Consider the following 72,089-nt stretch of genomic DNA (forward strand, 5'->3'; position numbering starts at 1 on the left):
ACCTCTCTGGGACCCTCACCAAAACAAACTGACCTTGATCAAAACCAGAATTACTAATAGAACCCTAAACGCAGTCTCTAGTGATCGATTCATTTCATTTAGGGAAAGGAGGAAAATAAGAAGGGGAAAATCAGGAAAATGCAGGGGGAGGTGAAAAAAAAAAGAATGATACTACAACCGTTCTAGATCTGTGCTTGGATGCCCTTCAACAGTCCTGCCTCTCAACCTTCCCGGAACAGACACTCCAGTGATACAAGGTTCTCTACACTCTGCTCTTTATCATGAGTTCTCTCCGGGTCAGCGACCTTTCTGTAGGGAACATAAATCTTGCATTTCAATGTGTTTAACTGTTGTGTATTATCAGTTGTGTGAAGTAAATCATCTGTGGAAAGTAAAAAGAGAAAGGAAATAATAAAAAGAAAATTTTTCAGATTTGCGTTCACCATCAGGCTGTCACGCCATCATGCATATCGGTGTCTATATACAGTCTCCCTTCACCCGTATTCCCATTCTCCACCCTTTGTGCGTGACCAGGCACACTGATACTGGTGTCCCTATGCTGGTGAGATATACTGGATTTGGGCAGAACTCTGAAAGACAAAGTAGGCCTGTGGCGTCTGAACTGTAACCCTGTCGGTGAACGTAAGAGATGAAGAGGAAACTTTGAAGACAAATCACATAGAGTTTAGTAACAGATAAGTTGGTAGAGGCTAAGAAGATTTTACAAAGTTTGACATCTGGATTGAGCACTACGGGGAATGATTCTCTACTTGGTCTGCTCCCCCCAAAAAAATCTATGTGTGTCATATTTCTACTGGGACTATCCCAGCCATCAATCCAGTGTCCTGTCCATTCTAAGTTCATAGGGAACCCGGTATCTTTGAGATAATTTCCTCTACCTGTGATGGACATGTATCTAGAACAGTGAAATGCAACCTTAGTCTTCGTGGGTATCCAACATAATTCATACTTCCTGGGCGAGAGTACGCTATATGTATACCATCTCTAACAAAACTTCTGCTACATTAATTAGATGTCACTTCTGCTAGAGAAAGAAGCAGAAGTTTAGAGACCTCCTCCTAACCCCAGTAAGTTCTGTCAAAAGGGTAAAGTTGCATTTATTCCATTCTTCCCATTAACCGAATCTGTGTTTTCTATATGGCTCGTTACTCCTTACTATATGTCCCTTGATCCCGTCAATGTGTTTAATAACGTGGCTTGTTTTCTCTGTCTAGGGGTCTATATTGGCTATGTGCTCTACTACTCTTGCAATCTCTAGCAAAATGTCCTTTATTTTATTTTTTTACAAATGTAACAATTTCTCGGTCTTATCTTACCACCAGGGTTTTGGGGTTTAGGCTGATGAGACTCTGGTGTAAGAGCCTGTATACTTTCAATCCTCAGCCTCTCCTCCTGCAGTTCTCTACACCTAGCAATATTCTTATGGTGTTCAATTGCGTACTGTCTAAGACAAGCTACTGTGACCCCTCTCTAATTAGGCAAAGATGTTTGTACCCTGTCCCTTACTGTCTTATTGAGTCTGTACATTAATACAGAAACGGCTACCTCCCTGTAATTCGCATCGTTCCCTGTATCTGATACCCCAATGTATCTATCCATTATTTGCAGGGCCCGATGGAAATATTCAGATGTCATTTCATTTTCCCTCTGTTTTATGGAGAAAATTCTTCTCCACTTAACAGTTGTGGGGAAATACAACTTCTAGTTGCATGTTAATTTGCTCTAAGTTCTCCTGATTGTGTTTTGTCAGTAATAAGACTATCCGACTCTAATCTACAATCAGTGATACATTTTTGGGTGTCAATATTAGGAGGTAGGCACACTTTCAAAAATATCCGCCAGTGTTTGTTTGTTGGTTCTGATAATGTCAAATATTACCTTTAAACATAAGCTATATACTATTACGGACTAAGTACGCTATTAGCGCACTGAGTACCGTAGGGGTACGCACTTAGCGTAGTAGACGCCAGGCCGTGGGCGCGACGCACGAGCGACACGCACGCTCACGGATTCACGCTTCGTATCAAGCACGCTATAGGCGTACCGAGTACCGTACTGCTACGCTATTGGCGTAGCGGTCGCTGCGCCGTGAGAGTGAGACACGAGCGGCGCAGACGCTCACAGAATGATACACAGTAAACCTTATCAATAACATACAGTAAGAATATGCTTATACTCTAAACCTTAGTCGTCAAATACTACAATGATGTAACGCTTGAAAACCTTGATAATGTGTATGCTGTTTGAGCAATTGAGACGCTAAGAAAAGCCCTTTGTAGAAAAGTGAAAACACAAGACCTGGTTTGGATTTAAAACCGCAGCAGTTCTAACACTGCCGTGGATTGTTTAGAGAAAAGGGGGAAAACACAGTACAAGTTATATACTACAACCTAACATCAAAATCTAACACAATAACAGAGAATAAGATGAACAATGGCAAACAATTGCAAACAAGAGCGAACAAATGAGAACATAAATGGCGAACAAAATGGATAACAAAATGGCTACAGAGAAATATACATACGTGGGGATGATTCGCAAGCGCGTCCTGGATCCAGCCCTCAGCATTCAGAGAGAAAGCCTTCAGAGAGAGTGAGTGACTGGCCAGGCAATGGTGGTCTTTATATACACAACATACATTCACAATACAATGGTCCCTATAATCTCATTGTTCACTGGACACAGGAATGTGTCTCCACATTATAGCAAAGGTCATAGGTGGATTTGAACAGGTGGGCTGTGGCTTTCCCCAACTGCTCAGGTGGGAGGTATCCTCAGGATTCTCGCCGCATGAGTAATAAACAGCAAATACAATTAATGTCCATAAACTACTTTTGTACATAACTATACGCAGGAGCGAGCGATCCTTTCCTAACCAACATCGGAATGTTACCCTTACAATACCCTACAGCTGGATACTAGAGACCACCTTTCAACCTTTATCTGACCCTTCCTATCATGCAAAGAGGAATCCCTCTGTCCAGGAACCGTTTAAACTAAACATACTCGCTGACATTGTCTAGGGGAATATTAACTATAAAACACACTATATGGGTTAAATATGCTACGATCGAGTCGCGCGCTAGACGCTCACAAACTCCGCCGTAAATACGCATCTCATGCGCACGAGACGCTGTAGCGTCCCCTACGCAACTTGCGGGTATGTGCACGTACAGGGGAGTGGGTGCACGAGCAGCGGGCATGTGCATTGGGGTTAGTACAAGGCATGTGAATCATGATATTTTTCGACTTTGACAGTTCATACGCATTACCCAGATCTCTGAAAAATTTCTGACATCTGGCTAAATGCTTCTGAAATAATTGATCGCAGCTCATCTCTGGGCCACGGGCAATACATTGCATTATTTCTGGTGAGGATTATTCCCTGACTATCGGTTCCCTCATTGGGGGCTACTATTTCCAAGACATGGTGTAATCCTACCATTCCGTTCCTAATCTGTTTACTGTGAGGTGTTGTTGTCTCTGTGCAATGATCTGTCTCACACTTACCGGTAGCTGTGACCTCATCAGTTCTTTCATTGGGGAATATTGTTACTGCTCTACCTGGTTGGACAGGCCCCACCTGAGTTTCCTGCAGCAAGGTGACTGCTTGGAGGAGAGCTGCAATTTGGCTGGATATATTTGTTATTAAAAAAAAGATATAGATTCAATATATATATTACAAAGTACAGTATACCTATAGTTACAACTCATATAGTAAGCAGTTAAAATATACAGTTACATACAATTACAGTTACAGGCCCAGGGATACAATTACCATTCCCTCCAATGCATCTTATGTCTCTCTCTCTCTGTAAATAAATACAGTAACTGATCTGCCAGCAAGTCCATCATCCTCTTGTAACCTATAACCTTGAAAAGACTACAAAAACAGGATACATCTTGTAAAAAATAATTAGGGTTAATACATTGTTTTTACATACTACTATATTTTACGGATATACCATTGACTGTAGCCATCTTCTCCCCCGTAATATACGGTAGTGGTGGTGCGGTCGCCATTGTTTTCCAGCTAGGTTTGGAACCTGCTGCACGAGCTAATTCCCTTTGCATATCCCCCTCCTGTTGCCATAAATTTACACAATCTGTATGTCTAATCCTTTGTTTCTTGGATTTTATCAGACATATCCTTATCCTTAAGTTCTGTAATACCTCTGGTTCAAAGCTGCCCACCCTAGGAAATGGTACCCTATCATTGTTAGTCATACATACCCACTCATTGCATAAAACTTCTGTTTGTGAACCATATTTTTCACACATAATAAACCTTGCTGAGCCTTTTGGCCACAATTCTGCCTGAACCCTGTCTAAATGTCTCTTACTTGAGCAACTGGCTTCCATATTTGTGGATATTTTCCAATAACTTTATAAAATTCCCACAAACACCAAAATACTCAATATAAGTAGACGATGGAAGTATCCCTGAACGCCTTCCACTCGCTCTCGCCCACGCTGGCCAGTACAACGATACACTGTTGGTAGCGGATCGCAATGTACCTGTCACAACTGAGGGCTGGAGACAGTGACTGAGAGCCTCAGTTGTAGGGGCTGACGGGTACTTAAATTTAGGAGAATGTGACTCCTGGACATGCGTATTGACAGCAGCAAAGAATGCCCAAGGGCGTGACCACGACAACTGAGAATTCCTTAAGTGCTTTTATTAAATAAAAAGTCAAACACAGTTTCTTTCTGTACAAACCTTTACAACTAGGCCAGACTGTGTTTGTGCTTTACGCTTACTTCCTTAAATATTTATTTTAGGGCGTGGCCACGGCAACAAAGGAGTAGGAAGCAGATCCCGGGAGCTCCCTGGATATATTATCCTTATCTAACATCCTGATACCCTCTGGTGTGCTAAACCACCCTGTTTCCCTTCCCTGCGCTGCAGGGCAACAGCAGGCGACTTCCCCGCTCCCCCTGAGGTCTGTACGGCTGCGGTGGCACACTTCCGGACCCGCGGCCTATATCTTCTCCGGATCCCCGGCCTAAATTTTGGCATCTCCCGGCCGCGCCGAGCCCGGAGCCTTGGAGGCGGCCCGCTGTCACCGCTGGACACGGCTGAGAGGTGTGAAGACGGCGGCTGGTTCCCCTCTCGAGTGTGGGCTGCAATCTGTGGCCCCGAGCACCGGCTGCACACTTCTGGACCCGCGGCCTATATCCTCTCCGGATCCCCGGCCTAAATTTTGGTGTCTCCCGGCCGCGCCGTGCCCGGAGCCTTGGAGGCGGCCCGCTGTCACCGCTGGACGCCGCGGAGAGGTGTGAGGACGGCGGCTGATCCCCCTCTTGATTGTGGGCTGCAATCTGGGGCCCCGAGCACCGGAGCACACCCAGCAGCTCCTGGAAGGGGTTGGAGGGCATTGTATGTGGCGGCCATTTTCTGAACAGCTGAATGGACGGCCCCATTGCTTTGGACTGCTGCTCCAGGACATAGAGGGGATATTATTATTCTCATTTAAAGGCTGCCTGGTCTACAACTGGTGAGTGACTTTTACCTCCTGGGATTAATTTATACACTGCCTGCATCTGCTATCTCATTTTACATACTGAAAGATTGCATCGCTCCTGATGTCCCCTATACTCTGAGACGCAGCCAATACCTTCTTTTATATCTACCTACCACTCAGGCGACCAGCTGTGGATATATCTCTGCTTACTACCACCCTAAAAAATTTATTACTGCTGTCTCCTTCTATATTTCTGACCTAAGAATATACCGGAGTGTTCGTTACTACCTATTGCCCGCCATGGTTCGCAACGGCCAGCACGCGGCGGTGGCGAAGCTGGAGAAATTTGCCAGACAACCTAATCCACCTAACATGCGGGCCTCGCAGGCCGCTGTGCAGGGGGCCTCTCCGTCCCACTCCTACTCCCCATCTGCTACAGCTGCTGAATCCCCTAACACACCCACAGCTCCATCCCTTTAACAAGTGCTGGAGGCAATAGCGGGCTCGGAGCAGCGTCTTTCAGATAAGATGGAGAAAGTGCAGTGTGATCTCTCACTGCTTCGGCAGGACGTCCAGCGCATACGAGAGAGAGTGGGAGAGGCAGAAACCCGTGTCTCGAATCTGGAGGATATGTGCGGTCCTATGAAACAATCCATTTCCACGGTAACCCAACAAGTAACATCCCTTCAATCCAAGTTACTAGACATGGAGGGAAGGCTGCGTAGAAATAACGTGCGTTTTGTGGGTCTGCCGGAGAAGGAGGAAGGCTCCCAACCTGAGGTCTTCCTAGAGTCGTGGCTTAAGGAACTGTACGGCGCTGAATCCTTCACGGCACAGTTTACGGTGGAGCGTGCACATCGGATACCATCTCGTCCTCTACCTCCTGGCGCCCCACCGCGCACCTTCATCGCCAAATTTCTGCATTATAGGGATCGGGACTCGGTCCTCCGGTTGGGACGCACAGAAGGCCCCCTTGTCAGGAATGGAGTTACCGTGTCTGCTTTTCCTGATTTTGCTGCGAACGTCCAGAAGGATCGAGCCCAGTTTATGCCAATTAAGAGGCGCCTCAGAGACCTGAACCTCTCCTACTCTATGCTATTTCCCTCCCGGCTCCGGGTAGTAGCGGACGGGGAAACCAAATTCTTCAATTCCCCCAGAGAGGCTGCCCAATGGCTGGACAGATATGCACCAGGAGCGCGCCAGCTAGCCCCGGACTGAGGCCCTGCACAATCTAACCTTTGGGTGGGATCACCGGAGGCCTTTACCCATTGTCCAGGGAGCCCCCCTTGGCGTTGGTGGCTCAGGATTGTTATTACCCTTGCTCGCTTGTTTTGATTGAGGGCTTTGCCTGAAATTAGCTTTTGAGAGTTGGGTTCGATTGTTTGGGATTTAAGTATGCCGAAGTTAGGGGTGGTATACGGGGAGGGAGGGGGAGGTCAACGAACAGCTGGTTGCTGTTCCTTCTGCAAGTTTTTTTTTTTCTATAGTTTGTTATTTTTCTCATGCCTCAATTTGTTCTTGAGTATGTTTCTTTTCTTGTGGGAAGTATGTTTGATGCATTGGATACTGTTGTTTAAGTTTCAGGGATTGAGTAATATAGCACTGTTCTTGCCCGTTCTAGAAATTTCCAGGAATTTTCCCTGGGTTGCTCCTCTAGGTTATTACATAGCATATTATCAGGTCTATGGCTAATTTGAAAATTCTGACATGGAATGTTCGAGGTTTAAACAATAAGATAAAACGTTCCTTAGTTTTAACTACACTGTGAAATATGGCCCGGATATTGCGTGTCTCTGCGAGACTCACTTGGAAGGGAATAGGTTACTGTCACTTAGAAGACCCTGGGTGGGCTGGGCCTATCACGCTTCTCACTCCTCTTCCTCCAGAGGTGTGTCAATCCTGATAAGGAAATCGGTCCAATTTGAGTTAGTGTCGGTCAAGACTGACCAATACGGTAGCTTTGTGTTCCTTGACTGCAGACTAAGTTCCCAACCCTACTACATACTGGCGGTTTATATCCCCCCCCCCCCTTCTCGTACGATGTGCTACAGCAGGCCGCTTCATTCATAGCCTCCTCTCCGGACACCCCGGTAGTTTGCTTGGGTGACTTTAACAATGTTACTAACCTAGCTTTAGACAGATGGCGCCCTCCGCGGGCTGCTGGAGTGCGCTCCAGTCCTACTAAATTTGCTGATTTTCTGAATAATTTGCAGTGGGTGGATGTGTGGAGGGCTAGGCACCCTACTACTAGCCAGTTTTCATGCTTTTCTGGCACGCATGGTTCGTTCTCCAGAATCGACCTGACCCTGCTGTCCCCCGTCCTTCTCCCCAGGGTGGTTGACGTCCGGTACGAGGCCCGGGGTATTTCTGATCACTCCCCTATGGTGTTGACTCTCGCTATGGTGAGTCAGAGGGGTCAATCATATTGGAAACTTCATCCTTCCTGGCTGTTACAAATGGGTGACTGCTCTGACCAGGTGACTCAGTGGGAGGGCTATTTTAATGACAATGTGGGCTCGGCCCCGGGAACAGTGGTCTGGGATTCGTTTAAGGCCTTCCTGAGGGGTACGTATATTAGACGCATTTCTGCCCTTAAAACGTCCTGCAGGGAAAGAGAGAGAGCCCTTGAGAGTGACGCCAGAGATTTGGAATCTAGATACTTGGTGGATGGCACCCCTGCGCTGAAGGTACGCTGGCTGGCGGCTCAGTCGGCATGGGTGGCTCATCTGTCTGATAAAAACTCGCGCTCGCTTTTATTTCAGGCTACTAATATTTATATGCAGGGCGATAGGCCAGGTGGCCTGCTGGCTCGCATGGTGCACAGTGACCGCCCGGGATCTACTATTGCACAGATGACCGGTAGCGATGGCTCCTTCGTGAACACCACACCGGAAATTGCGCAGCTATTCCGCTCTTACTATGCTGAGATCTACAGTTCGCAACTGGTGGACTCAGTATCAGATATCTCCGCTTACTTAAGAAATATTCCCCTACCCACACTCTCCTCGGAGGCATCTGAGGTGTTGGAGGCACCCTTGACTCTGGAGGAGGTGACGGCGGCTGTTGGCTTGTCTCCCAGCGGCAAGGCACCGGGTTGTGACGGCATCCCCTCAGAGGTATACAAGACCCACATTGATTTCTTTGGTCCTCGGCTTCACGCCCTATATTCTGATATTTTTGTAAATGATCAACTTCCCCCCTCTATGGCGGAGGCGGTTATTATAGTGATCCCGAAGCCCGGAAAGGACCCTAAATCCCCAGAATCCTATAGACCGATATCATTGATTCCTACTGACGCTAAGATCCTGGCAAAAATTTTAGCTGTTCGACTTAACACAGTAATTACCTCCATTATCCACTCCGACCAGACTGGCTTTATGCCAGGGATGTCCACTTCTGTAAACCTACGTAGATTATATACCATTTTACAAGTCCCGCATGACTCTCCCTCCGACTCGGTGGTGGTCTTACTGGATGCCGCTAAGGCATTTGACAGTATTGAGTGGTCCTATCTATGGGAAGTCATGACAAGCATGGGATTCGGACCTAATTTTATAAGATGGGTTAAACTACTTTATCAGAACCCGACCGCCAGGATCTCAGTGAATGGCTATGTATCTCCCTCGTTCCGCCTGTATCGCGGGACCAAACAGGGATGCCCTCTGTCCCCAACCCTGTTTGCCCTGGCCATCGAGCCTTTAGCCTGTCTAATAAGGTCTCATCCAGGTATAGTGGGCATTCATACCGGCCCTCGAGAGGACAGGATTGCCCTCTACGCTGACGACATGCTGCTGTTTTTGCAGGATTACACCAGGTCTATGCCCACGTTGTTGCAATTGATTGAGGAGTTCGGTGTATATTCAGGCCTTCATATTAACTGGTCTAAATCCTCCATTATGCCTGTGATTGCCCCCCCCCCCCCCCCCCTGCTGTTCCTAAAGTCTCCTTGCCGCTATGTTGGACGGCGAAATTTAAATATCTTGGGATTCAGGTAACCAATGACCCCTCTGATTTTACACCTTTGAACCTTGATCCGATCATGCAACAGGCTGCCCGTAAATCTAAGACTTGGTGTAAGCTTCCATTGACTGTATCTGGCAGGGTCAGCCTCGTGAAAATGATATTGCTACCTAAGATTCTATATGTGATCCTTCAATTCCCTGTATTTATTCACCCATCCTTCTTTAGAAAACTGAATAGTGTCCTGTCTTCTTTAATATGGGCTAATAAACGTCCTAGAATACAGCTGAACACGCTCACCAGGCTGCGCTGCGACGGAGGTCTGGCTTTGCCAAACTTTCAGATGTACTACTATGCCGCTCAGCTGACACATATTAGTGCATGGGTGCAGGATACTGGCGTCACTTCTCTGCACTGGGTATTTATCCAATGTTACTTCCCCGACCTGTCTCCCCTGCAGGTGTTGCTGAGTGGGAGCTTGGCCCGGTTCCTTCCTCCTCTTATATATCAAGCCATGAAGGTGTGGCAGGCACTACGAATTCTTTTGAAATTTGATGGATTGGACCCGGACACCCCCCTCTGGTACTCTAAATGGCTCCCTGAACTATATGCGCTCGAGGGAAGGGAGGTTTGGGCCCCTAGATTGGTAGTTTCTATAAATCATCTATATACGGATAATACACTTAAATCCTTCCAACAATTAAAAGATGAGTTTGATCTACCTAACTCCTATTTTTTTAGATACCTCCAACTTAGGCATGCTTTGCAGTCCCAATTCGCCACTTCCCCTCCTAAGATCATACAATTCCCCATTAAGACCTTTGTAAGTATGCTGGGTCGGGTTAAGATGATTTCCCATGCTTATGGTTACCTACTCGCCAAACTGCATACAGACCCTTTGACACGTCTCCGTGTCAAATGGGAAGAAAATCTGGGCCCCATAGATGAGAACTGGGCCCTTGCTTTGGAAACTCCGAGCAGGGTTACCAAATCCATCAGATTTCAACAAATACAATACTTCCTTTTGCACAGAATATATATGACCCCGGTCGGACTGGCTAGACTCGGGACGGGCCGTGCGGGCGACTGCCCTAAGTGTGGGATGACTGCAGGTACTTTTTGGCATCTTCTTTGGGACTGCCCGGAGCTGCGGGCTTTCTGGTCGGGGGTCGGGTCGATTCTGGTGAACACGGGGGTGGACGAGGCCATGCTCACTCCGCAATTTTGTATCCTAGGAATGGGAGGACCTGACTTCATGTCTAGTCCAGAGGGCCTCTATGCTCGCAATATGTGTGCAATGGCGAAGGTGTGCATCGCGAGGCTATGGATGGCCCCCAAGGGCCCTACACTCCCCGCTTTTAAGGCCCTAATAAACGACACTGTTTTCAAGGAACAATACATTTATATGAAACATAATGCCTCCGATAAATTTGATAGAATTTGGTCTCCATGGCTGGACTCCATATACTCCTTGCCAGACCCTATAACTTAGTGGCACTAGGGTTGCTAATGGGTCCTGGAATTGTTAATATATGATTTCTTTAGGGCTATAGGCTTCCCTCTCACCCAATGGGTTGTGTATGAGAGGTTGGCTCTATGCCCAGCTAGACAGGGTAGGATATAGAGTGCTAATATCCCCCAATGTGTCCTCTTCCCCCTATTAATTTTTGATATTTATTTATTATTTTTATTTTATGGGTTTCTTTGTTTCCTTCTCTTTGAGGTTTTTTGTGTTTGGTTCTTGTTTGATATTTTCTCTTTGAAGAGATTTACCCGGGCAAGTTGTCCGTAAGAGTTGTTGTTTTTTTGTTTGTTTTTTAATTGGGGAGAAAATCCAAAACTAAGTATAATGAGAGTTCTTGAATACTAGAATGCACGGATTATGCAAGATATTGGTATAAATAAATGTACATACCTAGGCGCCTATGAACGTATGACATAATATCATATTGAGCCGAAAATGAATGATGTTTCTTGATGTTGACATGTCTTTATGTGTATGGTATGTTACTGATATGCAATGTCCATGTGCAAACTAATCTCCTTTGAAATAAAAATACTTTATTTAAAAAAAAAAAAATATTTATTTTAGTTTTAACTATATAGCAACAAATATCTCCGGTTTCACACAGGTCTATATGAATCTAGCAATGATCAATAATTTCAATGATATGATTCAGATTGGATAGCCATCTTGCAGAACATACATTATTATAAACACACACAGAATTATAATATTATATATATGTACCATTCACTGGTCTCCTATGAGACTCATTTACTTATTCAGTGCTTCTAATTTGCATATCAATGCTATGTGATTTTGGCTGCCTGTAAAAGTGTTTTTTTCACTGCTAAGAAAAAGCAGTTACACAGGTTAATTTGCATCTCAATGGCTATCTTATAGCAAGCAGAGTTAACTAAATCCTAGAGGTAAAAGAAAAGAAAACTTTGTTTATATCTGTGTGTAATTCTTACATTAAGCATTCATCTCACTATTAACTTTCACTAGGCCCCATTGAAACTATTTGTAATTGACTATGGCATGGGTTAAATAAATGCATTGGTAACTCATAAATCGTGTTTAATGTGACCAAGGAAAGTTGATTATTCTGAGCAGACTGAAAATCAGCCAATTAGAAAAATTACCTTCCCAAAATGGCCGCTGCTCCTCCCCCTTCCACATCCATGAGGGTTACACAAAATGGTGGACAGGCCATGTGGTTAGTCCAAAATGGAGGACAGACCATGCGGCTTCCTTTGTCACAAAGAAATCACACATCATACAAGCACCAGAAGTTATTTTAGGCCTGAGTTAAAAATAAAAACCATATCAAGGCTACGCAGCAACTTTTAAATGTACTTTTAAACCTACTTCACAGATAAACAATCCAATCTGAATCAAACACAATATGACGTATTTGAACCTTGTTTTGCAACAATATAAATACATTTTAGCATCTTAAATATTATGAGAAACGCATTGTCCCTTGAATTTCATATCAGCGGCTTACTGATACCACAACAATACATTAACGTGGATGTTATTTTCATCAGCTTCTCAATGCGTCCATTGGAGCCGGTCAATTACAGCCGCGTTTGTAATGTACAGTGCATCATTAAGAACGTGATATCCCGTGAGAGCCCCAAATTGATAATGCCGTTATATATGCAGGAATGAAAATCTATACCTTATACACACTTCAAATACACTTTACCATGAAGCTGCTGCGGGCACTAAACTTAATACACACCCTACGTACATTGTACACTGTTTGCGTACAGAGTCCCGTACAGTGTACGGACTTTGCGTACACACGCCGCGCTGACGGTACAAAGTACACGCAGCGTGTACACACCCAGAGATACATTTTAAACCTTATGCAGCAATGCAGTGCGATGCTATTACACTTTAAACCTTAGCAGGGAAAGAAAGACACGACACCAGTCTGTAGTTAAACCACTCTGTTCCGACACCACAGCGTATTATTGCTGAAAGGGGGTTACAATATAAACAATACAATACAACAGAATAATGGCTACAATCAATTGTACATATGTGAGTGGATTCGCCGCGCTACCCAGTCTGGTCCTCCGTCATCTGATAGATAACGTTGTGAGTCTTGTGTCAGACCAGGCCTGCTGCAGGCTCTCTTTATACAATTCATCCAAAACATAACACAATGGATACTGTAATCTCTTTGTCCATTGGACACAGGGATGGTCATTTACAGTACAGGAGAGGTCATAGGTCGGTTTGAATAGGTAGGCAGGCGATGTCTTTTCCAACTGCTCTTGTGGGTGGTCTCCTCTGGATTCCCGACGTATACATAATGTACAGTAAATACAGTTTATATCTATATTCTGCTCCTGCACATAACTATCCGCAGGAACATGCGATCTTTCTCAAACCAACACCGGAATGTTACCCTTAAAATACCCTTCAGCTGGATTCCAAACACCAGCTTATAACCTTGTTCTGTCCCATCCTATCCTGTAAAGGTGAATCCCTTTGTTCTGTTACCACTTACCATTTAAACTGCTGTTACTTTCTGATGTGGTGCAGGGAGACTATGTGTACATTGTGCACTATTTGGATTAAATATGTAATGTGTTTTGATAGCCTTCCATGCGTTCACAAACTCTACCGTAAATACTCATACCACGCGCTAATATGCAGGACCGCGGGAGCGACCATACGCAAATTGCAGATATGGGCACGCATGACAGAACAAGTACACGCACGGAGGCCATCTGTGCGCAGTTTGTACGTGATGTGTGTACTGCAATATTTTTCAACTTTGACAATAGATATGTTGACACACAGCCTCAAACACCCCACAAACACACAGGGTACTGGGCAGACAGAGTTTTCCCCCCCAAGAATGGCAGAGAGACACAGAGATTGGAGCCAACCCACACACAGCGCTGTTATAGTATAGGAAAACCCTAAACCCGTGCTGACTGTGTCCCTTAATAGGTGACACAGCCTTAACACAGTCTCCCCCCCCCCCCCTTCTACAACCCCCTGGTACTGTACAGATAGCTGGAGTTGAGCAGGAGGGACCTGGCATCCACTTGAGCTGCAGGCTGGAAAATGGCGCTGAATACTGCTGGGTCCACTCTGAGGAGAAGCTCCGCCCCCACAATGGTGCTGACTTCCCTCTCTATGCAGATTATACTGGCCGGAGGAGTTCAAGCTGGCTTGGATCCTTAGACCCTGACAGGCTGCTTGTGGTTAGTTTTCGGTCCGGAGCTGGCCCAGGGTGCCACCCCTTAGCGCCGCACCGCAGTACCGCTGGGCCTTCCAGGAGCGTGGTTAAGACCGCGCTCTTACCCACTAGCCGCCTACATTCACACTGTTCCCCCGCTTGCAAGGGGGGACAGTGACTTACTCGCCTATTTTCAGCATCCTGAGGGGGTGGCGGCTGGCTGCCAGGGCAAGCGTTCCCCTGTGGTGGGGTGCGATCAGACCCCTCTGGAGCTCAACGTCCAGTCAGCAGGGGCAGTGGCTCAAGACCCTGCAGGGCGGACACTGCTCCCCCCCTAAGTCCCACGCTGCAGGGAGGCTGTTGCCAGCAGCCTCCCTGTAAAAAATCAAACTCTGAAATAAAGAAACTAAACTTTACCTAAGAGAACTCTGTAGAGCTCCCCTAACTCTGTAGTGCTCCTCCGGGCACATTTTCTAAACTGAGTCTGGTAGGAGGGGCATAGAGGGAGGAGCCAGACCACACTATTAAACTTTTAAAGTGCCAATGGCTCCTGGTGGACCCATCTATACTGCATCCCCTAGGACGTAAGAGAAAAGGATTTACCGGTAGGTAATTAAAATCCTATTATATCCCCCATGCTTACAGCTTGTGTTCCTGCATGAGACAACACTATGGAAAAATTTCACAGGCACCCTTGCGTTAGTTCAGATTGGTATATGGGGGTAATTCAGAGTTGATCGCAGCAGGAACTTTGTTAGCAGTTGGGCATAACCAGGGCCGTTTCTAGACAATTTGGCTCCCAGTGCGAGATTTAAAAATGCGCCCCCCCTCCCCCCATTGCTATAAAAAAAATTGCGCCCCCCCATATAGCTATAAAAAGAAAAAGTATGGCGCGCGCGCTCCCGACAAGGCGTGGCCTCATCTGATATCATCACGCCCACCACAGGGGGGGAAAAATAAAAAAAATCCCCATTTTACACAGCGTGGCAGGCAGGTGTCCCCATTTTACACAGTGCGGCAGGCAGGTGTCCCCATTTTACACAGTGAGGCAGGTGTCCCCATTTTACACAGTGCGGCAGACAGGTGTCCCCATTTTACACAGTACAGCAGGCAGGTGTCCCCATTTTACAGAGCGCAGCAGGCAGGTGTCCCCATTTTACACAGTACGGCAGGCAGATATCCCCATTTTACACAGTACGCAGGCAGGTATCCCCATTTTACACAGTGCGGCAGGCAGGTATCCCCATTTTACAAAGTGTGGCAGGCAGGTATCCCCATTTTACACAGTGCGGAAGGCAGATATCCCCATTTTACACAGTACGCAGGCAGGTATCCCCATTTTACACAGTGCGGCAGGCAGGTGTCCCCATTTTACACAGTGCGGCAGGCAGGTGTCCCCATTTTACACAGTGAGGCAGGTGTCCCCATTTTACACAGTGCGGCAGGCAGGCCCCCATTTTACACAGCGTGGCAGGCAGGCCCCCATTTTACACAGCGTGGCAGGCAGGTGTCCCCATTTTACACAGTGCAGCAGGCAGGTATCCCCAGTGTGGCAGGCAGGTGTCAAGTGGTGGGGGGGAAGGAAGGGGGAGAGAGAGAGATATACTTACATGTTCCGCTCTTCGGATCCCGCCGCCGGACGTCCCTCGCGCCGGCCGCCCCCGCCGCCTCCTTCCAGGCTTCTCTCCTCCCTCTCCCCGAGCGCTCCTGCTCGGGGGGCGGGGCTTCGTGGAATGATGCGTTTGCGTCATGACGTCACGACGCAAACGCGTTATTTCGCGAAACTCCGCCCCCTCGAGCAGGAGCGCTCGGGGAGAGGGAGGAGAGGGGGAAATAACACTTAAAGTGCCGCGGCGGGCGCCCCGTGCGGTTGCACGGCTCGCCCGCCGCTAGAAACGGCACTGGGCATAACCATGTGCACTGCAGGGGAGGCAGATATAACATGTGCAGAGAGAGTTAGATTTGGGTGTGGTGAGTTCAATCTGCAAGTATTTACCCTGCACAGAAACAAAATAACCCACCCAAATCTAACTGCTCAGATATTGGGCAGCTCCTGAGAGATGAATTTCTGGAGTCTCACTAGATATTGCTTGTGCTTATGTAAATCCATGTGCCAGGGCCGGCTCCAGGCCTACTAGCACCCTGAGCGAGAAAATGTAAAAGCGCCCCCCCCCCCCCCCCATGCGCGCGCCGAAGGCGCGCGCGCTCCCGGAAAAGTGGGTGTGGCCTCTGGAAAGTGGGCGTGGCCTCATAACTTCATATCATCAAACTATAAACATATTTTCACACAATTAGCAGCCTTACACATAGCCACAGTAGTGTTCCTTACACACAATGTCTCCAGTATAGTGCCAGCTACACATGACATGCCCCGCAGCAGTGCCAGCTACACATGACATGCCCCGCAGCAGTGCCAGCTACACATGACATGCCCCGCAGCAGTGCCAGCTACACATGACATGCCCCGCAGCAGTGCCAGCTACACATGATAGTGTTCACTTTTTAGGGCATGGTGCTGATCACAGGGAGGGCACATTTTTAAGTTAGGAGGGCAAAATGATGTACAATACTGCTTGTTGTTCCCATACCTATATGTCAAAGAATGGACAGTGCGCGCCGAAGGCGCGCTGCAAAAATTAAGGGGAGTTACTTCGTGGGGAAGGTACGTGGCCACATAATAGTGGCAATTTGCATTACACCACACAGTAGTGCAGCTAATACACACTGCACCAGGTAGAACCTCCTATACACTTTGCGCCAGGCACAGCACTGAGACACATTGCCTAGCCACAGACGCCTAGCGGGAACACTACATGACACGCCCCCCAGCAGTGCCAGCTACACGCGACATGCCCCCCAGCAGTGCCAGCTACACGCGACATGCCCCCCAGCAGTGCCAGCTACACGCGACAAGCCCCCCAGCAGTGCCAGCTACACGCGACAAGCCCCCCAGCAGTGCCAGCTACACGCAACAAGCCCCCCAGCAGTGCCAGCTACACGCGACAAGCCCCCCAGCAGTGCCAGCTACACGCGACAAGCCCCCCAGCAGTGCCAGCTACACGCGACAAGCCCCCCTGCAGTGCCAGCTACACGCGACAAGCCCCCCTGCAGTGCCAGCTACACGCGACAAGCCCCCCTGCAGTGCCAGCTACACGCGACAAGCCCCCCTGCAGTGCCAGCTACACGCGACATGCCCCCCAGCAGTGCCAGCTACACGCGACATGCCCCCCAGCAGTGCCAGCTACACGCGACATGCCCCCCAGCAGTGCCAGCTACACGCGACATGCCCCCCAGCAGTGCCAGCTACACACGACATGCCCCCCAGCAGTGCCAGCTACACGCGACATGCCCCCCCAGCAGTGCCAGCTACACGCGACATGCCCCCCCAGCAGTGCCAGCTACACGCGACATGCCCCCCAGCAGTGCCAGCTACACGCGACAAGCCCCCCCCCAGCAGTGCCAGCTACACGCGACAAGCCCCCCCCCCAGCAGTGCCAGCTACACGCGACAAGCCCCCCCCCCCAGCAGTGCCAGCTACACGCGACAAGCCCCCCCCCAGCAGTGCCAGCTACACGCGACAAGCCCCCCAGCAGTGCCAGCTACACGCGACATGCCCCCCAGCAGTGCCAGCTACACGCGACATGCCCCCCAGCAGTGCCAGCGGCATGCTCCCCAGCAGTGCCAGCTACACGCGACATGCTCCCCAGCAGTGCCAGCTACACGCGACATGCTCCCCAGCAGTGCCAGCTACACGCGACATGCTCCCCAGCAGTGCCAGCTACACGCGACATGCTCCCCAGCAGTGCCAGCTACACGCGACATGCCCCCCCCCCAGCAGTGCCAGCTACATAAATGGCCACAGAGTGCCAGATACATAAGTGCCCCCACAGTGCCAGATATAAAAATGCCCACACAGTGCCAGATATGTCCCCACAGTGCCATATATAAAATTGCCCCCACAGTGCCAGATATGCCCCCACAGGGCCAGATACATAAATGCCCCCAGTGCCAGATACATAAATGCCCACACATTGCCAGATGCATAAATGCCCCCAGTGCCAGATGCATTATTGCCCCCCACAGTGTCAGATACATTAATGCCCCCAGTGCCAGATATGCCCCCACAGTGCCAGATATGCCCCAGTGCCAGATATGCCCCCACAGTGCCAGATATGCCCCCACAGTGCCAGATATGCCCCCACAGTGCCAGATAAATAAATGCCCCCCACAGTGCCAGATAAATAAGTGCCCCCACAGTGCAGATATACCCCCACAGTGCCAGATACAGAAATGCCCCCACAGTGCCAGATACAGAAATGCCCCCACAGTGCCAGATACATACATGCCCCCACAGTGCAGATACATACATGCCCCCACAGCACAGATATGCCCCCACAGTGCCAGAAATGCCCCCACAGTGCCAGATACATTAATGCCCCCTCACAGTGCACAGATAAATGCCCCCCCCCCCCCCCCCCGCAGTGCCAGATAAATGAATGCCCCCCAGTGCCAGATAAATGCCCCCACAGTGCCAGATACATAAATGCCCCCACAGTGCAAGATTCATAAATGCCCCCACAGTGCAGATATGACCCCACAGCGACAGATATGCCCCCACACAGTGCCAGTGCCCCCACAGTGCAGATATGCCCCCACACAGTGCCAGTGCCCCCACAGTGCAGATATGCCCCCACATAGTGCCAGTGCCCCCACACAGTGCCAGTGCCCCCACACACAGTGCCAGTGCCCCCACACACAGTGCCCGGCCCCGACGATCCCAACATACCTGCGGCGGCGCTGGGAGGGGACGTGCTGCTGTTGAACCTAAGGGCCACCGACTGTTCCCGGCCGCTTGGTGCGCGCTGCGCGGCGTCTGGCGTCTGACGTCAGACGCCGGCGCCGCGCAGCGCAGCGCACAGTTTTGAAAGGCCGGGGACGGCGGGGAGAGCTGCCTGCAGTGTACAGGGCCGGCTCCAGGTAAGACTATGGCGGTGCCAGCGCGCGGCGCCCATTAAGGGTGGCGCCCCGCGCGGCCGCTCTAGTCGAACGTGCCTAGAGCCGGCCCTGCCATGTGCCCTCCTCCTTCCACCCAGAGAGGCTGTACAGCAGTTGGGCAGCGCTCATACATTGTCAGCCCATGGCAGAAGTCCACAATCTCATCTTCAGTCCCATGGATGATGAGTACCGGGCAGGTGACCTTGGAGATTTTGTCGATGCTGCAAAGGACATGATACAAAGGGATTATACAACAGAAACAGCATGGAACTATCACACATGTAATACGGCCACTAAACATATAGAATGGAAAAAATGCATCAGGTAACATGCAGAGCTGCTCATGTAGAAGGTCACATACAGGACTTTGGCAGAGCAATGTTGGGCAATGAATCTACTGTTGGTAATGAGCCCAGTGCAATCTATTGACCTAATAAGCCAAAGTCATGCACAAGACTTCAATTTGTTTCTGTTATATAATACACATAGGATGAAAGCGGAATAGTGCCGTATTTCCCATTTATAAACAGCTATTGCATATTGGGAGTAAAACCGGTCCCAGAGGTAACTTATCTGGGGATCCAGTGTTTAAGTTCTGCAGAAGTAGCCTCAATGTCGTACACACTCCCGCTGCAGCTACGCCGACTCCCGCAGACCGACAACTTGCTGCCTGTATGAGAAGACATTGGGGCGGCTGTAGTGAGGAGAGTGCGTAGATACCAGGGTCACTTGCTTACACAGGCAGAGCATTGCTCACCAATGTGAGCATGTGGGAGGAAGAGGGGCAGTTGTAGGGTGTTACAAAACTGACAAGAGACACAGGGCCATAGCCCCCAGAGAGTAAGCTCTGGGGACCAGGTTTCTAGTAGGGAATTATCCTGTTAGTTTTCCAATCAGAAAAGACTCATGTACTCTAATTGTATTAGCATTCGGTATTAGATGGGTCCAGTATGCTATCCCAGTGGTCGGGCTACCAGTGGTCACATGACCGTCACCGGCACCCCGTCCATTAGAATGCTGAAGACATCCCACTGGGATACACATACAAACTGATTGGGCCAACAGAGCTGGGGGTGTATTTACTAAAGTTCGAAATATTTCTTGATTTCAAATTGAGAGAAATCAATCTAAATGGATGTTGTTCCGGGGGATAAAACACACATTTACTAACACTAAAAAATTAATATAAAAAGATTATTTGTTAGTAAATGTGTGTTTTAGTCCCTGAAACACAACATCCATTTAGATGGATTTCCAACAGATGAAAATTGATGGCAATTGACATTTAGTAGATATACCCCCTGGTGTTTGCCTGATAAAGGACACCTAGGGGCCAATTCAGTTATCCAGTACGTGGGCTGCCCCTGGTACTGTTGGCTCCCAGCACATACTAAACCCCACAAGTAACCTACAGCTTAGTATAAAAACACAGCAATGTCTTACTTGGTGAAGGCATCCCAATAGTAGGTCCTCCGGGCGTTAGGATAGCCCATCCGCACACCTGACATGAGCGTGGCGTGCAGTATTACCGCTGCACATTTGTATCGCGTGGCAAGGTCAACTGCCGGTGCCGTCCCAATGCTCTCTCCATACAGGATGATATTTTCCGCCGGGACTCCATATCTGTGGAGATAAAGCAGAAAAATTATGAAACTCTAATTACATCACTTCTATTGTAGTTCCTTATGGGAAACTTGTATATAAAGGCAGTATATCTGAACTGATCACTTATATGAGTGATAGGCAGTGTATGTGTGGAACAGGACTACATAGGTTATGCACATTTACCTAGTTCCAGTCAGCTAGGAATACTAAGGAGCCAGGAGAGGGATGCGTCCAGTCACATTGGGAGGAAACTAGTGATGTGCACCGGACATTTTTCGGGTTTTGTGTTTTGGTTTTGGATTCGGTTCCGCGGCCGTGTTTTGGATTCGGACGCGTTTTGGCAAAACCTCCCTGAAAATTTTTTGTCGGATTCGGGTGTGTTTTGGATTTGGGTTTTTTTTTACAAAAAACCCTCAAAAACAGCTTAAATCATAGAATTTGGGGGTCATTTTGATCCCATAGTATTATTAACCTCAATAACCATAATTTCCACTCATTTTCAGTCTATTCTGAACACCTCACACCTCACAATATTATTTTTAGTCCTAAAATTTGCACCGAGGTCGCTGGATGGCTAAGCTAAGCGACACAAGTGGCCGACACAAACACCTGGCCCATCTAGGAGTGGCACTGCAGTGTCAGGCAGGATGGCACTTCAAAAAAATTGTCCCCAAACAGCACATGATGCAAAGAAAAAAAGAGGCGCACCAAGGTCGCTGTGTGACTAAGCTAAGCGACCCAAGTGGCCGACACAAACACCTGGCCCATCTAGGAGTGGCTATGTTTTTATTAGAAAATAAACAAAACAAAGCAATCAACAAACACGAGAAAAAATTACTTACATAAACAAAGGTGATACCAGCCAAAAGCCATACTTAAATAATATTGTCCAAAGTCTTTAGTCCGACTACGATGGCATAATATATCAGATTAGTGTATGAAGAGGCAATGCCAAATAAACTCAAAAGTCCATAGCACTGGCAAGATTAATAATAGTTTGTCAAATAGACAATCAAATAGCAATATACAGACCAATATGTACAAAATCAAGCCTTAACACACAACAAAATCCAAACATAGAGAAAGTGAGGTGAGCTTTTAGTCGTATGTTAAAACCATAGCATAAAAAAAAAACTATAACACAAAATCTACAGGGGGTGAAAGAAAAGAAAGCCAGAAGGATGAAAGGAAGGAAAGACTTCAGCCACCCACTCAAGGGGGTCTCAGATGGCGCCAAAGCCTGGACCAACTGACGGCATCCATCCTCCCTCGATCCATATCCATCATCCTCTTTACCTCGTAAAGAATGGTACCAACCATCTCAGTACAGGGAAGGACTAACCTTCTAAGGGAAAATAGACACCGTGCACTCCAAGTGTGGTACCTAACCGCTAAACTAACTAAGTAAACGATGACTAAATCAAATCTACCAAACCACTTTTTGAACCCCATACGCCCACTCAGGGTAACTAAGCCCCGAAAGGCACGGAAGGCGTAAAGCGGCTGAAACGGCTTTGTAAATTTTTATATTAAAGGGACACTCGAGCAAGAAGTGGTCCACAGTCTCCACCACCCCAGGAGACTCCTCACGTGGGCAAACACGATCACTGGCACCTCGAAACCCGATCTTCCCCCTAACATAAAGCTTCCCTTGAAAAAGAAGCCAGGCAATGTCCCTGAACTTCAGTGGGATCCTCCGAGAATTAATCAGATTCAACCCAGCTGAGTACACATTGCCCGGGCAGTCCCTTAGCGATGGCTGGGCATAAAAATGAGATCGCAAAATGCTCCTCTCCAACTCCCTTCTAGAGAAGCCTTTGACTTCACTCATCAAAATTCCCCATAGCCTTGTCACCTTCAAACACAAGATTACGTAAATCGGGAGGTATCCGCATTTATCAACTCGGAGGTTTCTCACCTGACCGCCATCTATCCATGACCTGAGAAAGGGGTGCACCCAAACCCTAAAGCCTTCTACCCACCGAGGGGGGGCCTCCAAAAACAGACTCCCAAGATGTAATTTTACAATAGTGGATGTGAAAAACACCACAGGGTTGACCATACAAAGTCCACCCTCTGCCCTCGGTCTGTAGGTAATGCCTCTTTTAACGAGATTCATCCTGTTCCCCCACAACAACAGGAAGAACAAAGAATAAATCCTGGACCACAAAGATTGAGGCAAACAGCACACATAACTGACATAAAGAAACACCGGGATCAGGTGAGTCTTACACAGGTCAACCCTTTCCCTGAGAGAAAATTTCCATCTTCTCCAGCTCTCTACTTTTCGGGCAGCAACTTCCAGCCTACTCACCCAATTTAGAGTGGTATAATCACCACGACTAAACCAAATCCCTAAGATTTTGATTGGCAAATTGGCCCGGGGAAGGCTGTCCGGAAGGCTGAACTCCTCACCTTCCTCCCCCATCCAGAAAGCTTCACATTTGTCTTGGTTTATCATGGAGCACGAGGCCCCAGAGTACTCGCAGATAAGGTGTTCCACATCACGTGCCTCAGTAGTAGAAGACACGACAATCGTGACGCCATCTGCATAGGCCACCACCTTCAGCAGACACTCCGGCCCCAATTGCACCCCTTCAAGTGCACCACTTTCAACCCTCCTGACGAAAGGGTCGATTGCGAACACATACAGAAGGGAGCTCAAGGGACAACCCTGACGGACACCGGAGTTAACCGCGAAGGCAGGACCTACCCAACCATTGACAAGCGGGAAACTCTCGGCCTGATTATAAATAACGCGGAGCCAATCCACCATCCTCACTGGAAGTCCATACCTTTTAAGCAAGGCCCACAGGTACTCATGATTGACTCTATCGAAAGCCTTAGACTGATCCAATGCCAGCAAGTACTTTCCCCACTTCTCAGCACGACACCGCTCCACAGCCTCCCGGACGCCAAGGACAGCACTAAAGGTGCTACGGCCTTTCACGGTACCATGCTGAGAAGAAGAAAGCAACAGCCCGGAAACTTCCATCAGCCTATTGAAGAGCACCTTTGCCAAAATCTTCCTGTCTGTATTGAGAAGAGCGATGGGGTGCCAGTTCTCAACACGAGATGGATCCTTACCTTTGGACAATAATATGAGGGCGGACAACCTCATGGAGGGAGGGAGCAAACCCTCAGCTAGCTAAAAAATTGGAATCATGACCCAGGGTTGTCTTTGTGCCCCCCCCTGTCTTTTGGCCTAGTGATAGCGTTAAAATCGCCACCAAAGACAATCTGCCGGGCTGAAAAAAGAAACGGTTTTAACTCTGTGAAGAGACATCTCCTGTCCCTTGGAGACTGGGACCCATAGATGTTAATTAGCCGTAGGTTCTGTCCCTTCAAGTTGAGATCCAAAACCAAACACCTACCTACCTGTAACTCTACAATCCTGTGCACGGTTACCATACCGGTAAAAAGCACCGCCACCCCACCGTATGGCTCGGCCGCAAGAGACCAGAAAGACGGTCCACGCCTCCATTCACGCTTTGCTCTATGAAGAACCGCCAGATCACCAATCCTGGTCTCCTGCAAAAATAAAAAATAAAAGGCCATAAAACGAGCACGTTCGGACAAAACGGAAGCCACATTAATTGTGGCACATCGTATAGTCTGTGGATCCATGTTTCATTGGATTGTAAGGTAGGACCCAATCACTTTCTCTTTGCTTGCCTACTTGACTCCTCATCGGAGCCATACCTTTTAAAACTAGTCCCCAAGGTAAGAGGATCATCCTCCCCAACAAACGCCTCCTCAGTATCTTTCTCACCTGCAGTGGGAGAGACAGAGAGGTCCATGTCCCGAGCCTCCCCCAAAACAGCAGAAATACCTTGGCCCAAATCATCATGAGGAGGACCCGGATCAGGAGGCTCCGCTCCTGGAGAAGCGGGAAAGGACCTAGGGTCCACAGGGACAGGGGGAGGATCCACGAGATCCTGGGGAAATGAGGAAAGGATTTGAGGGGTACAGGAAGGCATGGAGAAAAAATCCCCCACATCTTCCCCGACTGAACTCCGAGGTTTCCCATCAGTCTCTGATGCTACCACCGATCTAACTTTTGAAGACACATGACCAGAACTATCAACCTCATTACTTCTTCTCCTCCTTTCACTCCTCCTACACCCCTTCCCCTCCACCACGGATGCTACTTCACCAAAGGAACTCTTAACAGAGGACCTCCTTCTTTGTTTCTTGGGTTTATCCTTTGGGACCTGGGCAAGCTGCCCTTCAGATAAGACGATATCACCATCCTCCACCTCAGACTTCCTCAGAGTTAAACTGAAATCTATTAATACAAAAAATACCAGGGTCTGAATCCCTTCTTTTGGCCAACCTTTTCCTTGACTTAGATTCAACCACCTGAAAGCCATCTTTATCCACCTCAGCAGACACCTTCCTCACCACACTGTTCCTCTACCACCGCCCTCACCACTTGCTTTTCTACAACCTCCCGTCGCTCCTCCTCAAAAAGACGACCCATTTCCCTCTCTAGCTCTTCCCCCATAACCTCAAGGTTATGGGAGGCCTTGGGGCACCTACTATAAGGATAGCCTTCGCACACACAAAGGTTGCAGGTAACATTGCCACAATCCCTCGCCACGTGCCCAGTTTTACCACAGAGGGCACATTTCAGGACAGTAAAGTCACTGCTTAGTTGACGAAAGTCTCCGCAGCGGTGACACTGTCTAGGTTGACCAGGATAAAAACATTGGATTTTGTCTCTCCCGATGAAAGCAGCAGAGGGAACATGGCAAGGCACCTGACCATTATGCCTAAGCCTGATCACAGCCGACCAGGCTCCACCCCACACACCTTTCGTGAAATCAATCTTCACCAGAGGAGACAAGATGTCGCAATATCGATTTAACCAATAGCCAATATCTGCAGCAGGGAGGGATTCATTCCTGACCAATACAGTTGCACGGACTCTATCCTGGCGAGTAACAGCCGCCGCTTTATAGCGACAATACGGCTCACACCCCTTCTTTAGCTCCCACTGTTCCCAGAACACCCGCAGCCCTTGGTAAGATATGAAACTAAGGTCGTAGTCAGGCGTCTTTACAGGGTGGATGCAAGCAAAAAGATCAGGGGCATGGAAACCCAAGGAGAACACCATTTCCAGGAAATCCCCTTTAGAAGGGGGTTCTTCAACCCCTATCCACTTAAGTGAAACCACGTTGCGACGCTTATCAGCCTGATCAGAAGCCGAAAACACCTTTGGAGCAACAATCATATTGCCACTTGAGACAGCACCCGCATAAGAGGACAATCCCGGCTTAGGAACTACCTGAGGCGAGGCCTGCCCAACAGAGCCCACAACATTACTCCGCCCCGCACCCTGCCCAACAGATACAGAACTAGTATTTTTATTGGCCAAAGAGGTTCTAATAACGGATATAGCTGGCAAGGATCTCACAGGTACGCCCAAGCTACCATATAGACCATCAACAATAGCCCGCTCCTCTGCAGATAAATCTTCTTTCCTTAACGCCGGAAGACCTTGGGCAAGTCCACACGATGACACTGGACCCACCGACACACTCTTAATACCAGTCTCGGCAACATGTTTTGTTTTAGCCCTAGCCTTAGAGCAAGTGACACCATCAACATTAGTGCCAGTGGCGTCTTTGGCACCACTCACCCCTGCCACCACGCTTGGCTTGCTAACGCCACCACCTGTAGGCAGATTGGGGAGACTCGCCTCAGCCATCTCTCCGGCACGCGCCGGACCCACCATGGACGCAACCTGCTTCCTAGCGGAGGAGGCCAGATCTTGGGAGGTTGACCCCGAGCAAGCAACACCAGCCTGAACAGCGACACCTCCCAGACCACCATCCAACCGCTGTTCCACAATCGAAAGAGGAGACGCCTCCTCCACCATAGCAATATTACACTCCAGGCCCTGATCCATCGCAGAATCCACAGCATCTTCACCAGCAGAAGCACCACCATCACACTTTGGATCCTCTTCCTCAGGCACGGTCGATCCACTTGGCTCACACTCAATTTTCTCCTCTTCCTCCAGCTCTTTCTGAAGTGCTACCATCCTGGCCTCCAAATATATACATTCAAGCTCCAACCTGCATATGTACCCCTCCATCCTCTCCCTTTCCCATTTTGGACAAGTGTTCCTCCTCCTCTTCTTCTCCGCAATCAAAATCCCCTTCTTAACAACTAACATTTTCAACTCAGCAATGTCAATACTCGATTCACCAGTGCTAGCAAAGTCCTGCATCTCCATCTCCTTACTACCCTCATCGATAATTGCTATGCTAGTCCCACAAGAAGATTGGGAGTCGCCAGACGACAAACCCGTTTCACAGACAGACTGCTCTGTCACTTTGTCCTGGACCTCCACAGGCAGGTCAGAGGATACACTCCGGGCACCAGCCGCCCTACACTCCAACTTAATTGTCGCAGGGAGATTACCCCCAATTGCAGCGGATGAGAGTTGTGCTTGCGTTTGTTCGGTGTCAGAGGATACCACATCGAGCAATGAACCTGACTCCACCAAGACATCACACTTCAGCCCCGGTTTCTTTGTTTTTGACACAGAGGCCACAGTGGCTGGTTTCTTGACATCACCGATCCCTGAGCTACCCACAATAAACTTTGCAGGGGCTACCACAGGTTTAACAGCCCTGGACCTGGTCACCGGTCCCACGGTAGCAGCCACTGACTTTCCCTCACACACCAACAAAGCAGATCCAGGTGGCACGGAAACGAGGGGGGGGGGGGGGACTTAAATTCACTGTACAGGGGGTCATCTTCACTAGAAACCTCTCAATTTTCACAGCAACCGTGCCCCCAGTCACTTTTTCCTTAATCATAGATGTCTCATCACCAGTTAGGCACACAGGATTTTTTTTAAGCACAGCAGATGTAGAAATAGGCGCCACTTGAACGTCACCTTCCTTAATCATTGTCACTGATTTATTGGCAGCCGAACTTAACATGGGGGGAACCACTTTAGTAACACCTGTTGGCATGGATGGAACATTACTAGCAGGGGGCTTTATTGCCTATCCTTATCACCACCCAAAGCCTCCTCCACCTCCTTTTGATTTTTTACATTAAGGCTGGCAGCAGTGCACACTGGTGCCGCAGACCCAGAGGCCACTATACCAGCCCCTGCATCTACAGAGCGACCTTTTGCCCCAGATCAGGTAGGGACCCAGCGGACACTTCACTCTTCACTGCAGTCTCCTTCATGCGGTGACCAGGCACCGGAGCCGATACTGCAGCGCCACCCGCACCCGCAGCCGAAGCACCACCAGTCTCAGAAGGCACAACCTGTTACGATTCCTGTACTCCAGACTGGAGAAGATCTTATGGCAGAGATCTGAGTACAGGAATGAAATACAGGTTGTGGGAGCTGGAGAGCCTAGTAACCCCTGGCGCCCTAACTCCGTTGTCTCGCCCGTGTTATCAGAAATCCCCTGCGAGACTATGGTTGCTTGAGCCCATGGCAGCCGCGTTCGAAGGGCGGATTATGTCTGCCCAACCCCGATGCCCCCGCAGGTCTTAATGGGAGACAAGGGGAAGTCCGAGACAGGGTGATAACAAGGGGCCCTCTGACTAAGCAACCAAGCCAGGGGTTACAAGCTAACTAAACTAAATCAAAAGGTATGTGCGGACTAGCCGCCAGGGAAAAGGACAACCAAAGATCCACGGATCCGACACTCCTATCCGGCACCGCTGGACACCAGAGTGGATCTTGTGGAAGCGGAATCCTCCGCAAAGCTCCAGAACTCAAAATAAACACAATAATAAATAGTAGCGGACAAGCCGCAACACACGGCTGCGCCGCGACTCACGAACGCCACCAGATGTTAAAGGTGCTCGATCAGACTCCAGGAACAGATGGTAACTTCCGAGTACAGGATCACTGAGAACAGGAACAAACGAACAGACCGGGTCTGGGAACTCTCTCTGCAGCAGAATCAGGCAAACAGGAAGCTATCACCGGCGTCTGTGAGGAGTCCTGGGAGTGCTTTTAACAGAGAGTCTTCCAATCAGCTGTTTGGAGGCTGATTGGATTAAATGCCATGCAGCTGACAAGCTGCATGGCCAGGGAAACAGATGAGTGATAATTACAACATGCCACAGCCAGGAAACCAGTGATGATATAAACTTAGACCCAGCACCGGGGAACACGATCCGACAGTGGCGTCCCCGTTGCTAGGCGCCGGCCGCACTGACGAGCGGACCCTCGGCGCCTAACAGTACCCCCCCTTGAGGAGGGGTCAAGGAACCCCTAAATCCGGGTTTCTGAGGAAATTCTTGAAAAAATGCCCTTTTGAGCCTTGGGGCATGAAGGTCCTCATCTAGGACCCACGACCTTTCCTCAGGACCATAACCTCTCCAATGCACCAAAAAATAAAGCCGACCCCGGGACAACTTGGAATCGAGAACCTTCTCAACCACGAACTCCTGCTGACCCTGTACATTAACTGGTGATCTCCCCTGAGGTTTTTTACGAGGAAATCTGCTAGATGAAACATATGGTTTGAGCAAAGAGCAATGGAAGGTATTTCCGATCCGTAACGTTTTTGGTAGCTGTAACCGGAAAGCAACTGGATTGACTTTTTTGATAATGAGAAATGGTCCAATAAATCTAGGACCCAATCTGGCTGAGGTTTGTCGAAGTTTGATATTGCGAGTCGACAGCCACACCCTGTCTCCTACTCTAAAAGTGCACGGCCGCCGGAACCTGTCCGAAAAATCTTTTTCCCTGAAAGCTGCTTTTCTGAGAGCTATGTGCACTTTTTTCCAAATAAGTTTAAGATGAGAGGTCAGGGCCAGAGAGGAGACAGAGGAATGTTGGAAAAATGAATTAGCTCTGGGGTGGAAACCAAAAACTGCAAAAAATGGAGACACATTGGTGGAGGAATGACAGGCATTATTATAAGCAAACTCTGCCAATGGAAGAAACTCAGACCAGTCATTTTGGAGTTTGGCCGAGTACAAACGCAAATATTGTTTTAAGGATTGGTTCACTCGCTCAGTCTGTCCATTTGATTGTGGATGATAACCGGAGGTTAATGATAATTTCATTTTTAACGAAGCACAAAAAGACTTCCAAAACTGTGCAATGAATTGTGGACCCCTGTCAGAAACAATATCAGTGGGTAACCCATGGAGTCTGAAAACATGACGGAGGAACAAGACTGCCAATCCCTGGGCAGATGGCAATCGGGGAAGACCAATAAAATGAGCCATCTTACTAAAACGGTCCACTACCACCCATATGACTGTGCATCCAGCTGACAGAGGGAGATCCACCACAAAATCCATGGAGATATGCGACCATGGTCTAAGGGGAACATTCAATGGCATAAGTTGACCAATAGGCAAAGAACGGGGAACTTTATGCTGTGCACAGACCTGACACGAAACAACAAACTCTTTAATGTCTTTAGAAAGACCAGGCCACCACACTGAGCGGGATACCAATTCAAAAGTTTTAGCGACTCCCAGATGCCCTGCAACTTTGCTATCATGAAATTCCTCCAAAACAGTTGCTCTCAAAAACTCAGGAACAAAAAGACGGCCAGCAGGAGTATTTCCCGGAGCTTGATGTTGAAGCAGCTTCAACTGAGAAAAAACATCCTGTGTGAGACCTGCCTGAATGACTGAAGGCGGAAGTATGAGAGTAACCGGACTATTGTCTTGAACGGGAAGAAAACTGCGTGAGAGGGCATCTGCCTTGGTATTCTTGGAACCAGGTCTGAAGGTAATAATGAATTTGAAACGAGTGAAAAATAAAGCCCAACGAGCCTGTCGGGCATTCAGTCGCTTAGCTGATTCAATGTATTGAAGATTTTTGTGATCCGTCAAAACAGAAATGGTATGGGTCGCTCCTTCAAGCCAATGTCTCCACTCCTCAAAAGCCCATTTAATAGCCAGCAACTCCCGATTACCAACATCGTAGTTGGATTCAGCAGATGAGAATTTCCTGGACATAAAGGCACAAGGATGTAACTCAAGGGAATCTGGATCCTTCTGAGAAAGGATAGCCCCTACACCAACCTCCGAGGCATCTACCTCAACGATGAAAGGCAATTCTGGGTTGGGATGTCTAAGGACAGGGGCTGAGACAAAGGCTTGTTTCAAGGCCTGAAAAGATACTTTAGCTTCACATGACCAATTGGTAGGATCTGCTCCCTTCTTAGTGAGTGCCACAATGGGAGCAACTATGTCAGAGAAAGAGTGAATAAACCTTCTATAGTAGTTTGCAAACCCTAAAAAGCGCTGAATTGCTTTTAAGTTGGTGGGTTGCGCCCAACTCAGGATGGCTTGGAGCTTCTTAGGTTCCATTCGGAATCCCCGAGGGGAAATAATGTACCCTAAAAAGGATACCTCCGTGACGTGAAATTCACACTTCTCCGGTTTGGCATACAAGTGATTTTCACGTAATTTCTTAAGTACCTGACGCACCTGGGTAACATGTTGTTCTATAGAGTCAGAATAAATCAAAATGTCGTCTAAATAGACCACAACGAATCTTCCCAGAAACTCACGGAGCACATCATTAATGAGATCCTGAAAGACTGCCGGAGCGTTAGATAGGCCGAATGGCATGACCAGATACTCATAGTGACCTGATTGAGTACTGAATGCCGTTTTCCACTCATCCCCTGATCTGATTCTAATGAGATTATATGCTCCTCTCAGGTCAATCTTAGAAAAAATAACAGCCGAACGTAGCTGATCAAAGAGGACAGAGATCAGAGGCAGAGGGTAAGTATTCTTTACTGAGATTTTATTCAGGGCTCGAAAGTCAATGCAGGGTCTGAGGGAACCATCCTTCTTCTCTACGAAGAAAAAACCTGCACTTAAAGGGGATTTAGATGGCCTGATAAACCCTTTCTCAAGACTTTCTTTCACATACTCATTCATGGCCACAGTTTCAGGACCAGACAATGCATATAACCTTCCTTTAGGCAACGTGGCACCAGGAATTAACTCAATGGTACAATCATAAGGCCTATGGGGAGGCAAAATATCCGCATTGCCCTTGGAAAACACATCCAAAAAATCTTGGTATTCTCCAGGAATATGTGCGGACCTGGCAGCAGCTACTCGGATAGGAAGTGTAATACATTCTTTATCACAGATGGTACTCCATTGTAGGATCTCCCCAGACTGCCAATCTATGATGGGATTATGAAAGGCCAGCCAAGGGTGACCCAGAACCACAGGAACTGCTGGACAATGGGTAAGAAAAAACTCAATCTTTTCAGAATGTAGAGCTCCCACCGAGAGCAAAACAGGAGGTGTACATAGAGAAATAACCCCATTGGATAAGGGACTCCCATCTAAACCATGCATGGTGATACACCTACTTAAGGTTAACTGAGGAATACCTAAGGCCTTGGCCCATGTTAAGTCCATAAAGTTTCCTGCAGCTCCACTGTCCACAAAAGCAGAGACCGAGGAACAGAGGCTGTCATAAGAAACTTTAGCAGGAACCAATAGTGAATTATTTGAGGAGATGAGCTGTAGACCAAAGTGAACCCCCTCACAATTCACTTGGTCAGGAAGTTTCCCGACTTGTTTGGGCAACTACGGGCAAAATGTCCCTTACCTCCGCAGTACAAACACAGACCAGAATTTTGCCTCCTGGTTCTTTCTTCCGGAGACAATTTGGAGAGACCAATCTGCATAGGCTCCTCCATGTCTACCGGAACGGAAGAAACACAGGGAAAAGAAACTACAGATGCCCCTTTCTCAGTCCTCCGCTCTCTGAGCCTACGATCTATTTTAATAGAGAGCTCCATGAGTTTATCAAGGTTCTCAGGAGCGGGATACTGAAGGAGGCTGTCTTTTATAGATTCAGATAAGCTGAGGCGAAACTGACTGCGCAGGGCAGGATCATTCCAGCCACAGTCGTTCGACCAACGGCGAAACTCTGTACAATAATTCTCTGCAGGATTCCTACCCTGTCTTAGAGCACGCAACTGACTTTCTGCGGATGCCTCTCTATCAGGGTCGTCATACAATAGCCCTAAAGATTTCAAAAAGGCGTCTACAGACGATAAGGCCGGATCGTCTGTCTTTAAACCAAAAGCCCAGGTCTGAGGATCCCCCTGAAGCAGAGAAATTATAATTCCAACCCGCTGAGCCTCCGTACCTGAGGAAACTGGTCTTAAACGAAAATACAGTTTACAAGACTCTTTAAAATTAAAAAACTGTTTTCTATCCCCAGAAAAACGGTCAGGCAGATGCATTTTTGGTTCAGGGATGACCCTCGGGGAAGTCCGTAACAGATCTTCCTGTGAGCTTACCCGGAGGGACAGATCCTGAACCATCTGGGTAAGTTCCTGAATCTGACTAACCAAAAACTGGCCAGGATTTGGCCCAACACCGGTGGGATTCATGAGGCCGACAAAAATTCTCCCAACTGGATAAGTGAAAAAATTAACTCCTGTTGAAAAAATTTTTCTTTTGTCAGGCCGGTGATAATGTTACGATTCCTGTACTCCAGACTGGAGAAGATCTTATGGCAGAGATCTGAGTACAGGAATGAAATACAGGTTGTGGGAGCTGGAGAGCCTAGTAACCCCTGGCGCCCTAACTCCGTTGTCTCGCCCGTGTTATCAGAAATCCCCTGCGAGACTATGGTTGCTTGAGCCCATGGCAGCCGCGTTCGAAGGGCGGATTATGTCTGCCCAACCCCGATGCCCCCGCAGGTCTTAATGGGAGACAAGGGGAAGTCCGAGACAGGGTGATAACAAGGGGCCCTCTGACTAAGCAACCAAGCCAGGGGTTACAAGCTAACTAAACTAAATCAAAAGGTATGTCCGGACTAGCCGCCAGGGAAAAGGACAACCAAAGATCCACGGATCCGACACTCCTATCCGGCACCGCTGGACACCAGAGTGGATCTTGTGGAAGCGGAATCCTCCGCAAAGCTCCAGAACTCAAAATAAACACAATAATAAATAGTAGCGGACAAGCCGCAACACACGGCTGCGCCGCGACTCACGAACGCCACCAGATGTTAAAGGTGCTCGATCAGACTCCAGGAACAGATGGTAACTTCCGAGTACAGGATCACTGAGAACAGGAACAAACGAACAGACCGGGACTGGGAACTCTCTCTGCAGCAGAATCAGGCAAACAGGAAGCTATCACCGGCGTCTGTGAGGAGTCCTGGGAGTGCTTTTAACAGAGAGTCTTCCAATCAGCTGTTTGGAGGCTGATTGGATTAAATGCCATGCAGCTGACAAGCTGCATGGCCAGGGAAACAGATGAGTGATAATTACAACATGCCGTGCAGCTGCATGCTACACAGCCAGGAAACCAGTGATGATATAAACTTAGACCCAGCACCGGGGAACACGATCCGACAGTGGCGTCCCCGTTGCTAGGCGCCGGCCGCACTGACGAGCGGACCCTCGGCGCCTAACACAACCAGCCCCATACAGCTCTCCGCTCCCTGAGCTTCAGTAGAGCCGCAATCACCCGCAGGGAACCCGCCGACTGCCGGACTTACTAACCTCTTCACCGTTGCGTCAGCAGGGGCTTCAGCGGCAGAACACTCTCCTTCCAGCGGCTTCCCTTCCAGACGCCGGGTCCCGACGCCATTCACAGCGCTTGCAGGGGGAGCTCAGGGTTGCCTATTAAGGTCTTCACCGGCTCTCCTGACCACCGGACTCCGCCGCCAGCACCTGCTGAAGAGGGAGCATAGCCCCCGGAAATCTGCAGCGGCTCCACATAAGATTCCATGCTCCGGCCATTAACAGATGCAGCAGGGGATCCACTAATAGGCAAACTAGGAGCAGTCTTTGCAGGATCAGGGAACACTGGTGTAGATAAACCAGCTGTTGTAGATAGGTCAGTTATTGTAGTTAAACCACAGGCTTTAGACACACTGCTGGGGCTTTCCACAGTGACCTCCATAGCAGACTGCATGCAGGATGATTTTACAGCAGACTGGGACACTGGACTTGAATCCCCAGCACCAGAGCCTTTGCACAGTATAGATTCCTCCGGGTCAGGCTACATAACCGGGGGAAACTGCTTCTCCTTACCCCTGGGAGGCTCCATCCCAGCTGGGAAGGGCTCCAGGGATCTTGGGTGTAATCCGACACTCGAGTGGAACTCAGGAGCTCACAACACACACGTCTGACCAGGCCCATCTAGGAGTGGCACTGCAGTGTCAGGCAGGATGGCACTTCAAAATAATTGTCCCCAAACAGCACATGATGCAAAGAAAAAAAGAGGCGCACCAAGGTCGCTGTGTGACTAAGCTAAGCGACCCAAGTGGCCGACACAAACACCTGGCCCATCTAGGAGTGACACTGCAGTGTCAGACAGGATGGCACTTCAAAAAAATTGTCCCCAAACAGCACATGATGCAAAGAAAAAAAGAGGCGCACCAAGGTCGCTGTGTGACTAAGCTAAGCGACACAAGTGGCCGACACAAACACCTGGCCCATCTAGGAGTGGCAGTGCAGTGTCAGGCAGGATGGCACTTCAAAAAAATTGTCCCCAAACAGCACATGATGCAAAGAAAAATGAAAGAAAAAGAGGTGCAAGATGGAATTGTCCTTGGGCCCTCCCACCCACCCTTATGTTGTATAAACAGGACATGCACACTTTTACAAACCCATCATTTCAGCGACAGGGTCTGCCACACGACTGTGACTGAAATGACTGGTTGGTTTGGGCCCCCACCAAAAAAAGAAGCAATCAATCTCTCCTTGCACAAACTGGCTCTACAGAGGCAAGATGTCCACCTCATCATCATCCTCCGATTCCTCACCCCTTTCACTGTGTACATCCCCCTCCTCACAGATTATTAATTCGTCCCCACTGGAATCCACCATCTCAGGTCCCTGTGTACTTTCTGGAGGCAATTGCTGCTGGTGAATGTCTCCACGGAGGAATTGATTATAATTAATTTTGATGAACATCATCTTCTCCACATTTTCTGGAAGTAACCTCGTACGCCGATTGCTGACAAGGTGAGCGGCTGCACTAAACACTCTTTCGGAGTACACACTGGAGGGAGGGCAACTTAGGTAGAATAAAGCCAGTTTGTGCAAGGGCCTCCAAATTGCCTCTTTTTCCTGCCAGTATACGTACGGACTGTCTGACGTGCCTACTTGGATGCGGTCACTCATATAATCCTCCACCATTCTTTCAATGGTGACAGAATCATATGCAGTGACAGTAGACGACATGTCAGTAATCGTTAACAGGTCCTTCAGTCCGGACCAGATGTCAGCACTCGCTCCAGACTGCCCTGCATCACCGCCAGCGGGTGGGCTCTGAATTTTTAGCCTTTTCCTCGCACCCCCAGTTGCGGGAGAATGTGAAGGAGGAGATGTTGACAATTTTCTCACCAGCAGGTCTTTGAAACTCTGCAGACTTGTGTCTGCCGGAAAAAGAGATACAACGTAGGTTTTAAATCTAGGATCGAGCACGGTGGCCAAAATGTAGTGCTCTGATTTCAACAGATTGACCACCCGTGAATCCTGGTTAAGCGAATTAAGGGCTCCATCCACAAGTCCTACACGCCTAGCGGAATCGCTCTGTTTTAGCTCCTCCTTCAATGTCTCCAGCTTCTTCTGCAAAATCCTGATGAGGGGGAATGACCTGACTCAGGCTGGCAGTGTCTGAACTGACTTCACGTGTGGCAAGTTCAAACGGTTGCAGAACCTTGCACAACGTTGAAATCCTTCTCCACTGCGCTTGAGTCAGGGGCATTCCCCCTCCTTTGCCTATATCGTGGGCAGATGTATAGGCTTGAATGGCATTTTGCTGCTCCTCCAACCTCTGAAGCATATAGAGGGTTGAATTCCACCTCGTTACCACCTCTTGCTTCAGATGATGGCAGGGCAGGTTCAGGAATGTTTGGTGGTGCTCCAGTCTTCGGGCACGCAGTGGCTGAATGCCGAAAGTGGCCCGCATATCTTCGGGCCACCGACAGCATCTCTTGCACGCCCCTGTCATTTTTTAAATAATTCTGCACCACCAAATTCAAGGTATGTGCAAAACATGGGACGTGCTGGAATTTGCCCAGATGTAATGCACGCACAATATTGCTGGCGTTGTCCGATGTCACAAATCCCCAGGAGAGTCCAATTAGGGTAAGCCATTCTGCGATGATCTTCCTCAGTTTCCGTAAGAGGTTGTCAGCTGTGTGCCTCTTCTGGAAAGCGGTGATACAAAGCGTAGCCTGCCTAGGAACGAGTTGGCGTTTGCGAGATGCTGCTACTGGTGCCGCCGCTGCTGTTCTTGCTGCGGGAGGCAATACATCTACCCAGTGGGCTGTCACAGTCATATAGTCCTGAGTCTGCCCTGCTCCACTTGTCCACATGTCCGTGGTTAAGTGGACATTGGGTACAACTGCATTTTTTAGGACACTGGTGACTCTTTTTCTGAGGTCTGTGTACATTTTCGGTATCGCCTACCTAGAGAAATGGAACCTAGATGGTATTTGGTACCGGGGACACAGTACCTCAGTAAAGTCAGCGCCAGCAGCAGTAGGCATTACACTCAAGGATGCATCGGAGGAATCCCAGGCAGGAGAGGACTCGTCAGAGAAATGGAACCTAGATGGTATTTGGTACCGGGGACACAGTACCTCAATCAAGTCTATAGTTGGCTCTGAATTAACGATGGATACCGGAACCACGTTTCTCACCGCCCAGGCTGCCAAGGCCTCAGTTATCCGCTTTGCAGCAGGATGACTGCTGTGATATTTCATCTTCCTCGCAAAGGACTGTTGGACAGTCAATTGCTTTCTGGAAGTAGTACAAGTGGTCTTCCGACTTCCCCTCTGGGATGCCGATCGACTCCCAGCAGCAACAACAGCAGCGCCAGCAGCAGTAGGCGTTACACTCAAGGATGCATCGGAGGAATCCCAGGCAGGAGAGGACTCGTCAGACTTGCCAGTGACATGGCCTGCAGGACTATTGGCTTTCCTGGGTAAGGAGGAAATTGACACTGAGGGAGTTGGTGGTGTGGTTTGCAGGAGCTTGGTTACAAGAGGAAGGGATTTAGTGATCAGTGGACTCCTTCCGCTGTCACCCAAGTTTTTGAACTTGTCACTGACTTCTGATGAATGCGGTCCAGGTGACGTATAAGGGAGGATGTTCCGAGGTGGTTAACGTCCTTACCCCTACTTATTACAGCTTGACAAAGGCAACACACGGCTTGACACCTGTTGTCCGCATTTGTGTTGAAATAATTCCACACCGAAGAGCTGATTTTTTTTGTATTTTGACCAGGCATGTCAATGGCCATATTCCTCCCACGGACAACAGGTGTCTCCCCGGGTGCCTGACTTAAACAAACCACCTCACCATCAGAATCCTCCTTGTCAATTTCCTCCCCAGCGCCAGCAACACCCATATCCTCATCCTGGTGTACTTCAACACGGACATCTTCAATTTGACTATCAGGAACTGGACTGCGGGTGCTCCTTCCAGCACTTGCAGGGGGCGTGCAAATGGTGGAAGGCGCAAGCTCTTCCCGTCCAGTGTTGGGAAGGTCAGGCATCGCAACCGACACAATTGGACTCTACTTGGGGATTTGTGATTTAGAAGAACGCACAGTTCTTTGCTGTGCTTTTGCCAGCTTAAGTCTTTTCATTTTTCTAGCGAGAGGATGAGTGCCTCCATCCTCATGTGAATCTGAACCACTAGCCATGAACATAGGCCAGGGCCTCAGCCGTTCCTTGCCACTCCGTGTCGTAAATGGCATATTGGCAAGTTTACGCTTCTCATCAGACGCTTTCAATTTTGATTTTTGGGTCATTTTACTGAACTTTTGTTTTTTGGGATTTTACATGCTCTCTACTATGACATTGGGCATCAGCCTTGGCAGACGACGTTGATGGCATTTCATCGTCTCGGCCATGACTAGTGGCAGCAGCTTCAGCACGAGGTGGAAGTGGATCTTGATCTTTCCCTATTTTAACCTCCACATTTTTGTTCTCCATTTTTTAATGTGTGGAATTATATGCCAGTATCAATAGCAATGGCCTACTACTATATATACTGCGCACAACTGAAATGCACCACAGGTATGGATGGATAGTATACTTGACGACACAGAGGTAGGTACAGCAGTGGCCTACTGTACCGTACTGCTATATATATTATATACTGGTGTTCAGCAAACTGTGCAAAACTGAAATGCACCACAGGTATGGATGGATAGTATACTTGACGACACAGAGGTAGGTATAGCAGTGGCCTACTGTACCGTACTGCTATATATATTATATACTGGTGGTCAGCAAACTGTGCAAAAATGAAATGCACCACAGGTATGGATGGATAGTATACTTGACGACACAGAGGTAGGTACAGCAGTGGCCTACTGTCCCGTACTGCTATATATATTATATACTGGTGGTCAGCAAACTGTGCAAAACTGAAATGCACCACAGGTATGGATGGTTAGTATACTTGACGACACAGAGGTAGGTACAGCAGTGGCCTACTGTACCGTACTGCTATATATATTATATACTGGTGGTCAGCAAACTGTGCAAAACTGAAATGCACCACAGGTATGGATGGATAGTATACTTGACGACACAGAGGTAGGTACAGCAGTGGCCTACTGTACCGTACTGCTATATATATTATATACTGGTGGTCAGCAAACTGTGCAAAACTGAAATGCACCACAGGTATGGATGGATAGTATACTTGACGACACAGAGGTAGGTACAGCAGTGGCCTACTGTACCGTACTGCAATATATATTATATACTGGTGGTCAGCAAACTGTGCAAAACTGAAATGCACCACAGGTATGGATGGATAGTATACTTAACGACACAGAGGTAGGTACAGCAGTGGCCTTCTGTACCGTACTCCTATACAGATGTGTCCTGATATATCGTTGCTGCGTATCGCATAGCGGGCGCCATGCAACTCGCGCCAGCTCCTTGCGCTATAACTCCCGTTATAAGTTGCGTTGTAAATGTGACGTCACGTTATAATTGTAACGTGCATTCTACTTTCTGTCCACCAGATGTCGCTTTTCCTAAACTCTACAGCGCATACCTCAAATAGCCAACGGACCCTTCATAGCGCCGCCTGCTGATTGGCTGACATTTATTGTGACAATGATGAACCATTAATCACTTCCCTTTATATGGGAATTATTTCGGACTAGCTTTGTGTTTCAGTCACTACCAGATGGTCTCCAGCCACACTGCCGCTTGATCACGCTAGCTATGGATATTGTCGTTACAGTGTGTACATTTGCCGGGTAGCTTATTTCTGACTTTTTTTTGTTTTAAGCACTCAGGTATAACACATGACATATAAACCCGGAGGGCCCACCTCTGCCATGGTTGGCTGTGGCCTAACTAGAACAGCGGCCGCCTGCAATGCTTGAAGACCCGGGTTTGATACAGAGTTCGGCACCCGCTTATTATTTTATTTTTATTTTTTTATTCTTTTTTAATACAATAAAGTTATTTGTGTTTTAAGTTTCTACTTCTCGTTATATAAAAAAAAGTCTGCTTCTACTAAATACAAGGCCACGCTGCAGCCCTGTTCACGCTATTCATCTAGTCGTTACGTTTTTTATATAACGAGAAGTAGAAACTTAAAATACAAATAACTTTATTGTATTAAAAAAGAATAAAAAAATAAAAATAAATAATAAACAAGTGCCGAACTCTGTATCGAACCCGGGCCTTCAAGCATTGCAGGTGGCTGCTGTTCTAGTTATGCCACAGCCAACCATGGCAAAGGTGGGCCCTCTGGGTTTATATGTCATGTGTTGTATCTTCGTGCTTTAAAAAAAAAAAAGGTAGCTGCTTACGCTGTCATCCTGCTAATTGTACACACAGTAACGACAATATCTATAGCTAGCGTGATCGGGCGGCAGTGTGCCTGTAGACCATCTGGTAGTCATACTGTGCATTCATGAGATACTGTAGGTACCCAGTTGCACTTTGCATTCAATATTTCTGCCCATTTGAAACAACAGAGACACAAAGCTACTCCGAAATAGGATTGCTGCTTATGCTAATATTATCCATCAGTTTGTACAGAACGTAACAACTAGATGACAAGCGTGAACAGGGCAGCAGCTTGGCCTTGTATTTAGTAGAAGCAGACTTTTTTTTATATAACGAGAAGTAGCAATACACCAAAAAACTTTATTGTATTAAAATAGAATATCTAAATACACACACACAAAAAAAATTATGTCAACACATCGGCCACAACTTTAACATTGTCCCTGGCAGTGATCAAGCACTAATGGGTTTCGAACCCATGAGTGCAAGCATTGCATTCAGATGCTGTTCTCGTTAGGCCACAGCCGACCACAATACAGGTTGGCCCTCCGGAGATATATATAAGATGGTGTTGTATATGAGTGCTTTAAAAAACGGATTGAATACGGATACCATCATGAGGTACAGTAGGGACCCAGTGCACTTTGCATTCAATATTTCTGCCGAAGCTAGTCCGAAATATGAATGCTGTTATGCTAATACTATAACGACAATATCCATATCCAGCGTGATCGGGCGGCAGTGTGGCTGTAGACCATCTGGGAGTCATATTAATGCTATCCGGTATTTTGTACACAACGTAATGAAAAAATTAATTGACTGAACGGGCGGCAGCGTAGCAATGTAATTTGTGGAAAGGGATTTTTTCTATAAAGGGAAGAACGTGATTGGCCAGCCTTTCACAGATCACTGCTTACTGCCACAGCATTGTATTCAGCTCTGTAATCTCAACGTGGAGCATTCGCCACCCAGCGGTTAAACTGTGTATTACATGGCACGGGACATAACGCACGCCATAACGTTATTTCCAACTCGCGACACAGGACCCTAAATAGTGCGCTATGAGCAACGCTGTATGAGGATACATCTGTATATTATATACTGGTGGTCAGCAAAATTATGCACTGTACTCCTACTATATACTACAATGCAGCACAGATATGGAGTGTTTTTCAGGCAGACAACGTATACTGGTGGTCACTGGTAAGCAAAACTGTGCACTGTACTCCTCCTATATAATATACTGTTGGTCCCCAGTGCCCACAATAAAGCAGTGTGAGCACAGATATATGCAGCACACTGAGCACAGATATGGAGTGTTTTTCAGGCAGACAACGTATACTGGTGGTCACTGTCAGCAAAACTCTGCACTGTACTCCTCCTATATAATACAGCTGCTCCCCAGTCCCCACAATTAAGCAGTGTGAGCACAGATATATGCAGCACACTGAGCACAGATAAGGAGCGTTTTTTTCAGGCAGACAACGTATACTGGTGGTCAGTGCCGTAACGACGTGTGTGCCGAGTGTGTGCCGCCCACAGCGCATGGGCACTGCAGGCGCAACCGGCACACTCGCTCTCCGCTCTCCCCCCTACCCCGCCGCCACCTCCCGCAGTAATTAGTTTGCGGCCGCAGCCCACCCGCCCTCTCACCCGCAGTTGATGTGCAGAGCTCCGATCTCCGGAGCTCTGCCTTGAACTCGGCGGCGGGAGCCGGAAGAAGCATAGGAGCGGACCGAAGCAGTGTGTGGGGTGAGTAACAGAGACGGAGACGGAGGTGGAGGGTGGAGGTTACAAGTGGCAGCCGCAGCATTAACGCACACTTAGCTCGACACTGGCAGCTCCACTGACACGCACTGTTCCCTACACCCCAGTCTCTCTGCTCCCCTCAGTGTCACCCACTTGCTCTGCTCCCCTCAGTGTCACCCACTTGCTCTGTTCCCCTTACTCACTGCTCCCTACACCCACTCTCTGCTCCCTATACCCGCTCTCTGCTCCCTACACACACTTGCTCTGTTCCCATCACTCACTGATCCTTACACTCACCCTCACTGCTCCCTACACCCACTCTCTGCTCCCTATACCCGCTCTCTGCTCCCTACACACACTTGCTCTGTTCCCATCACTCACTGATCCTTACACTCACCCTCACTGCTCCCTACACCCACTCTCTGCTCCCTATACCCGCTCTCTGCTCCCTACACACACTTGCTCTGTTCCCATCACTCACTGATCCTTACACTTACCCTCACTGCTCCCTACACCCACTCTCTGCTCCCTACACCCGCTCTCTCTGCTCCTTACACCCGCTCTCTGCTCCCTACACCCACTTGCTCTGCTCCTCACACTCACTGCTTCCTACACGCACTCTCTGTTCCCCTCATTCTCTGCTCCCTACACCCACCCTCTCTGCTCCCTACACAGTGGCATAACTACTGCGGGGGCGCCACTGACTTAGAACAGATTGACATGCGGACGAGCGTCCGCATGTCAATCTGCGGTCTCCTCTCCCTCCCTGCTGTGTTGGAGGGACACGGAACGCACATCGCGCGTCTCTCCTGTGTCCCTCCCTGGCTCTCCCCCGGCCGGTCTAAGGAAGTGCCGTTCGTGAGCTCTGGAACCGGCACTTCCTTTATTAGACCAGCCGGGGGAGAGCCAGGAGGAACACAGGAGAGACGCGCGATGCGCTCCGTGTCCCTCCAACACATAGGGGGGGGGGGGCCCGGGGGAGCAGGCACTTGGGGCATATACCTGGCACTGTGGGGGGCAGATCTGGCACTGGGGGCATATACCTGGCACTGTGGGGGCAGATCTGGCACTGGGGGCATATACCTGGCACTGTGGGGGGCAGATCTGGCACGCACTGTGGGGGCAGATCTGGCACTGGGGGCATATACCTGGCACTGTGGGGGGAAGATCTGGCACTGGGAGCATATACCTGGCACTGTGGGGGGCAGATCTGGCACTGGGGGCATATACCTGGCACTGTGGGGGGAAGATCTGGCACTGGGGGCATATACCTGGCACTGTGGGGGCAGATCTGGCACTGGGGGCATATACCTGGCACTGTGGGGGCAGATCTGGCACGCACTGTGGGGGCAGATCTGGCACTGGGGGCATATACCTGGCACTGTGGGGGGCAGATCTGGCACTGGGGGCATATACCTGGCACTGTGGGGGCAGATCTGGCACTGGGGGGCATATACCTGGCACTGTGGGGGGCAGATCTGGCACGCACTGTGGGGGCAGATCTGGCACTGGGGGCATATACCTGGCACTGTGGGGGGAAGATCTGGCACTGGGGGCATATACCTGGCACTGTGGGGGGCAGATCTGGCACTGGGGCATATACCTGGCACTGTGGGGGGAAGATCTGGCACTGGGGGCATATACCTGGCACTGTGGGGGCAGATCTGGCACTGGGGGCATATACCTGGCACTGTGGGGGCAGATCTGGCACGCACTGTGGGGGCAGATCTGGCACTGGGGGCATATACCTGGCACTGTGGGGGGCAGATCTGGCACTGGGGGCATATACCTGGCACTGTGGGGGCAGATCTGGCACTGGGGGCATATACCTGGCACTGTGGGGGGCAGATCTGGCACGCACTGTGGGGGCAGATCTGGCACTGGGGGCATATACCTGGCACTGTGGGGGGAAGATCTGGCACTGGGGGCATATACCTGGCACTGTGGGGGGCAGATCTGGCACTGGGGGCATATACCTGGCACTGTGGGGGGAAGATCTGGCACTGGGGGCATATACCTGGCACTGTGGGGGCAGATCTGGCACTGGGGGCATATACCTGGCACTGTGGGGGGAAGTTCTGGCACTGGGGGCATATACCTGGCACTGTGGGGGCAGATCTGGCACTGGGGGCATATACCTGGCACTATGGGGGCAGATCTGGCACTGGGGGCATATACCTGGCACTGTGGGGGGAATATCTGGCACTGGGGGCATATACCTGGCACTGTGGGGGGCAGATCTGGCACTGGGGGCATATACCTGGCACTGTGGGGGGAAGATCTGGCACTGGGGGCATATACCTGGCACTGTGGGGGCAGATCTGGCACTGGGGGCATATACCTGGCACATGTGTTGGAGGGACACGGAGCGCATATACCTGGCACTGTGGGGGGAAGATCTGGCACTGGGGGCATATACCTGGCACTGTGGGGGGCAGATCTGGCACTGGGGGCATACACCTGGCACTGTGGGGGCAGATCTGGCACTGGGGGCATATACCTGGCACTATGGGGGCAGATCTGGCACTGGGGGCATATACCTGGCACTGTGGGGGCAGATCTGGCACTGGGGGCATATACCTGGCACTGTGGGGGGAAGATCTGGCACTGGAGGCATATACCTGGCACTGTGGGGGGATATCTGGCACTGGGGGCATATACCTGGCACTGTGGGGGAATATTTGGCACTGGGGGGAGCAGGCACTGAGGGGGCATATGTGGCACTGTGGGGGAATATTTGGCACTGGGGGGAGCAGGCACTGAGGGGGCATATGTGGCACTGGGGGGGGGTATATGTGGCACTGGGGGCATGTACCTGGCACTGTGGGGGAATATCTGGCACTAGGGGCATATACCTGGCACTGTGGGGGAATATCTGGCACTGGGGGCATATGTGGCACTGGGAGCATGGCCCTAGCAACAAGCACTACCCCCTAGCAACGATCATGACACCCAGTGCATGAAACCCCTGGCAACGAGCATGACACCCTGAGCATGAAAACCCCTGGCACCGTGCATGGAACCAAGAGCATGAAACCCCTGGCAACGAGCAGGTAATTTAAAAGTAATTAGAAGCCTTACTGTAGAACTTAATGTGTAATGGGCATTACGGTGTGTGGCACAATGTATCACGGACATTGCGGTGTGTGTCATAATGTATCAGGCATTACGGTGTGTTGTATACTATATCACGGGCATTGTGGTATGTGGTATAATGTCTCAGGATCATTGTGGTGTGTGTCATACTGTGTCACAGACATTGTATGTGCTATAATGTATCAGGGGCATTGCAGTGTGTAGCATAATGTATAACGGGCATTGCGATTCCTGTCATAATGTGTCACAGGCATTACGGTGTGTGGCATAATGTGTCTGGAGCATTACAGTGTGTGCATATTGTGTCATGTGCATTATTGTGTGTGGAATAATGTCTAAGGGCCATTGCAGTATGTGGAATAATGTATACTGGGCATTACTATAAGGAGGAAAAATGACAAATAATGTAAGGGGCATGAATCAGGATTATTTTTCTTTCCTGTGGTGGCCAACGTCTGGGCGTGCAGGTTGCAAAACTGGGGTATAAGGTAGTCTTTTCCTGCAATGCCACGCCCTCCACGCAAAGCCACGCCCATTTCAACAAAGCCACACACCCTTTTTGCCGGCGCGCGCCTGCGGCGCGCGCATTTTTCTACCTTTGCTAGTGCCAATTACGGGGGGTATGGGGGGGGGCGCCGAAGGATTTTTTGGCTTGGGGGAGAAAAATTTCTAGTTACGCCACTGTCCCTACACCCACTCTCCCTGCTCCTCACACTCCCTGCTTCCTACACCCACTCTTGCATACCCTCCAACTGTACCTTTTTAATAGGTACAGTACCTTTTTTTCATGGTCTGTACCGATTTTTGCCTCTCCAAACTTCCATTGAAAGTATAGGAAAAGGGGCGTGGTCACGCCCCCTTTACCCGCGGCCACGCCCCTTTTTCGGGTTTGTACCGATTTTTCTGTGTAAAATGTTGGAGGGTGTGCTCTTGTTTGTGTAATGTTAATCTAACCTAGGCCCTCATTCCGAGTTGTTCGCTCGCAAGCGGATTTTAGCAGATTTGCTCATGCTAAGCCGCCTACTGGGAGTGAATCTTAGCATCTTAAAATTGCGAACGATGTATTCGCAATATTGCGATTACACACCTCGTAGCAGTTTCTGAGTATCTCCAGACTTACTCGGCATCTGCGATCAGTTCAGTGCTTGTCGTTCCTGGTTTGACGTCACAAACACACCCAGCGTTCGCCCAGACACTCCTCCGTTCCTCCAGCCACTCCTGCGTTTTTTCCGGAAACGGTAGCGTTTTTTCCCACACGCCCATAAAACGGCCAGTTTCCGCCCAGAAACACCCATTTCCTGTCAATCACATTACGATCGCCAGAACGATGAAAAAGCCGTGAGTAAAATTCCTAACTACATAGCAAATTTACTTGGCGCAGTCGCAGTCCGGACATTGCGCATGCGCATTAAGCGGAAAATCGCTGCGATGCGAAGATTTTTACCGAGCGACCAACTCGGAATGAGGGCCCTAGTGTTGCCATGTGAGTTATATAGATGTAGCTGCTTGTGATGGGGGTGTGACTTCCTGTCCAAGCTGCCTTGTTCAACATGACTACTTGGAACTAGCATGCAGTGTTTGTCTTCATTTAATACATCTGAAACATGGGGGTAAATTTACTAAGGTGGAGATTTTTAGAACTGGTGATGTTGCCCATAGCAACCAATCAGATTGTATCTATTATCTTCTAGAAGTGGCTAGACAAATGTTAAGTAGAATCTGATTGGTTGCTATGGGCAACATCACAAATTCTAAAAAACTCCCACCTTAGTAATTTTACCCCATGGTGTCAGAAGAAGTTCCTGAGCCCACAAATGATGCTGATTATTGGCAGAGCAGCAGCTCAAGCTTATGAGAAGACCTGCAGTGACAAGAAAAGGATAAGGATTGCATAGTGGATTGAATCACCATTGTGTTAAACTTGTCTGCCTTCTCTGGAGTGGGAGTACACCATACTTGCCTACCTGACCCTCTCCATGAGGGAGAAAATGCTCTGTTCCTGGACTTTCCTGGTAATGTATAATTGCCATCACCTGTGGTGAAACACCTTTCTTATCAATTACCTAGCTCACCACAGGTGATGGCAATCATACATTACCAGGAAAGTCCAGGAACAGAGCATTTTCTCCCTCATGGAGAGGGTTAGGTAGGCAAGTATGGAGTACACCAACATGGCAACTAGCAATAATATTCCTCCACCTGATGGGATGCAGATGAGTGGCAATTTGTGCATCAACTGGGAGAACTTTACAGCTGAGTTTGAAGATTTTTCTTTAGCTACAGGCCTGAATGATAAATCAGCTGAGGTGCAAGCAGCCACACTGAGGAGAGTGATGGGCAGTGAATGTCATCATGTTTATAAGCACAGCCTGAGTCTTTCTGTGCAGCAACAAACAGATGTAAAAGCAATCCTGGAGGCATACTTTAAGCCTGCAAAAAAAAGTCATTTATGAAAGGTATATTTTTGGCTGCAGTAAACAAGAGGAAGGTGAATCCATTGATAAATTTGTTACCCGGCTGACAGAAAAGGCAGCAACCTGTGAGTATGGCACATTAAAAGATGAACTTATACGAGATAAATTAGTATTGGGCATAAATTGTAAAAACACACGTCGCCGTCTCCTAAGAGTGCGGAATTTAGATCTGTCAGCAGCTATTGAAATGTGTCGCACAGCAGAGCTCACTGACCAGAGAATCAGAGCAATAGACAGACAGATTTATAATGTCTATATTACAGACAGACAACAGCACAGCAGGGGTGGTTTGCTGGATAGGCCAAAGTGTACAAATCGGCAGCAGAACTCACCAGCAGCCAAATATATGGCCTGTAAATACTCTGGTAATAGGCACAAGCTAGGGAAAGAGCAGTGCCCAGCATTTGGGAAAACCTGTAGATCAGGGCTGGCCAAACCGGTCCTCGAGATCTACCAACAGTTCACATTTTCTAGACCACCTAGCTGGTGCACAGGTGTAGTCATTATTAATTAAGATGTGCTGCATTCATTCCTAACTGACAATTCTACAGATCTCCAGGAGGCCTGGAAAACATGAACTGTTGGTAGATCTCGAGGACCGGTTTGGCCAGCCCTGCTGTAGATCATGTGGTACAGGTTGAGTATCCCATATCCAAATATTCCGAAATACGGAATATTCCGAAATACGGACTTTTTTGAGTGAGAGTGAGATAGTGAAACCTTTGTTTTTTGATGGCTCAATGTACACAAACTTTGTTTAATACACAAAGTTATTAAAAATATTGTATTAAATGACCTTCAGGCTTTGTGTATAAGGTGTATATGAAACATAAATGAATTGTGTGAATGTACACACACTTTGTTTAATGCACAAAGTTATAAAAAATATTGGCTAAAATGACCTTCAGGCTGTGTGAATAAGGTGTATATGTAACATAAATGCATCCTGTGCTTAGCTTTAGGTCCCATCACCATGATATCTCATTGTGGTATGCAATTATTCCAAAATACGGAAAAATCCGATATCCAAAATACTTCTGGTCCCAAGCATTTTGGATAAGGGAGACTCAACCTGTATTACCAATCACTTTGCAAAAATGTGATTATCAAACAAGAGCTGAAATAAAGCAGGGAAAGTACACATAGTAGATGAAACACCTGGAGCTGATACCCATAGCGCTGAGGTGATTTATTCAACAGAATGTATTGGTACTATAAGATCAGAAGGCCAAAAGTGGTTTGCACATCTGACTTTGAATAATAAGAGGCAACCATGTCAATTAGACTCAGGGGCAACATGTGATGTTATGAGTCTGGAAGATAAGATGAAATTGGCTCCTAGAGTTCCATTACTGCCAAGTGACACTAAACTGAAGCTGTATTCTGGAGAGCTGATGAAATCATTGGGACGGTTCAAAACAGAATGCGTTGTTAGTGGACATACCCACGTGCTTACTTTTGAAATTGTAGAGGCCCACCAGAAACCATTATTGTCAGGTTCCACATGTGAGCGTTTGGAGTTGATGCAATTTACTATTCCTTCTGAGCTACATAAGCTGGAACATGATTTGTCTGGACCATAGAGGAAAGAGCAAATAATAGAGGCCTATGATGATGTGTTCAAGTGGCCAGTGAAGTCTGTTCCTGGTGAAGTACATTTTGAACTTGATCCAAGTGTTCCGCCATTCCAGTGTGCTCCACGCAATGTGCCTATAGCCCAGTGGCGGATCTTGCCACGGGCAAGCGGTACTTTTGCCCGGAGGGCGCCGGTGCCATCCGGAGGGTGCCGCACAAGGGCAAGATCCGCCACTGTGCCCCCCGCTGTGCCCCCCCGCTTTGAAGGGAACCAGACACGTAGCGTCTAGTTTCCCTTCATTGAGAGGACCTTAGTTGTGCGGTGCGCGATGACGTCATCGCGCACCACACAGCAAAGGTCCTCTCCATGAAGGGAAACTAGACGCTACGGTCTAGTTTCCCTTCATGTAGAGGACCTTTGCTGTGCGATGCGTGATGACGTCATCGCGCACCGCACAGCATAGTGGCACAGACACTAGGGGTCATAAGAGAGGATCAAAGAGAGGAGAGGAGAAGAGTGGCGCCGCCGGCGGAGGGGGTCTGCAGCGGTCTGGATCAGGAACAGGGATGGTAAGTATACTTTTATTTTATTTTTTCTTTCAGCGTCATGACCACACACCCATTTGAAGCCACGCCCCTATATTTTGCCCGGGGCGCCACAAGGCCAAGAACCGGCCCTGCTATAGCCCTCAAGCCGAAAGTGAAAGCTTTGCTTGATCAGTATGAAGCAGATGGACATATTGCACCTGTGACTGAACCAACGGACTGGATTAGCAATATGGTCATTGTGGCAAAGCCTGACAAGTTAAGAATCTGTATTGATCCTAAATTTTTTAATCAAGCACTGCGAAGATCTCATTATATTATGCCAACATTGGAGGATGTTTTATATAAGTTGCCCAAAGCAAAAGTCTTTACACTGGTTGATGCACGTGATGCATTTCTGCAATGTAAGCTGGATGATAAAAGCAGCTATATGACAACCTTTTGGACCCCTTGGGGTAGGAAAAGATGGCTTAAACTTCCTTTTGGAGTTTCCGTAGCACCTGAGGTTTACCAGCGAAAACAACACGAATTGCTGATTGGACTTAGCGGCATTGAGCCGCTAGCAGATGATATTCTTGTGGTTGGCTGTGGCGAGACAGTAAAGGAAGCGGAGGCTGATCATGACCGCAAGTTGCTAGCGCTATTGGATCGTTGTAGACAAGTGAAATTAAGACTTAGGGCCATATTCAATTAGCAGTGATAACGGACTTTTCACGTGAAAAGTCCGGTTTTCGGGTGAAAAACCGGACTTTTCACGTGAAATGCAATTACAGCCTATTCAATTATCCTGGAAAATTTATCGGGGATCATGTTTTCACTAATTTCACTTCACCTTCTCTGAAGCAGGTGAAAAGTTGGGAAAAGTCACTATTTTAAGGTAAAAATGTTTGGATATGGTACAGAACTCCTGGGACACCCCCCATTATGACTAATTAGGCACGTTGAAGTTTTTAATTATTTTTAATTGGCCAATAATGACATGTCATTTTTGGGGTGAAAAATTAAAAAGTGATGGAAATTGGGGTTCAAGGTATGGGACAGGTATATTGGGGTGCTTTATGAGTGGGACAGGTGTTTTTTAGGCTTGCAGATGGGAGTAATCAGTCTGTTTCCACTTTTTTTTAAAGTACCCTAAAATGACCCAAATATATACTTATACCCATTTTCATGTACCCCAAATTTAATGAGAGCATTTATTTTGCTCAAAAAAACTTGCTTTCTATAATTTTTTTGCATTTAAAAAAAAGATGCATATAACCGCCATTTCACACAATTTAAGTCCCCAAAAACTCTCTAATGTGATCTCTAACACACTTCTCTTCTGTTTTCCTATGTTAGTTTAGCATTTTTTGGGGTACAGGCTGATTTCCCCATTTTCACCTGCACTTTTCACTGCAAGAATTTTCACGTGAAACCCGGTCGGAATTGAATAGGTCGAAAAATGGAGCGTTTTCGTGGCAATTTTCGGCCGATTGGCGCGAAAAATTTTCGGACGAAAAATTGCCGCGAATTTGCGGATAATTGAATACCCTAGTTAGACTTTCTGTTAATAGTGGACCATTGTTCTGATTTTTGGGAAATTGAGCTTCTCCCAGACTTATCATCTGAGACTACAATAAAGCACTGCAAGGCACAATTTGCACATTATGGCCAGCCTGAAAGAGTGATCTCGGACAATGGACCGCAGTTTGCATGTGAACAATTTAGACGATTTGCCTCTGAATGGGAGTTTGAGCATGTTACTTCATCCCCCACGTTATCCAAAATCGAATGCTAAAGCTGAGTCTGCCGTTAAGATAGTAAAGAATTTGTGCAAAAAAGCTAGCAGTGATAATACATACCAATGGAAGGCCATATTACATTGGAGAAATACACCCACCGAGGGCATGGGGACTAGTCCTGCACAGCGTCTGATGTCAAGGAGACTTAAGACATTTTACCAGTAGCCAGCACTTTGCTCTATCCGAGTGTAGTCCAAGGTGTGCCTAAATTGCTACAGCAGAGGAAGCAGATTTCTAAGCTGGGGTATGATAAATCTTCTAAGGAGTTGCCTGAACTTGCTATTGGTGAGATATTTCGCATGAAGCCCCTTCCTGGAGATCGCACAGGCCGTTGGAGACTTGGTACCTGTGTGCGCAAGGTTGGACCACGCTCATATCTTGTGGATGTGGAAGGTAATTTGTACAGACGCAATAGTGTGGATTTGTGAGTAGCTGAAGGGACAATACTACATGAGAATGTTGGGCATTCCGTTCCTGGCTTGATTTTGGAGCCGGTTGCACCAATGGTGAATCAGGATTTTTAAAGGCCACAGATTGTTATACCTGGATATGGAGAAAATGGGAACATGCAGACATTCCGGATGGCAGTCCATCATTCTCACCCGCTAGAGTTATACAGACTCCTGCCCAACTAAATTCATCTCCGACTCAACGTCCTGTTTTTACTCGTAGTGGCCGTCATTCACGGCCACCTGACAGACTTGATTTATAGTTTCAAAATAAACAAAGTAATGGAGGACATTGTTAGCATTGTTAGTTATGTTATATCTGCAGCATACAAAAAAAAAAAAGGAAGATGTTTGTGTAATGCTAATCTAACCTAGTGTTGCCATGTGAGTTATATAGATGTAGCTGCTTGTGATGGGGGTGTGACTTCCTGTCCAAGCTGCCTTGTTCAACATGACTACTTGGAACTAGCATGCAATGTTTGTCTTCATTTAATACATCTGAAACAACTCTCTCTGCTCCCCTCACTCACTGCTCCCTACACCCACCATCTCTGCTCCCTACACCCACTCTCCCTGCTCCGTACACCCACCCTCTCTGCTCCTTACACCCACCCTCTCTGCTCCCCTCACTCACTGCTCCCTACACCCACCCTCTCTGCTCCCTACACCCACTGTCCCTGTTCCTCACACTCCCTGCTTCCTACACCCACTCTCTCTGCTCCCTACACCCACTCTCTGCTCCCCTCACTCACTGCTCCCTACACCCACCCTCTCTGCTCCCTACACCCACCCTCTCTGCTCCCTACACCCTCTCTCCCTGCTCCTCACACTCCCTGCTTCCTACACCCACTCTCTCTGCTCCCTACACCAACTCTCTGCTCCCCTCACTCACTGCTCCCTACACCCACCCTCTCTGCTCCCTACACCCACTCTCCCTGCTCCTCACACTCCCTGCTTCCTACACCCACTCTCTCTGCTCCCTATACCAACTCTCTGCTCCCCTCATTCACTGATCCCTACACCCACTCTCTGCTCCCTACACCCACCCTCTCTGCTACCCACCCTCTCTGCTCCCTACACCCACCCTCTCTGCTCCCTACACCCACTCTCCCTGCTCCTCACACTCCCTGCTTCCTACACCCACTCTCTCTGCTCCCTACACCCACTCTCTGCTCCCCTCAATCACTGCTCCCTACACCCACCCTCTCTGCTCCCTACACCCACCCTCTCTGCTCCCTACACCCTCTCTCCCTGCTCCTCACACTCCCTGCTTCCTACACCCACTCTCTCTGCTCCCTACACCAACTCTCTGCTCCCCTCATTCACTGATCCCTACACCCACACTCTCTGCTACCCTTTCTGCTCCCTAACTGCATCACGCCGGGGGGGGGGGGGGGGGGGGGCGCGGGGGAGAGAGGATGGAGGAGCAGCAGCTCTGGTTCCCGAGTCCGAGGATGTAAATATTCGCCTCTGGATGCCGGATCGCCACCCCCTGCAACTCGGGAGAGACTGCACTGCGAGTAGTTGAGAGCTGGGGGAGGAGGAGGACAGGGACTCTGCTTCCTAATGTGTAAAATGAGACTCTGCCTGCTTAATGTGTAAACAGAGGAATCTGCTGCCTAATTTGTAAACAGGGGACCCTGCATGCTTAATGTGTAAAAAGGAGGACTCTACTGCCCTAATATGTAAAAAAGGGGACTCTCTGCTGCCCTAATGTGTAAAAAAAAAAAAAAAAAAAAAGGGGGGACTCTCTGCTGCCGTAATGTGTAAAAAAGGGGACTCTCTGCTGCCGTAATGTGTAAAAAAAGGGGACTCTCTGCTGCCGTAATGTGTAAAAAAGGGGACTCTTTGCTGCCGTAATGTGTAAAAAAGGGGACACTCTGCTGCCGTAATGTGTAAAAAAAAAAAAAAAATGAAAGGGGGGCTTTGCTGCCATAATGTGTGAAAGGGAGCTCTGTGGTCTTGCTCCTATAGTTTTGGCACGCGCCTGATGTGCGCAATGGCCCTGTTTTGTATATATGGGGGGGAACTCTGCACTGTACTCCTCCTATATAATACAGCTGCTCCCCAGTCCCCACAATTAAGCAGTGTGAGCACAGATATATGCAGCACACTGAGCACAGATAAGGAGCGTTTTTTTCAGGCAGAGAACGGATAAAACTGGTGGTCACTGATCAGCAAAACTCTGCACTGTACTCCTCCTATATAATACAACTGCTCCCCAGTCCCCACAATTAAGCAGTGTGAGCACAGATATATGCAGCACACTGAGCACAGATAAGGAGCGTTTTTTTTCAGGCAGAGAACGGATAAAACTGGTGGTCACTGATCAGCAAAACTCTGCACTGTACTCCTGCTATATAATACAGCTGCTCCCCAGTCCCCACAATTAAGCAGTGTGAACACAGATATATGCAGCACACTGAGCACAGATATGGAGCGTTTTTTTCAGGCCGAGAACGGATAACTGGTGGTCACTGATCAGCAAAACTCTGCACTGTACTCCTCCTATATTATACAGCTGCTCCCCAGTCCTCCCCACAATTAAGCAATAAAGCACAATCAAGTTCAACAATAAACGGAGAGGACGCCAGCCACGTCCTCTCCCTAACATTTCCAATGCACGAGTGAAAATGGCGGCGACGCGCGGCTGCTTATATAGAATCCGAATCTCGCAAGAATCCGACAGCGGGATGATGACGTTCGGTCGCGCTTGGGTTAACCGAGCCATACGGGAGAATCCGAGTATGCCTCGGACCCGTGTAAAATGGGTGAAGTTCGTGGGGGTTCGGTTTCCGAGGAACCGAACCCGCTCATCACTAGAGGTGCTAGATAGAATGGGGAGACCAATAATGCAACATACTCTTACAGCACAATACATATGGCAGTGTGTCCTATTAGGCAGGAGAGCAGAGGAAAGTGTCACCCCCTGAGTCTGCAGTAGTTACATCCTTTGGCTAAGACACTATAATGCCAGTAATATATACCCACTGTCTCTATGTAAGCAAGTCCCAATACACCAATTACATTTATACTGTATAACCGGTTCATGTGGGGAGAGGAGTATATAAACTAATAGGAGCACAATACACAGCATATACATTCACCCTACGTAGTAAATAGTAGCCCTTAGTGTAGCATATCCCCCACATACATACAGGACACCCATACACCACATGCAGGGTGTCAGACAGAGGCTGTGTGAGGGCTGGAGAAGACTCATACACCCCAATCATACATACCGGGTCCTCAGGGCGAGCCAAGCTGCCTCGATGTCTGCATAGGCGTTCTTCTTGCTTGGCTTTCCGCTGCTTACCCCATAGCCGGAGTAGTCGTAGGAGAATATATTGCACTTGATCTTGGAGCCCTGGGCAAGGTAGCGGCTGCACATCTAGGTCAACAGCACAGTCGTGAGAGTAGAGGAGTGTGTAGCGGCTCCCAGAGACGCAGCGGACGTACATACAGGCCAGGCTATTCCCCCGCTTGGTGGTACAGTGGAACATCTCTAGTGTACAGCTTCTGCTGGGAGTGTGGCCAGTTAGCCCCCTCTGACAGCTGCAGATTACATACGGGAGGTAGACAGATTGTGGGGTCCACCTTCTCATCCTGCGCCTTGTCCTGTGCTGGGGCTGCTTCAATCTCACGTAGCGTGTACGTAGGCTCCGGGGGGTGAAAGGCCAGTTTGGCAATAATACAGTTCAGCCTCGGTGGGCAGCAAAAGATCGAAAACAGCCTCCTCCACGAGAAGCCGTACATCCTCAAAGAGGGGTGTTGGGCCCGGTCCTAACACTCTGGACACTGGGCAGTGATCTTATTATAATAGTTCTATATAAAATACTTAATATAGCTATACTAATCAAATAGTAATAATTATAAATAAAAGCTAAACAGCTCTGATAAAGACGCGACTTCTCACACTGATGTCTGGGAAGCAACTACTCTCTCTGAGTAATATCCAAGAGGATATGAGGTTATGATGACATCACAGACACTACCTGTCCCTGACCAGGGCTGCATTGTGACATCACAGACACTACCTGTCCCTGACCTGGGCTGCAGCCTCAGCACACAGCTGTCATTGTTATATTACTAGATTACAGATGTATTGGTCATTACTATAACTTTGTACATAATGTTTATATAGAATAAATGTAGCACACACATACTCTATATGAAATGTCACCTGTGTGATTATGGTCATATATGTAGTGTATATGGCTCCCTGCGCCCCTCACTTCTCCACCATTCCCTGATTGCAGTAAATCACCGGAGGAGCACACCTGCGCCTACTTCCAAATAATACGCACCCATCCCTAATCATGGCACATAATGATTACACGTTCCATGTAACAGCTATAGCATCACTGAGTCAGTACCAGTTATATTACAGTAATTCACATCGTTCCACTGTCATTTTTAGAACAATCCTAGAGGGCTTATTAACTATAGATCCTGTATATAGCACTCAGCCTTTATATACATCATATTATTATAATGGCACGGTCTACAGTATCTATCTATCTATCTATCTATCTATCTATCTATCTATCTATCTATCTCTTACATCCTAGAGCAGGCATTCCCAACCACGGTCCTCAAGGCACACCAACAGTGCAGGTTTTAGTGATATCCAGGCTTGAGCACAGGTGACTTAATTAGTAGCTCAGTTATTTTGATTTAACCATCTGTGCTGCAGCCTGGATATCACTAAAACCTGCACTGTTGGTGTGCCTTGAGGACCGTGGTTGGGAATACCTGTCCTAGAGGATGCTGGGTTCCACATTAGTACCATGGGGTATAGACGGGTCCACTAGGAGAATTTTAGAAAAATCCGAGAGAGCTTATTAACTATAGATTCTGTGTATAGCACTCAACCTTTATATACATCATATTATTATAAGGGCACGGTCTACAGTATCTATCTATCTATCTACAGTATTTATCTATCTATCTTGATTCATATCTACAGTATCTATCCATCTTCATATCTACAGTATCTATCTATCTCTATCTATCTTCATATCTACAGTATCTATCTATCTATCTACAGTATCTATCTCTATCTATCTATTCATATCTACAGTATCTATTCATCTTCATATCTACAGTATCTATCTATCTACAGTATCTATCTATCTATATTCATATCTACAGTATCTATTCATCTTCATATCTACAGTATCTATCTACAGTGTCTATCTACCTACAGTATCTATCTATCTTGATTCATATCTACATTATCTATCCATTTTCATATCTACAGTATCTATTCATCTTCATATCTACAGTATCTATCTATCTACAGTATCTATCTATCTATATTCATATCTACAGTATCTATTCATCTTCATATCTACAGTATCTATCTACAGTGTCTATCTACCTACAGTATCTATCTATCTTGATTCATATCTACATTATCTATCCATTTTCATATCTACAGTATCTATCTATCTACAGTGTCTTTCTATCTACCTACAGTATTTATCTTTCTATATTCATATCTACAGTATCTATCTATCTATTTATCTATCTATCTATCTATCTATCTATCAACACATATCTACAGTATCTATCTACAGTATCTATATATCTACCTACAGTATTTATCTATCTATATTCATGCCTACAGTATCTATCTATCTATCTATCTTCATATCTACAGTATCTATCTTCATATCTATCTACAGTATCTATATATCTACCTACAGTATTTATATATTTATATTCATGCCTACAGTATCTATCTATCTATCTTTTGCCCTAGAGGATGCTGGGGTCCACATTAGTACCATGGGGTATAGACAGGTCCACTAGGAGCCATTGGCACTTTAAGAGTTTGAGTGTTAGCTGGCTCCTCCCTCTATGCCCCTCCTACCAGACTCAGTTTAGAAAATGTGCCCGGAGGAGCCGGTCACAGCTAGGGGAGCTCCATAGGAGTTTTTCTAGTTTTGTTGTTTTTTATTAGAGTTAGGTACAAGTAGGCTGCTGGTAACAGCCTCCCTGTTTTGTGGGACTTAGGGGGGGAGTAGTGTCCAACCCTGAGAGGTTAATGGCCACTATCTCCGCTGACAGGACTCTCCAATCACAGCAGGAACAGAAAGGACGGGATGTATACATGTCTAATAGCTATATAAGCACTACAGGAGCAAAAAGCGGTAATCCTGTGTGACAGCGCGCACCCATGATGTAGTTATACCATGGAATACGGTGGATTATACACCCTCCGGAGGGAATACGCTGAAGTAACTTTATTTACACTTATCACATTATAGCTTATAAAGGCTGATTTGTGTATACACAGTACGTTATACCAGTGTAATGTGACCATACGGATATATGGTATGTAGTCATTGGCCGGTATTCAAATGATATATCACGCCTAATCGCCTTTCTAAAGTAATCCCTGTTATCGCGCATATCACGACCATAGTAAACAGGTTTAGCTGCATAAAGGGTTGTGCACCCTCGCTACCCCGAGGGTAGCACGCTTGAATTATTATACCACGGCCGTCAACAGAAACAGAACGGGTGAGGAAGTGGGTAAAAAGAATTGAGTACCACCCCTTATGTCATAACTGTCAATGTCAAAATTCAGACTGCCAACATGGTCAAAATGTTGATAGCAAACATGGTCATGAGTTGATATTGTGATTTTTGACACCACAGGTTTAGCGTTATGGTGGGGTTAGGGTAAACTTAGAATTAGGATGGGGTTAGGGTAATTTAGCGTTACAGTGGGGTTAGGGTAAGCTTAGCATTAGGGTGTGGTTAGGATAAGCTTAGCGTTAGGGTGGGGTTAGAGTAAGTTTAGTGATACGGTGGGGTTAGGGTACGCTTAGCATCAGGGTGGGGTTAGGGTAAGATTAGCATCAGGGTGGGGTTAGGGTACGCTTAGCATCAGGGTGGGGTTAGGCTAAGATTAGCATCAGGATTGGGTTAGGGTAAGATTAGTGTTAGGGCGGGGTTAGGGTAAGTTTAGCGTTACAGTGGGGTTAGGGTAAATTTAGCGTTAGGGTGGGGTTAGGGTAAACTTAGCATGAGGGTGAGGTTAGGGATCTAACAGTAGGAAAATGTTATGTCGACATAACGCCTTTGGTGACATTCAGGCCATGTCAACATTCTAGTGCTTACATCCTGAAAGATGACATTTTGTACCACATTATATATATATATATATATATATATATATATATATATATATACACACACACACACACACACACACACACACATATATATGTGTGTATATATATATATATATATATATGTGTGTATGTATGTGTATATATATATATATATATATATATATATATATATATATATATAATATATATATATGTACATTTATTATGTGAATTAGAAATTTATTATATACGAGTACTACTATTATGGCTCCGTCAATGGCCGGGTCTCTAGCTATTGTACCTGGCTCTGCAGGGACTTTCTTTTCTTCCTCTCTATTTCACTCAACTGACCTTTTCTCTCCCTCCTAGTCCTCTCATCTCTCTACATACATATTTGGGTGTGCCACAACCCATATACACCTGGGCACTGGTCTGACTGGTGGCAACTATTAGTTGGACTTCAGCTTCCTAATAGGAGAAATTGCTAACATCAGAATTGTAAACCAAAAACAAAACTGAAGAACTGTGTTCCCCAAAAATGAAGTGCTGCTCAGCTAATTCAAAGATATTTTATTTCATCATCAGCATGTACTTATCATTATTTAAAACCCATATAAAACCAGTATATCACAGTATAATTTGTTGGCAATTACCCAAAATCATGTGACATATACACCTTCATGTGTTACAAATAGAAAAAGATAATGAAGCACATTAAGAACACTTTTTTACATTTCCAGGAACAGGAGCCGCTGACTAGGCTCCAGGTGGGACTTCTGTAAATTGTAAACCCATGATGTGACAGAAGCTGAATAGTGCGGTGGATATTGAGCAATAGAAGCTCCTTGGATCTCACCTTTATCAAGAGATCGCTGTCACGATCCGGGTATCTGGACGCCATTACCTGCCGTTTAGGTGTCTTCTGAGACTGGCCCAGCGTTCCAAGTCCGGATCTCATCTGTGTCAACACTCTGCACATCTCTCTTGTCATTCTGAGACACTACCACAGCGGCGCCATGTTTGAATCCAACATGGCGTCTCCCGTCCTCTGCCGCCGTTACTGTGTTATTGCTCCAAGTGTCTCAGCATATAACTGGCGTCTCCTGTCCTCCGCGGCCGGCGCCGCCATTATCACTATGTTTGCACATTTCATTCCAAACCAGTTTTCCCTCCAGGTTCCAGCATGGGCACAGCCATGTTGGATTTGATCACATGCTCCAATTCCTCCAATCCACCATCTCTGGAATCTGCATAATTGCCTAGCCAATGCCTGCATAGCAGCAGGTATAAGTATCCTGTGTCTAGGCCCAGATAGATGTCAGTGCTTTGTTTGTCATACCTTGTTCCAGTCTCTCTCCTGTGGTTGTGTTTCCAGGTTCCAGCTCCTGTCTCCAGCATCCACTAAAGAGACCCGCACCTGCCTACCATCCTGCGGTGCAGCCTGACTCTGCAGTCCTCCGTGGCTGATCCAGCTTCCAGCTACTTCATCTGCTTCCAGCAGGATCCACTACCACCGGTAATCATCCTTCAACTCCTCTGTTTCCACGCTCCCTAGCATCTTACTACATTCACTCCGTGTTTCATCACCTGGCTGGTTCCACCCAGCATTCATTCAGTGACTTTACCATCTGGCTGATTCCATTCCGCATCCACTCCGTGTCTTACCACCTGGCTGGTTCTATCCAGCAAATACAACAGCTGATTCAAGTTACCAACTTCATCTGTTCCATCTACTGGCATGTTCCTTGGATATCTTCACTACTACAGCCAGCCCCGGTAAGGTTATTCCATCTAAGGACTTTAACAGCTGTTCTTACCTACCAGTGTCCTGTGTAACCATTTCATGACCAGAGTGCTCCAGGAATCATATTAATTATCATTGCCATTATGTACCTTGAATGCTGTTTGTTTACACGGAGTCTGTTAATAAATTTTTATTTTGATTTTTACCTGGTTGTCATGGTCACACCTTCGGGTTTCATTTTAACACTTACATGTCCAGGGGTCTGATTAAACCTCCCGGTTTAAGTTCCTCTCAGCCCCTGCAACTGAGGCTTTCTCCTGTCAGTCAAAATCCTCAGTTGTGACAATCGTCTAGGTAGGGGACAATATTGACCACCTGAAACATCATCTCCGCCATCACCTTCATGAAGACCCTCGGAGCTGTGGACAGGCCAAAGGGCAGTGCCTGGAACTGGTAGCGATTGCTTAACGGGGCAAACCGAAAGCCTGGTGAGGCGGCCAAATCGGGATATGGAGATAAGCGTCCTTTATATCCAGCGAAACCATGAACTCCAGTTCTTCCAGACCCACAACCACTGCTCGCAAGGATTCCATCTTGAACTTGAAGACCTTCAGGTAAGGGTTCAAGGATTTTAGATTCAAAATGGGCCTTACCGAACCGTACGGTTTTGGTACCACAAACAGGTTGGAGTAGTAACCCTTGCCCTGTTGTTGCAGTGGCACTGGAACAATGACTTTGGACTGGACCAACTTCTTATTGGCCTGTTGCAGTGTAATTCACGTATCCTCCAAAACTGGTAAGTTTGATTTGAAAAATTGGTGGGGAGGAGCACTGTCGAACTCCAGTTTGTAGCCCATATAAATTAGCTCCTTTACTCAGGCATCCTGGCACGAGCTTTCCCAGATGCGGCTGAAGTAATGCAACTGAGTTCCCACCTTGACATTTTCTGGGGGTGGGGTAACACCGTCATGCCGAGGCCTTGGTGGAAGCAGAGCTGGTGCTTTATTCCTGAGAACCTGCGGCGGCTGGTTTTCTTGTCTTGCCCCTGGTGCCTCTTGCAGCGTTTGAGGCGCCTCTTGACCTAAACCTAGTGGTCCGAAAGGACTGTGTAGATGGCCCTGGATAGGGGTGGAGAAACACGGATGTCCCCGCAGTAGCTTTCGAAATACAGGTATCCAACTCAAACCCGAATAGCCACTCTCCTGAGAAAGGAAGAGACTCCACACTGCGCTTGGAATCTGCGTCCGCTATCCACTGACGCAGCCACAAAGTCCTGCGTGCAGACATTTCCATGGCAGTAGTCCTTGCGTTAATAGTGCCTATCTCCTTGATAGAATCACACAGGAAGCATGCTGTATCCTGAATGTGTTTTATCAGTGTAACCATATTCACCAGAGACATATCCCCCACAAGGCCCTCTTGAATCTGGCCCACCCAGGTGTGAATGGCATGCGTCATCCAGTAACCTGATATCACAGGCCTTTGTGATACACCAGCTGCTGTGTAAATAGACTTTAATGTAGTCTCTATTTTCCTATCCCCAGGGTCCTTTAAGGCAGAGGCGCCTGTGACTGGTAATACAGGTTGAGTATCCCTTATCCAAAATGCTTGGGACCAGAGGAATTTTGGATATCGGATTTTTCCGTATTTTGGAATAATTGCATACCATAATGAGATACCATGGTGATGGGACCTAAATCTAAGCACAGAATGCATTTATGTATCATATACACCTTATACACACAGCCTGAAGGTCATTTTAGCCAATATTTTTTATAACTTTGTACATTAAACAAAGTGTGTCTACATTCACACAATTCATTTATGTTTCATATACACCTTATACACACAGCCTGTAGGTCATTTAATATAATATTATTAATAACTTTGTGTATTAAACAAAGTTTGTGTACATTGAGCCATCAAAAAACAAAGGTTTCACTATTTCACTCTCACTCAAAAAATTCCGTATTTCGGAATATTCCGTATTTCGGAATATTTGGATATGGGATACTCAACCTGTACCACCTTTTTACATAGACGTGAGACTGACATGTCCACAGCCGGTGGGATCTTACCAATTTTTCCTGACATCCGGAGTAAATGGGAAGGTGCTTAGAAAACGTCTTGCAATCTGGTACTTCCTATCAGTATTTTTCCAGGCTAACTTAAACATGTCATCTAATTCCTTAGGGAAGGTAACGCTAACCCTTTTCTGGAAAGAGAAGTACGACTGCTGTGCTGGGATTTTTAATACATCCCTGATAGCTAGTATGAGGGGTTCCATCCCCTGTGCTGGTGATTAATCCTCCGTAATAGGGTCCAGCTCCTCCCCCTCCTTCTGTCACTCTTCATCAGATTCCGAGAATAAGTCAGGGAGCTCACACTTAACTCGCCCTGAGCTAGGGAGAGGGTTCTGTCTGTCATCTGCCTTTGCAGCCAGGCCTGCTACAGCCTGCTGCAGTTGCTGTGTTTTTTTACTATTTGCAGAGAGCTGAGAGGACATATCCGCCATCATGGATTTTATAGTACCTAACCAGGATGGCTCTTGAACCTCCCCCCCAGCTTCCTCACTAACTTGGGAGCATTGTTCACATGAGGGGGAACCAGCCACCGAGGGGGAGAATCTGGTATTACATACCCTGCATAATTGGTGTTTTACCATGTTTACAGGAGATAAAACACACACACGCTACAAGCAAGCCTGCCCAGACTGGTATGTGAGTAGGAGACCCAGAGATAAGAGACCAGCACACAGTAAGACTGCAGGCTGTATTTATAATGTAAGCTTGGTATAACACTGGAGTTTTTTCCTTTTCAGGTCACTATTTTATGTACAATAGCGGCTCTCCCCCTTACTTACATCCTTGTACCAGTTTCCTGAGTATCCTGAGATTCCCTGGAGGAGCTGTGTGCCGTGCTGCTGCTGCTGGAAGCAGAGGAAGGCGCCAAGAAGCTGCTAGTCCTGCTCTGAGTTAGCTCCACCCCCTGTAATGGTGCTGGAGCTATGTATTTTATTTATACTGGCAAATGTCTCCTATGGTGCCAAACACAGTATGAATACCTGTTTCCACCAAACCGCTGGCCAGTTTACACAGGGGGGCTATGGGATCCCCCCCAGGGAGGGTCCGTATGCCGCCCCTGCGATTGCGTCACACCAAAAACCGGGGGACCACTCTAGCGGGGACCCCAGTTTGTACTCACCGCTCTTCTCACCTTCAGGCCAATGTAAGGGGTGTGTGGCGTGTTGCGGTTGTGTGCGCTAAGGCGCTGTGCCCGCGGTACAACAACCTCTCAGGGTGGTGGTCCTGCAGCGTGGAAGCGGCTCTGACACCTCACAGAGGCCAGTAACCGCCCCCCCCCCAACTCCCACGGTGCAGGTATGCTGTTGCCCAAAAAGTATACCGAAAATGATAAACGTTTAAAATAAACTGAAGAAAAACGTATGTATGTTTGTATGTATGTATGTATGTATATATGTATATCTCAAGGATGGAAATGGATAAACATATCATGTGTGAGATCATATTGTTCAGGGTCACATAAGCAGTAATCCGGTGGGTATGAGGATATTGTCGCATATTGCAGCAATAAGTTATTAGTAATACCGGATTTATGTATGATTAATGTGGTGGACAGAGAGTCAGATTTTCTGTGATGAGCAGTCCTCTTCACATATATTTTAAGTGCCCTAACAACATCCAAGGATTTTGATGGAATTGAGGAGTCAGTAGCAACTGGCACCACAATAGGTTGGTTGATATGAAAAGGGGCTTTCACAAGACAAAGCCCCAGCTCCGACACACGTCTAGCAGAAGCTAAGGCCATCAGAGTGATAGTCTTCCACTTGAGAAACTTGACTTCAACCTCCTGTAGAGGCTCAAACCAATCCAATTGATAGAACTGTAATACCACGTTAAGATCCTAGGGTGCCATAGGCGGCACAAAGGGAGACTGGATGTGCAGAACCCCTTTCAAAAAAGTCTGAACCTCAGGGAGGGAAGCTAGCTGTTTCTGGAAGAAAATGGATAAGGCTCAAATCTGGACCTTTACGGATCACAACCTCAGGCCCATATACACACCTGCTTGCAGGAAGAGGAGAAACTGTCCCAGTTGAAACTCCACCAAAGGAAACCTCTTGGATTCACACCAAGAGACCTATTTTTTCCAAATGCGATGGTAATGTTTAGACGTTACTCCTTTCCTAGCCTGTATCAGGGTAGGAATAACCTTGTTCGGAATGCCCTTCCGAGTTAATATCTGGCGTTCAACCTCCATGCCGTCAAACTTAGCCGCGGTAAGTCTTGATAAGCGAACGGCCCCTGTTGTAACAGGTCCTCCCGAAAAGGAAGAGGCCTCGGATCTTCCAGCAGTAGATCCAGAAGATCTGCATACCAAGCCCTTCTTGGCCAGTCTGGAGCAATGAGGATTGCCTGAACTCTTGTTCTCCTTAGGAGCTTCAGAACCTTTGGGATGAGTGGAAGTGGAGGAAATATGTACACCATCTGGAACACCCACGGAGACACCAGAGCGTCCACCGCCACTGCTTGTGGGTCCCTCGACCTGGAACAATACCTTCGAAGCTTCTTGTCGAGGCCATCATGTTGATTTGAGGAACCCCAGAATTCTTGTCACTTCCGTGAACACCTCTGGATGGAGGCCCCATTCCCCTGGATGGAGATCGTGTCTGCTGAGGAAATCCGCTTCCCAGTTGTCTACTCCCGGAATGAAAATTGCTGACAGCGCCAACGCGTGTTTTTCTGCCAAGAAGAATCCAGTCCTGAATCCCGAACCTGCGGCCCTCCAGAAGGTGAGACATCTGCAGCCACCAGAGTAATGAAATCCTTGCTTTCGGCGACAGACTAATCCGCAGGTGCAAATGAAGATGAGACCCCGACTACTTGTACAGGAGATCCAGTTGAAAGGATCGAGCATGAAATCTTCCGTACTGTAGAGCCTCGTAGGAGGCAACCATCTTCCCCAGAAGGCAAATGCACTGATGAACTGATATCTGGGCTGGCTTCAGGACATCCCGTACCATTGTTTGAATCACCAACGCTTTCTCCCACTTCCGTGTCGAGGATCATCCCCAGGAAAGACAATCTCCTTGTCGGCTCCAAATGTGTCTTTGGAAGGTTCAAGATCCAACCATGTTCCCTGAGCAGACGAGTCGTGAAAGCAATCGACTGCAACAACTTCTCCCTGGTCGATGCCTTTATCAGCAGATCGTCCAGATATGGAATTATGTTCACCCCCTGTCTGCGGAGAAGAACCATCATCTCTGCCATCACCTTGGTGAACACCCTCGGTGCTGTGGAGAGGCCGAATGGCAGTGCCTGAAATTAATAGTGACTAACAGTGCAAATCTAAGATAGGCCTGGTGCGGCGGCCAATCGGAAAGTGGAGGTACGCATCCTTGATATCCAGGGATACCAGAAATTCTCTCTCCTCCAGACCTGAGACCACCGCTCTCAGAGACTCCATTTTGAATTTGAACACCCTCAGATAAGGTTTTAGCGATTTCAAGTTCAAAATTGGTCTGACCAAACCATCCGGTTTCGGTATCACGAAAAGGTTTGAATATGTGTTGCATATGAGGTGGAACTGGAACAATGACCTCTGACTTTTCCAATTTTTGGATGGCCTCCCGAAGGATAGCCCTGTCTGTCATCAAAGCCGGCAAGCCTGATTTGAAGAACCGGTGAGGCGGGATTTCTTGAAACTCCAGTCTGTACCCCTGGGACACAATATCCTGTACCCAGGGATCCAGGCAGACGACACCCAGACGTGGCTGAAACGTCTGAGCCTCGCACCCACCAGCCTGTCCTCCAGGCTTCGCGGTCCACCGTCATGCTGAGGATTTTGAGGAACCATAAGCAGGTTTCTGGTCTTGGGAGCCTGCGGGAGCAGGCTTTTTGGATTTTGCACGATCACCTCTAAAGAAGGTGGTATGAGGCTTGGACTTTTTTGTCTTAGCGGTCCGACAGGACTGCGATGCAGAGGAAGAAAATAGTTTCTTCGTAAAAGGCGTAGCTGAGGGAAGAAAAGGTGACTTTCCCGCGGTTGCCGTGGAAATCCACACATCCAGTGCTTCCCCAAATAGAGCCTGACCTGTGTAGGGAAGGTTCTCTACACTTCTCCTGGATTCCATGTCTGCAGACCATTGGCGTAGCCAGAGTCCCCTGTGAGCTGAGACAGACATGGAAGATATCCTTGCAGTCAGTGTACCCAGGTCCATTATGTATTCCACCATGAACCCCGCAGAATCCTGTATGTTACATAAAAACAGTTCAATGTCACTTCTGTACATTGTATCTAAGTCCTCTAGTAATGTGCCTGACCACTTTACTATAGCTTTAGAGATCTATGCACAGGCAATAGTAGGCCTCAACGCCACCCCTGGAGCAGAGTATATGGATTTGAGCGTAGTGTCAATCTTATGATCAGCCGGTTCTTTTAACGCGGTAGACCCAGGGACAGGTAAAACCACCTTCTTTGACAGTCTGGAAACAGATGCGTCAACTATGGGTGGGTTTTCCTATTTTTTTCTATCCTCCTCAGGGAAAGGAAAGGCAACCAAAACCCTTTTGGGGATCTGGAATTTTTTCTCCGGGTTCTCCCAGGATTTTTCAAATAAAGCGTTTAATTCTTTAGACGCAGGGAAGGTTAGCGAGGCTTTCTTATTATCTGTGAAGTAAGCCTCCTCAACCTGCTCAGATGTTGTGTCAGAAATGTTTAATACATCTCGAATAGCCTCAATCATGAGCTGCACCCCCTTAGCCAGGGATGCCGCCCCCCTCAGCACATCCCCTTCACCGTCAGCCGTGTCAGAGGCGGTATCCGTGTCATCTTGCATAATCTGGGCAAGTGCATGTTTTTGTAGGTATATGCTAGGGGATTTTGAAGGAACAGGGACAGAGCCTGACCAAAGTGCCATAGACTTCTTTAATACCTGAGTTTCAGTCTCAGTATGAGCTACCCTAGTAGAGATCTGGGAGATCATTCCCTTAATAGAAGTCAACCACTCAGGCTCAGTAATAGGGATATGAGACAAAACATGACATTCCTGTGTACATGGAATGGATTCCTCCTGAGAGGAAATGTCCTCTGCAGCATAAGACACAGAGGCCCTCATTCCGAGTTGATCGCTCACTAGCTGCTTTTAGCAGCATTGCAAATGCTAGGCCGCCGCCCTCTGGGAGTGTATCTTAGCTTAGCAGTAGTGCGACCGAAAGGTTAGCAGAATAGTGCTGAATTTTTTTTCGAGCAGGTTCTGAGTAGCTCCAGACCTACTCCTTCCTTGCGATCACTTCAGAATGTTTGGTTCCTGGTTTGACGTCACAAACACGCCCTGCATTCGGCCAGCCACTCCCCCATTACCACAGGCACGCCTGCGTTTTTTAGCACACTCCCGGAAAATGCCCAGTTACCACCCAGAAACACCCACTTCCTGTCAATCACTCACCGATCAGCAGAGCGACTGAAAAGCGTTGCTCGCCCTTGTATAAAACTGCATAGTTTTGTGTGAAGTACTTCGCGCGTGCGTACTGTGGCCCATACGCATGCACAGAAATGCCGATTTTTAGCCTGATCGCTGTGCTGCGAACAACGGCAGCTAGCGATCAACTCGGAATGAGGGCCAGAGTCCCTAGACATGGCTATGTGAGAAACAAACACCCACACACAGTAAAATGTCAGACACCGTTTCCCCCCAAGTATGCCACAGAGAAACACAGAGCATGGAGCCAGCACATACACAGCGCTTCCAAAGGTAGATATATACAACTGCCTGGTGCTGACTGTGTACCTTAATAGACTACACAGTAATTTTACAGCCTCCCCCCCATTCTACAACCTCCTGGTACCGCACAGGATAGCTGGAGTTGTGTAGAGGGACAGCTCTCCCTGTCAGCATCTCTGTACTGGATCTGCAGGCAGGAATATGACGCTGAATGCTGCTGGGTCCACTCTGAGGAGAAGCCCCACCCCCTGAACATGGCGCTGCTTCCCGCTCTTCACTACTTTATACTGGCCTGAGGAAATGTGCCGGCAGCATTACCGAGGTCCCTGACAGCCTTGGTGACCAGTGTAGGGTATAGGCGCTGGCTCAGGGCGCCCCTCATAGCACCGGCTCCCCGCTTGCTGAGGGGGCCGGTGACTCACTCGCCACTGAAACCTTCTGGCTCTGTTAGGGGGTGGCGGCATGCTGCGTGAGTTAGCGGTCGCCTTGGGCAGCTAACGATCATCACCCTCAGAAGCTCAGTGACCTGTCAGCTGAGTTAGTGGCCATTAACCTCTCAGTGTTGGACACATCTCCCCCCCCCCCCCCCCCTCCCCCCTAAGATAGATACTGTAGATATGAAAGATAGATGGATAGATACTGTAGACATGAATATAGATAAATACTGTAGGTAGATATATAAATACTGTAGATAGATGGATACTGTAGATATGAAGATGGATAGATAGATAAATACTATAGATAGATAGAGTAGATATGAAGATGTATAGATAGATAAATACTGTAGATAGATAGATATGAAGATGAATAGATACTGTAGATATGAAGATAGATAGATAGATACTGTAGGTAGATAGATAGACACGATAGATAGATAGATACTGTAGATATGAAGATGAATAGATACTGTAGATATGAAGATAGATAGATAGATAGATAGAAAGAAAGTCCCACAAAACAGGCAGGCTGTTACCAGCAGCCTACCTGTACCTAACTCTAATAAAAAACAACAAAACTAGAAAAACTCCTATGGAGCTCCCCTAGCTGTGACCGGCTCCTCCGGGCACATTTTCTAAACTGAGTCTGGTAGGAGGGGCATAGAGGGATTAGCCAGCTCACACTATTAAACTCTTAAAGTGCCAGTGGCTCCTAGTGGACCTGTCTATACCCCATGGTACTAATGTGGACCCCAGCATCCTCTAGGACGATAGATAGATAGATAGATAGATACTGTAGATATGAAGATAGATAGATAGATACTGTAGACATGAATATAGATAGATAAATACTGTAGATAGATAGATACTGTAGATATGAAGATAGATAGATACTGTAGATAGATACTGTAGGCATTAATATAGATAGATAAATACTGTAGGTAGATAGATACTGTAGATAGATAGATACTGTAGACATGAATATAGATAGATAAATACTGTAGATAGATAGATACTGTAGATATGAAGATAGATAGATAGATAGATACTGTAGATAGATAGATAGATAATGTAGGCATTAATATAGATAGATAAATACTGTAGGTAGATGGATAGATACTGTAGATAGATAGATATGAAGATGGATGGATAGATAGATAGATAGATACTGTAGATGGATAGATACTGTAGATATGAATATAGAAAGATAAATACTGTAGGTAGATAGAAAGACACGATAGATAGATAGATACTGTAGATATGAAGATGGATAGATAGATAGATACTGTAGATGGATAGATACTGTAGATATGAATATAGAAAGATAAATACTGTAGGTAGATAGAAAGACACTAGATAGATAGATACTGTAGATATGAAAATGGATAGATAATGTAGATATGAATCAAGATAGATAGATAAATACTATAGATAGATAGATACTGTAGACCATGCCCTTATAATAATATTATGTATATAAAGGCTGAGTGCTATACACAGGATCTATAGTTAATAAGCTCTCTAGGATTGTTCTAAAATTCTCCTAGTGGACCCGTCTATACCCCATGGTACTACTGTGGACCCCAGCATCCTCTAGGATGTAAGAGAAAGATAGGTAGATAGATAGATAGATAGATAGAGAGATAGATGCTGTAGATATGAAGATAGATAGATACTGTAGACCGCGCCCTTATAATAATATGATGTATATAAAGGCTGAGTGCTATACACGGGATCTATAGTTAATAAACCCTCTAGGATTGTTCTAAAATTCTCAGAGTGGACCCGTCTATACCCCATGGTACTACTGTGGACCCCAGCATCCTCTAGGATGTAAGAGATAGATAGATAGATAGATAGATAGATAGACACTGTAGATAGATAGATAGATACGATAGATACTGTAGATATGAATAAAGATAGATAGATAAATACTGTAGATAGATAGATACTGTAGACCGTGCCCTTATAATAATATGATGTATATAAAGGTTGAGTGCTATACACAGAATCTATAGTTAATAAGCTCTCTCAGATTTTTCTAAAATTCTCCTAGTGGACCTGTCTATATCCCATGGTACTAATGTGGACCCCAGCATCCTCTAGGATGTAAGAGAGATGTATATAAAGGCTGAGTGCTATACACGGGATCTATAGTTAATAAACCCTCTAGGATTGTTCTAAAATTCTCCGAGTGGACCCGTCTATACCCCATGGTACTAATGTGGACCCCAGCATCCTCTAGGATGTAAGAGATAGATAGATAGACACTGTAGATAGATAGATAGACACTAGATAGATAGATAGATAGATACAATAGATACTGTAGATATGAATAAAGAGAGATAGATAAATACTGTAGATAGATAGATACTGTAGACCGTGCCCTTATAATAATATGATGTATATAAAGGTTGAGTGCTATACACAGAATCTATAGTTAATAAGCTCTCCTCAGATTTTTCTAAAATTCTCCTAGTGGACCTGTCTATACCCCATGGTACTAATGTGGACCCCAGCATCCTCTAGGATGTAAGAGAGAGAGAGAGAGAGATAGATAGATGGATAGATACTGTAGATATGAATTAAGATAGATAAATACTGTAGATAGATACTGTAGACCGTGCCATTATAATAATATGATGTATATAAAGGCTGAGTGCTATACGCAGGATCTGTAGTTAATAAGCCCTCTAGGATTGTTCTAAAAATGACAGTGGAACGATGTGAATTGCTGTAATATAACGTACTGACTCAGTGATGCTATAGCTGTTATATGGAACGTGTAATCATTATGTGCCATGATTAGGGATGGGTGCGTAA

At 47.4% G+C, this 72,089-nt stretch overlaps 1 pseudogene; it reads right to left on the minus strand.

Annotated features, from left to right (window-relative positions):
- Window positions 1–16,193: 16,193 nt before the first annotated feature.
- On the minus strand, window positions 16,194–55,973 carry LOC135057515 (alpha/beta hydrolase domain-containing protein 17C-like; annotated as a pseudogene).
- Between the last annotated feature and the right edge of the window lie 16,116 nt (window positions 55,974–72,089).

Source organism: Pseudophryne corroboree, chromosome 3, assembly GCF_028390025.1.
Source record: "Pseudophryne corroboree isolate aPseCor3 chromosome 3, aPseCor3.hap2, whole genome shotgun sequence".
Classification (NCBI taxonomy): domain Eukaryota; kingdom Metazoa; phylum Chordata; class Amphibia; order Anura; family Myobatrachidae; genus Pseudophryne; species Pseudophryne corroboree.